Source organism: Rhipicephalus microplus, chromosome 6 (genome assembly GCF_043290135.1).
Source record: "Rhipicephalus microplus isolate Deutch F79 chromosome 6, USDA_Rmic, whole genome shotgun sequence".
NCBI lineage: Eukaryota > Metazoa > Arthropoda > Arachnida > Ixodida > Ixodidae > Rhipicephalus > Rhipicephalus microplus.
In genome coordinates this window covers 61163723-61235811 of record NC_134705.1, presented here as the reverse complement: position 1 = coordinate 61235811, position 72089 = coordinate 61163723, and the positions used below count along the sequence as shown (strand labels likewise).

General features: G+C 45.0%; 1 protein-coding gene across 1 annotated transcript; it reads right to left on the bottom strand.

Moving 5' to 3' along the window:
• Nucleotides 1–16394: 16394 nt before the first annotated feature.
• On the bottom strand, nt 16395–66185 carry LOC142765865 (isatin hydrolase-like). The gene is made up of 5 exons (XM_075867670.1): nt 66102–66185; nt 26221–26334; nt 20386–20438; nt 19546–19810; nt 16395–17794 (listed from the first exon to the last, which is right to left on the bottom strand). Exons 1-5 carry the CDS (start codon nt 66183–66185, stop codon nt 17480–17482), a joined length of 831 nt encoding a protein of 276 aa, XP_075723785.1. The 3' UTR covers nt 16395–17479.
• Between the last annotated feature and the right edge of the window lie 5904 nt (nt 66186–72089).

The window sequence follows — 72089 nt, the reverse complement described above, 5'->3', positions numbered from 1 at the left end:
TAAACTCCATGCTATTAAGCCGCAACTAGGTTATTGGACGCCACTATCGAAATCACGACACACAGAAGTAATATTTACAAGGCTTAGAACAGGACATACACATCCTACACATTCATTTCTTCTGTCTACCGGTGATCCACCATATTGTGAGAGATGTGGAGAGCTCCTTACGGTTCTCCACATTCTCGTCCAGTGCAATGAGCTAGCAGCTCGAAGAAAAAAGCACTTTTTACTGCCCTACCGACAGCAGCTCCCTCTACACCCTGGGATGCTCATCGGTAGGTATCCGCTTTTTAAACTGCAAACACTTTTTACGTTTCTAAAAGATGTGCAAAGCTTTCACCCGATATTTCGAGGTCATCCGTAGCACGACCTCTATAGAGTGGTCGTGGCTGCGGTGACTACATCTTCATCATGGTTTTATTATCATGACATTTTGCCATCCGCTACCACTACACATATGTCACGCCACTGTCATGATTTCATTACTTTCATGTTTTAACCCGCGTTTGAGCAAGCAATTTTAAGGCCCCTTTACAGACACGCACCATATCATTGTTCATATCTGTAGTCAATTGAAATGGCACTCTTTGGCCATCAATTGGCCCTTGCGCCACTAAAAACTACTCATCATCATCATCAAACATCAATTGAGAACAGCAGTTCAACACTGAAACAGAAATTACAGTTGATAGGCTGATGACACAACTCATAATAAACGTTATACAAACCTATAAATAGTACTCGCCAATATACGTACTGAAAAGCCCAAAAGTAAGCAAGGTAAAATTTCATTCGAGTGACAATACATACGTTGATGGACAGAATACAATAAATAGTGGAAACAGTCCCAGGATGGATCCCTGCCGGCAACACGTAGCTTTTTTGTCAACTATCATTCTTCTGGTTTAACGTCATAATTACTGCCATGCAGTTAAATCACTAGAGATAGTGTCCCCTATACATTACTATGCTTCATTGTTTCCTAAATAATGTGACTATATATGTCCATATTACTCATGCAGATTTATTTCAGCTACAAATAAAAATTTTAGACGTTCACTTAGAAAATGTTACTTCGGTTTCCAGACTGATGTTTCGTTACTATTTGCAAAATTTAAAAGCCTCGACTCATTCATCACTGTATGCAATGTCATACCGATGTTATAAGAGTGAGTCACAAAAATAGTTGTCATGCGCAAGATATGAACAATGTTAATACGGTTGCACGTTAATGAGGTTAGGGAAGTTTCATGTGAATCATCATTTTTAACCTATTTTATTGTCTCAAGAGTACAAAGTCATCTCTCAATGATCTCGGACTTGCACCAGTATGTGTGAGCCTATTTTATTTTACTCCTACAGCTTTTCCGATTCTGTCACATTAGCTAGCCCTATGGCCCTTACAGCTACATTTCCCGTTCTTCGGCATCCATTCCATCACTCTAAAAGGCCAACACTTTTATATTCATCACATTACATAGTGTGCTGCAGTTCACCTCTTTCTGCGCAGTGCCAGCTACCCATACTTGTTCTTTAATCTATGCTGCTACCTCTCTTTGGGTCAGTGTCAAGCACCAAAATAAGATCATGCTTTCTTTGTTCAATTTGGATATATTTTCAGTTATGCTATACCTTAAAAGGCCAATTTCAGTTTTCACAGTTACGTATGAACACAGTCTGACATTGGACTATTTTCGTGTGGTGGTGGGGAACAGCAACCCGGATGTACTATCAGGAGCTTTGTCGTCTCTGCTGTAAGTTGTACATGGTGTACGTAAACAATGATGAGTGAATCATCGTTGAGTTCTTTGACACAGGGAAATATGTTGACTCTCCATTATATTTCGTATTATGGAGGGGTTGTCTCATAGATGCCGCTTGGTGAAAGCTTTCAACTCAAACTAATATGCGTTCTATATGTTTGTTGACTTCGCTGTGTGGCAAGCATTCACACTGCACTCCAGGTAATTGAAAAATATCTCTCTTTGCCTCCATATTGTGCCAGTCAGTACTCTTTTGAAGTTATGTGGCAGTTTTTCTATTCACAGTTTTGCATGACCAAAAGTCCTTTTACATGTTCAAAACAATGAATGCGCAAGCTTATGACCTTCAATTTCATGAGGTGACATACAATGCCTCTATTTCGAACTTTGAATATGAAGTTAGAGTACTGTACTTGTCTGTGGCTCTAACACACACATAAAGGTGCTCATCAAAAATACAGTCTCAAGCTGTTTAGCGATAACTAGCAGCATTATGTTCGCATGAAATATTCGAGACACAAGCAAGAATTCTGGCAGTCCATATTCTGGAACACATTTGACTAGGTGGTCAAAAGTGTCCCGCACTGTATGTCCTGTCATATACAATCACAGATTTCGCAACCGCTGCGTTTCTGAAAAAAAAGGTTATTCGAAGTACTGAAATCTGTAAAACAGCAAGAAAGGTTCTCATACAATATGCACCACGCACCTGTATTACCAGGAGTTGATTTGTCATCCCTTGTGGTGAACAAGAAACACTGCGGAAACTGGTGCTACACTGCAGCACTGTGAGAAAGATTTTTGCAGTTGCGTATTTTGGAGCAATATCCTTAAAATACTGGTGCTTTGACTCGAATCGCATTGCCCATAGCAGGCTCAATGTTCGAAGTTTTACAGTTTGTGAAACGCAGTGTATGAGAAAATGCACTTTACGTGGAATTTTCGCTGTACGGTTACAAAGCTTTGAAGTCAAGACTGAAGAAATGAATATTTCTTTGCAAATAGGCAATATAGGCAACTGGAAGTTTGTGACTCATGGCAATACGAACAATATCTCTAAGAAGTAAGTAAAGCTGCCAAACTGCATTGTCTGAAGTAACTATCTCACCAACAAGTAAGGTCAGGTTGCGAAATAGGCAAAATGCTTGTGTTGCCGATCCTTTCAATACCGCATCTTCTTGAAGATATGACTTTGAAATAGGGCCTGGTTTCTTAAAACCACTATGAAATGCTTTTGTTCTAATCACCAAGCAAAAAGGAAGTTGTTCAATCAATTAAGATCATATATGCTGCAGTGCAAATGGTAAGACTTATGTATATCATGCATTATATCCGACGGAAGATGCACAGTGTCGAATCAAAACCAGAGAAAGAAACAGCACCTGGCTCTCTGACTCCATATAGCGACAAAGTGGGAGCCTTGCACTCAACATACTTAAGTGATGCTTGTGGCCTGGTGGCGATTGAAGCACGAAATTGCTTTCAAAGTGTTTGTACTTTGTTTCGGTCCGCACAGCCATGAAGTACTTGCAAATTCTTCCTTGGCCGAATGTACATTTGAAGCCTCCTTCCTGTTCTACTGCTAGATAAATTGTCACTAGTAAAAATGAGAACAGATCTCTTCACAAGGTTTTCATTCACAATTATGCCGTGGTTTGCAAGTGCGTTGACATCGGCAGTTAGTAGCTCAAAAATCTAGGAAGAACTGTAAGTGGCAACATGTTTATCTTTGACAAGGAGCAAGAAGTGAATACCTGACAAAAATGCTTTTCCCTTTTGCTGCCTAGCAGATTGTACACTTTGCACTAATCACTGTATATTTGCAAAGAAACTTTGCTGGTATCACTCTCAAAGTATTTGTGATCTCTAAATGGGCTTCCATCGAACACCAAGTAACTATTGCGCTCATTTGACTGTTGTGAACGTTCAGGAATTCGCTTGAGCACATCGCAGAGGGACGTAATCCATGTTGTCAGTTCCATACAACAATACCGTTCGGGATACAAGTGGAAAATGTACCCTCCAGTAAGTTGTACAGCCACATCATGTCCGCAGTTGGTCAAGTTGCACCTTGCAAATATCTTGCATGTTAACGACTGGCTCGTTGTCAGATGGCATCTGCAGATGGTCTGCGATGCCTTCCACAATATCATTAATCTCGTTGGCAAATTCGTGCACTGTGGATTCGGGCAGCCGCCTTCCTTCTTTTCATTTGAGCAAGAATGCTACCAGTTGATAACCATAGTCGCTTGAAGACCTGACGGCCTCGTGCAGTTGGACTGGTACATAGGTCTCTCTTCTTCATTTAGAGGTATGTCAGGTGATGCATTCGTACTTATTTGTGTCATCGTCAGCTGCACTCTGTCGCGAATGCTTATCCCTTCAATGTGGACAACATGTTTCCTTTATACATGCCTCTTCTACAAAAGAACTGACGAAGAGTTTGCATGCAGGCACCTAGGCCACACACCCAGTATAGTTCAAAGACATGGCATTCATTACACAGGTGCCTATATAATTCCATTAGGGAAAAGTCATGAAAGGCACATTGGAGGCAACAAAAGAACCGTACTGCTGGAATCTCAAAAGACAACGATTTATTTTGAGAAACACTCCTTTATAATTTTTCCAGCCTACAAATATGACTTGCGAATGTGAACTACATCCAGTCCATCTTGTGAAATTGATCAAGAAGCATCACGCTATAATTATTTTCAGGTACGAAGTAACGGGCCCCTAATAACAAATTTGGAGACTCGAGATGCATGTGTTGTTTTGTAGTATTGCAAGTAGGTACTCTTCTGACCTATTATTACTGAATGGACGGTTTTAAACTGAGGATGCGTGCTCCGATTTAGGTAGAATGGGCACTTTACGTGGTTTGACGTAGGCTGCCACCCCCCTTGTGATGTTGCAGATGTCAAGCAAGTATTTTCGGCGTGAAAGAACGTTTGCGAGGTGCGCTGAATGCCCCGACTGGCTCCCAGTCACAACTAATGCTCGTCACCGCTCTTGATCTGCTGCTGTGAAGGTGGTTTCGGCTGCTTACGCCAAGAATATTTTTAACGCGAAAGCGTTAAAGAGCTCGTGTCGCAGAAAACCCACCGCCAGCGTAGGCCCCGTTGGTTGTGGGCGAAAAATCGTCTGTGCGTCTGTGACTAAAAAATCAAGGTACCGAGAGCCAACGGAGGCTGCTACTTGTCAACGCGCGCGCACGCGATCACACTGGAAAAGCTGCGCATTCGAACAAAAAACTGTTTTCAAGGTCACGAGGCGCGGTAGTTTCTTCGCCCTGCCACCCCTCCCTGCTTAGCTTCCAGCGCATTCATCGGGATGAGAGAAGAGATAATGCAATTGCAGCACGTGACAAACATTTCTAACTGCACTCGCACTGGACGGATTCTTAAAATTTTTGCGGCTTTGAATTTGTAAGGCAATAAGCAAGTGAGCTTATTCCATGGTTACTTGAAAAAGTGTTTCAGGGCGCTTTAGCGCATTTTTTTCGCAGGTGTCACGACGAAAACGAGCCCATTTGGCGATAATAGCGCGCGCTGATCCAATATACTGTGTGCGAGCGTGTGTATGTAACAAAACATATGAATAAGTATGCAGATAGGGGTTGAAGGGTGCACTAGGGCCAAATGTCGATGACGCGTTGAAATTTTTAAGGCGAAGCTCAAGCTTCACCTTTAAGATTTGGTGGTGGGTCCCCCAATTGTGGCGGCGGGGTCCCCCAAGTTGGCGGTGGGGTCCACCAATTTTCTTCTGACGGACGCAGGTTCCAAAACCAAATCGTTTAATTCTTCACCGCCTATGGGTCGCCCTATTTGAAAACGGAGCGTTCAGCGGCAGGAAGCTTGAGCACACGTAGTCTCAGGTGCTGCCTCGCTGTGAAACGCTAGTTTCTTATGGTATTTAGACGGGCAGTTAAAACTGACGCAAAATCACAGGAAACGGCTCTAGCATTATTCATACGATGCGTTGGAGCTTCTACTATTCTCATTTCGACATTATCAAACGCAAAGGTACAAATTACTCTAAAATGTCGCAAGCAGAACTTCCGATAAACAGGGGCCCTTTAAGGTAGTGTACACAATGCATAATCCTTGTAGTGATCAAGTACAACTGCGCTCACACAAGGAAAATGTTGCACTTATGTGACACGTGTTACCCTTAATTTTGGTAAACGCTCTGTAGTGATATGCAGTACATGAAATCATACGATGGCCCCATGGTAACCTTTTGTTATGCTTTCCAGTTGATTATGTCTTGGTAGAAAGCAATGTTTCACTATTCAGCTCCTGTTACTTCAAAAACATATGTTTTCGTTTGTTGAAATGATGGCCCAATTCCTTCATAATGGTTGTAGCAATTCGCCCACGAAGTTAAGTGCCATCAAACAGATCATCGAGTAAGCATTGTATGCTAGCACGAGTACATAAAAGTTGAACTAGAATTGCAATTCTTTTCGCTGTTTCTGGGCTGCCTGCTAAAATGGTTTTACGCACTACCATATCTACTCGCGCACAGGCCAGAGGATATTTTTACGTTGCAATATTGACACTCGCGTGTTCTGCCTAATTACGAATGCGAAGTTCGAAGTTTAAAATGGTATAGCTGGAATTGTTGAAATGAGGCCAACCACAAACACCGTACCTGATGCACGAATTCCATGTGCTCGTAGAAACGAAACTGAAAACGAATGAGCTGCCTAGCGAGTTCCTTCCACATGCTCAAAGTGTCATTGATGTAAATACGAGTTTAGCAGTATGGCGCTTTATGGGCTACCGCTGTCACTTTTTAACTTTCACTTTTTTTATCTCTCACTTTTTGTCTGTCCTGTTATCTTCTCGTTTCCATTTACTTGCAAATTTCCTGGCGGCGAGGGTTAACTCTGTGTAGTTAGTTGCCCAACCTTGGCTAGTTATGTTCGGTTATAGCGGCAATGCATGGCTGGCGTCTCCAAGTGTTTTCTATTCAACCTTGCAGCGTCCTCTTGTTAAGCTCGGTCGTAGGTGGCCACCATCCACGTAGACGGCACCCCTGGGCTGACCCACCCAGGGGAAATCGGCAGTCGCCTTTTCCTATCCCTCTCTCCCTGCATCTTCGTCTTTATCTCTTACTATTTATCTGTCCTGTCTTCTACTCTCTTCCGTTTACTTCCAAACTTCCTGGCGGCTAGGGTTAACCCTGTGCAAATAGCCTACCTTGGTCTAGGCGCATTGGGTTATAGTGGCGTTGTACGGCTGGCGTCTGCAGTTTTCAGCATTTGTAAACTTGTAGCGTCCCCTCGTTGGGCTCCGTGGTGGGTGGCCGCCAACGCTGCTGAACAAAAATAAGAAAGGCATGCATGGAGCATTCCCTGATCCATGATCTGATAGTACCGGCTTAAAGCGGGTACGCACCGATGATATAAACTTTTTTAACCAGCCCAAAGAAACATATCCTCACTATCATGTTATCCACTGTGAAAAAACTGAAAAGCAAGCCAGAACCGTCTCTCCTTTCCTGGTTTCTAGATGTCTTACCGAAACTCTTGGCACAGGATACAAGGTAACCAAAATGGCTAGTGGAGACCTTCTCCTCGAAATCCGTGACAAAGAACAATTTGAAAAGCTAGACCGTCTTTCAGATTTCGGTGGCATACCAACAACCATAACACCACATAGATCAATGAACACAACTCGCGGAGTGGTATCTGACATGGACTTACTTGACTTGACTGAGACTGAACTTTTGGAGGGGTGGAAGAGCCAAAATGTCACTAATGTACAGAGAATCATCATTAGAAGAGATAATAAGGAAGCACCGACGAAACACTTAATACTCACATTTGCATCCAGTAAACTACCGGAATCTATTCAAACAGGGTACACAAAGACATCTATCAGGCCGTACATACCAAACCCTCGTCGTTGCTTCCAATGCCAGAGGTATGGCCATGGCTATAAAACCTGTCGTGGTCGCCAGACTTGTGCACAATGTGGAGTTCTAGGCCACGTGTCTGAGAACTGCAAACAACCGCCACACTGTGTAAACTGCGAAGGAAACCATGCCACATATTCACGCTCCTGCACATACTAGAAACAAGAAAAAGAAATAATTACGTTGAAGGTGAAGGAGAACATTACATTTAAGGAAGCACGGCGAAGAGTCGCTTCATTCTATGGACCTACATACGCTGATGCGGCGCGTCAGGGGGCACCGCCGCACCAGCCCTCGCCACTCCTTAGGCCCGCGCGTACCGAGCCGGTGGTTGTGGCACCTGCCCCCAAGGCGGCTGTAGCCCAAGCTGCACTGCCTACTCCCAAACAGAGACTGGAGACTCCAGAGTCCTCCGGTCTCAAGGCCTCACCTCACCAGGCGAGGCCCGAAATTCGAATTAACAGCCCGCACGTGCGGGCATCCAGTGCCTCCGAGGAGGCAATAAATACGTCGGCACCCTTGGTGCCGAAAGAGCGGCGTGGCTCCCTGGAGCGCGTCAAGAAAACAAAAAAGCAGATAACAGGGCCTGGTGATGGCCCTGTTAAGTGAACTCAAACTCCCTGTCTAAACAGCCACTCGCTTTTCGTACACACAGGACTATTTCACATTCACCATGAACACTCAAATTATACAATGGAACGTCAGGTGCCTTCTCAGAAACCTTGACGACATCCAAGAACTCTTACATGAACACTCGCCAAAAGTGCTGTGTGTACAAGAAACACACCTTAATTTAAAACACACAAATTTTCTTCGTAAATACGTTATTTTCCGAAAAGACCGTGTTGATGCTATGACATCATCCGGAGGTGTTGCCATCATAGTGAATCAAGGAATAGCATGCACACACTTACAACTCCAAACATCCCTTGAGGCAGTGGCTGTTCGAGCGGTTCTTTTTGATAAACTGATCACAATCTGCACTATTTACATTCCTCCTAGCTATCAGCTGCAAAAACGCGATTTACACTCTCTAATTGATGAACTTCCGGAGCCTTATGTTCTCCTTGGAGACTTTAATGCGCATAGCAGGCTATGGGGTGACTCTCGGTATGACGCGCGAGGTCGACTGATCAAGCAGTTCCTTATCTCGTCGAGCGCGTCTCCTAAATCGAAAAGAACCAACCTATTATAACCTCGCTAATAACACCTACTCCTCCATAGACCTGAGCATAGTATCTCCATCTCTTGTGCCTCTACTCCAGTGGAAAGTCGTCAGTAATCTGTACGGAAGTGACCACTTCCCCGTACTTTTGAGCACAACGACAGTAACTGAGTGTCCACCACGTGTTCCCAAGTGGCTCATAAACAGAGCCGACTGGGAACAGTTTTATACTATCGCTTGTCTAGGTTGGAATGACATCTGTACTTTGAACATTGATGTTGCTGTGAACTACTTCACAGCGTTTTTGATTGATGCTGCAACAAAATGCATCCCACAAACAAATGGACACCCTGGAAAACGATGTGTGCCATGGTGGAACTCTGAATGCCGAAACGCGCGCAAACAGCAAAACAGAGCTTGGAGGCTGCTTCGGAACTCACCGACAGCCGAAAATCTTGAAACCTTCAAGAAAATAAAGTCTCAAGGCAAGAGAACGCGTCGGCAGGCCAGAAGAGAAAGCTGGCAGAAGTTTTTATCAGGGGTTAATTCATACACACAGGAGGCTAAAGTCTGGAACATGGTCGGTAGGATAGCAGGAAAACAAGTACACACACTTCCACTCGTAAACACTCAGGGTAATACCTTGGAAGATCAGGCAAACTTCCTCGGTGCACACTTCGAACAGGTATCCAGCTCGTCCCACTATACTGACACTTTCCAAAAATACAGAACAACACTAGAAAAGCAGAAACTCGAACACAAATCCACTAGATACGAGGCATATAACCAAGCTTTCAGTCTAGCTGAGCTCCGAACATCTCTAAACTCTTGCAGTACTTCTGCCCCAGGTTCTGACCGTGTGATGTATGAAATGTTAAAAAACCTACCAAACGAAACCCGAAAAACCTTACTTTGTTTGTACAATGCTATTTGGTCTTCTGGCACTATTCGTACCTCCTGGAAAGAGGCTATTGTTATTCCCATTTTGAAAGAGGGCAAGGACCCTTCTTTACCCTCGAGTTATAGGCCTATAGCACTTACAAGCTGCTTGTGCAAAGTCTTCGAAAAAATAATAAACTGCCGACTTGTACATTTTCTTGAAACAAATAATTTGCTCGACCCATTTCAGTGCGGGTTTCGAGAAAGTAGATCCACCACAGACCACCTTGTTCGTATCGAGGCACAGATCAGAGACGCCTTCGTCCATAAACAATATTTTCTCTCTGTGTTCCTCGATATCGAAAAGGCTTATGATACAACATGGCGTTTCGGAATTCTAAGAGACCTGTCCCACCTTGGTGTGCGCGGAAGAATGTTTCATATAATAGAAAGTTACCTGTCAAACCGGACATTCCGTGTCCGTCTGGGCAGTGTGCTCTCCCAAACATTTGTCCAGGAAGCAGGCGTGCCACAAGGTGGTGTGCTTAGTTGCACACTTTTTATTATTAAAACGAATTCTTTGCACTTGTCTATTCCCCGCAATATGTTCTATTGTACATATGTCGACGACGTTCAGCTTGGCTTCAAGTCATGGAACTTGGCCATGTGTGAGCGGCAGGTTCAGCTGGGTTTAAATAAGGTCTCCAAATGGGCAGACGAAAACGGATTTCGACTTAACCCACAAAAAAGCACGTGTGTCTTGTTCTCTCGAAAGAGAGGCATGCACTCGGAACCTGACATTCGACTGAACGGGCAACGCCTGTCCGTCAAAGCCGAGCATAAATTCTTAGGCTTAATCTTGGACAACAAGTTGACCTTCGTACCCCACATAAAGTATTTAAAAACAAAATGTTTAAAAGCCATGAATGTTATAAAAGTGTTGTCACGTACTACGTGGGGTAGTGACTGGAAATGCCTCATGAACCTGTATAGAAGCCTTATTCGCACCCGCTTAGATTATGGGGCCATTGTTTATCAGTCTGCGACTCAAAGTGCTTTGAAGATGCTGGATCCCGTGCACCATTCGGGCATCCGCCTTTCTACGGGTGCTTTTCGCACCAGCCCCGTAAAAAGCCTTTACGTTGAGTCAAATGAGTGGTCGCTTCATCTGCAAAGAACCTACATGTCCTTTGTATATTTCCTTAAGGTAAAAGCAGACAAGAGGCACCCCTCATACTCTACTATTAATGACTTGTCGAGCTCCATTCTTTTTCAAAACAGGCCTTCAATGAGGCAGCCCTTCTCAGTTCGCCTGAAGGGTCTAGCTGAGGACACTGGAGTGTCACTCGAACACAGTTTAATGGCTCCTGTAGCATACCCGCCACCGTGGCAGTGGCAGACTATTGATTGCGATGTGTCTTTCCTAGAAGTTACTAAACATGCGCCTATTGCCCATATTCGAACATACTTCTTGGAACTTCAACACAAATACACACGTCCTGAGTTTTTTACAGATGCCTCTAAGTCTAACTCCTCTGTGTCCTACCCTGCTGTTGGCCCTTCCTTTTCGGATGCTGGCCCTCCACATCCAGGCACAAGTATCTTCACAGCGGAAGCTTACGCGATACTTGTGGCAGCTAAACACATCAAACAATCACAAATACAAAAAGCAGTAATTTATACAGACTCCCTCAGTGTGGTAACGGCTCTGCACAGTCTTAAAAAACAAAAAAACCCTGTCCTCGTTTCACTTTACTCCATTTTATGCACACTCTACACACTCAACCGACATGTTGTTGTGTGCTGGGTGCCAGGGCACCGTGAGATTCAAGGCAACATGATGGCGGATCAGCTTGCTGCATCCGCCCACGAAAGCACCGCCATTACACCCACATCAATCCCGGCCCTTGATCTTAAGCCGTCTCTCAAACGAAAACTCAGGGACTACTGGCAGAGCAAGTGGGATACACACACACAAAACAAACTACACGTTATCAAGCCACACCTTGGCCATTGGCCACCAGTATCAAAATCACGTCACACAGAGGTAACATTAACGAGGCTCAGGATAGGACACACATACACGACACACTCATATCTTTTCTCCGGTGGCGATCCACCATTGTGTGACAGATGTGGTGAAGCACTAACAGTTCTTCACATTTTAATTCAGTGCAAACAATTGGACACTCTAGGAAAACAACACTTTCCTTCACCCTACCGACAACATATACCTTTACACCCTGCAATGTTCGTCGGTAGGGAACCGCTTTTTAGTCACAAATCATTGTTAGCGTTTTTAAAAGAAATTCATAGTTATCATGTCATATACCCGGGCATACCGTAGCACGACCTCTCCAGAGAGGTTTTTGCTGCGGTGGCTACACAATAAAGTACTTGCCTCACGGCCCTTGGACGCAAGGGTATGAACGAGTGAGGCACTTGTGCTAATGCCATACATATCCACCATCGTTTTTATTATCATTACCTTTTGCCATCTATTTGCACCACACACACCTTTCACGGCATGGTCATGATTTTATTAATTGTATGTTTTTACCCGCTTTACTGCGAGGAATTTTATGGCCCTTATACAGCCGCTAATCACAATCATTGTCCACATTCCTGTCTCATGAACTGTCGCTCTTTGGCCGTCAAATGGCCCTTGCGGCAAAAACACCATATATCATCATCAGGTGGCCACCATCGCCGCCGAACTTTACGCAATCTGTATGGCCAACTTTCTCCCGCCTCTTCCTGATCGCCACCCGAAAAAGTGGCGCACCGAAAAACAGTTCCTTTCGTCAAAACCAAAGCAGTCCTTGGTTATGACGAAACAAGCAGTCAAATGAGGTGTACTTGTCATTCAGCTGTTCAAACTCTTTTTTTTCAGTGATAAGGAAGGATGACTGACACACGTGTCTACGTCTAGAGATATGCCAAGCTTCAAAACTTTCTCTTGTTGTCTGATTAGGGTTACCATAAAAACTTCAGTTTGAATAAACAAAGGCTTACATAAATTAATTGATTGATATGTGGGGTTTAACGTCCCAAAACCACTATATGATTATGAGAGACGCCGTAGTGGAGGGCTCCGGAAATTTAGACCACCTGGGGTTCTTTAACGTGCACCCAAATCTGAGCACACGGGCCTACAACATCTCCGCCTCCATCGGAAATGCAGCCGCCGCAGCCGGGATTCGAACCCGCGCCCTGCGGGTCAGCAGCCGAGTACCATAGCCACTAGACCACCGCGGCGGGGTGGCTTACATAAATTAATAAGACAACATGCACAATTCAATACTAGATGAGTTTCCGTCCTTCCCTTCAAATTACGTGCTCTTTCAATCTCACATTTAAGCATCGGCCAGTTTGACCGAAATAACAGCACCCACAACTGAAGGGAGTCTTACACTATATTTCTTTGGCACTCGACCACCTGATGATCTGCACGCTTGGAGAATGTAATATCTTTTGTCCTTTTTCCGTACAAAAATAATTACTTGCCGGACACACTCCTTCTACTTTGTTCTTTGCTGAGAATACTACCTTAACATTATACTTAGCTGCCACATTCTTAAGTTTATGAGAGAAACCACCCACGTAGGGGATTACCGATATCTTATATGTATCTTGGCTTTTTTTTGTTTTTCTCCCCAGGGTTCATTTTCGTTAATAGCTTTTCCCTTGCAGTTAGAAGAGTCGTGTTAGGGTATCCAGCCTCTTCGAGCTTTACCTTCTGCTCTAGGAAAGAATTCTTTAACGTTTGCTTGTTTTTGTCACAGCTGAATTGAAACACCCCATCACTATCCCGTTTTTTACTATCCTTGAATGGGCTGAAGTGTACTGGAGCATGGGCTTCTCTGTTGCAGGGGAAAAGTTCCAACACACATGATCTTTTTACAAAATAAGCTTCAAGTCTAGGAACTGCAAGCAGTTGTCAGTGGGTTGTTCATAGGTGAAAATTAGGCATGTGCCTCTTCTAATGCTTCTATCACTCTTGAGGTGAACGCACCCAAACGGTGTTCAATTATAAAATCAGATAATCATAAACATATCTGAATATTTTTAAAACATTGCCCTCCAAATAATAGTTCATCAGTTTGTCAACTTTACTCAGAAAAATTGTACTTAGCACAGGGGCTACCTTGGATCCAATACAAACTGAATTCTTTTGACAGAACAGCCTATTACATTACAACCGTGCTTTTTTAATTTTTTTTGTACGAGGCTATTTTATCTCCTGCACAGTGATCATGTGGTGCTGAAAAGAGTATAATTCCGTGTCCTTATTGAATAAAATCAGTTAGTCTGCGCTGGTTCCTGTGTCTCTATCGTATTTGTCCTCGTGTATGTGCACGTAAACTTGTATGTGTAACAAAACCAACTAGCCCCTCCTTCTGTGTTAAAGCTGAAGAGGGACGATGGCAGAGCTGGGAGAATGGCTGAAAATGAAGTCCAGGTGTGCAAGTTTAGTCAGTTTCGCTGCGCGTGCCTCCGATGTGACTACATTATTAGCCAGCGCATGACTCTGGGCACGAAAAAGCGCGGGTGGAGTACTCGAGAGACCATCGGCGGACTGTTTGTGTCTTTGACGTGTACAGAGACCGACGACAACACAAAGGACAATTCCAAATACAGCCCCCAGACCAAGATCGGTGTCGTGATTCCCTAGTGTGAACGCGTCTTAAGGAGCTCTTCCGCTTGCCCGCATACGCACTCTCGTGGAGCGATCGTGTGAGGCTTAGAGGTGTAAGGCATAAAGAACGAAATGTAGCAAACTATTTCATAACAAGAAAGAGTGCAGTATTCAGGCCATGATTTCGTTCTTTTTACTGTTAATGAGAGGTGCAAGCTTGGTCGTATAACGCACTGACTTAATACAGAACCACATTTGATTGAACCGCAGTTTGATTACCGACACCCTGACACCAACATTATGGGTTGCTCTAAAGAGAAGCGCAGTAATTGTGTCGCAGTATCTGAGTACATCGCCACACTATTCTAACTATAGCAATAGCTTACGACGGTTCACGAAACTTGTACAACTGCACGCAAAGCTAAATTTCGACAGTACTTTTGAATGAGTGATCACGTTGCCTTTTTCCATGCTATAAAGCTGCTTATATCGTATTAAGGCTCAATATATTGCTGTGCTATGTCGCTGAATTGCGAGTTCTGTTGTTTATAGCTTGTAGAGCATAGCAACGGCAGCCGCTTGTTTTCTCGACCAATTTAGTTCATTTCAGCGTAGGGTATTATGTTTACTCTACTGTTTAGAACAGTAAATAGTTTCACCTATGTTTTGCTTGGCTAGATTGTCTGTTGGTTTAATTTTTTTCAGAAAAGAAATGAGCCTCTCAAAATACTATTCACATTCTGTCGTACATAGAGCTTGAAATTATGTCAACTTTTTTTCTAAGAATGTTTACAGTGGTGCTTAAAAGGCTTCTTGGCTGATCTAGGATTTTTCTGATATTTATTACTTTCCTTCTATGTCAGGCTTTCTCACGGGAAATATTCTTGGTGCACTATTACAGGACGTCTGCAACGTCGTAAAAGAAAGTGGTTGGTCGAAACTCAGGACGAGGAAGGCAGCCGATCGCGCAGGCGTCATGGAGAGAGCATCCACTATTCATTACAAGTGTTCACGCGAAAAATATCTGTAAATAAAAAGTGTTAGGTCCATGTACCTGTGACGTGACTCATCATTGATTCTCTTATAGTTCATAGTATCTATGAACTGCAGTGGCTGCTACTGGCGTGAGCAGAAATTTCATTTGCGGGTGGCGATGGGGTGCACTCATACGTTATGTATGTTCGTACGTGGGTTTGTAGGTGTGCATGCATATCTGTAAATACATTACACGTGCAAATAAAAAAAATCAAAAAGAAGATAAAGCACCCCGGACTATGTACGCCCTAGTGGCCGCCAGCTGGCCACGTGCTAATTTTCACTGGGCTGAACAAATTTCACTGGGCCGAACGCTAATTTTCACTGGTCCGAACAGGGGCTGAGACATCGGCAAATTCGGCCAATAGGAATGGCCCTGCGTCAGTGGCCATAAATAACATCGGCTAACGTGAGGCCAATATCAATCTCCATAGGCGGGCAGACCTCGAGAGCCGACTTATGTCCTACGTCGGCCAGGTTGGCCAGTGACCTTGGGCCAGTGTTGCGCCTAGCACTTTTGTACCATTGGGAACCGCGGAGCTCGACTTTGAGAGTGAACAACGTGGAAGAATAAGGATGAAGTGAATCACATTTGGCAAGCATTCACATAATATGAATAGTGATCAACCATTAACCCTCAACACAGTAGGTCAGGAAACAAACCGAGATTAAAGAGATAATAGTTTAAATAACGAAGAAGAAAGGTACGTAGGCCGGGCAGGCCGGGCGCGTATCGCGTATGCAGGATAACCGTTGGTCATTAACAGTTACTGACTTGATGATTCCCAGAAAAGGCAAACAAAACACACGGGAGGGGGGAAAAAGACAATTTGCTGATGTGATTCAAAAGTTTGCAGATATAACGTGGCAGCAGAAAGCACAAGACTGGGTTGATTGGCCGATCATGGGAGAGGCCTTTGCTTTGCATTGGGAGTAGTCAAGCTTATGATGATGACCATGTAGAATAAAGTGCTATTTCTAATGCTTTCAAACGGTTGGAAAAAGTTTATTGATGTCTTGTAGTTCGTATTTTGCATATTTGAAAAGTCCCAGCATTTTATTCTTGTACACGATCGAGAATTGTCGTAATATAAAGTGTAATTGGCAAGGGGGAGTTCTAGAACTCATTGTTTATATCGAGATGTCTGATGTCATATCTACTTGACTGATGTTGCTGAAGCCTCTCACCAACTGCATTTACTTGATCTTTACGTGTCAATATTGCAACAAGATGGGTGAGTTTTCGTTGTGTCGAGGACGAAAAAAGATGGTGACTCGGTTTTAGATAGTAACGCAAGGGCCGAATTTAGGAAGAGAAAGTCTGAAGAAAAACGCGTTAAGTACGAGTAACTAAGGTACATAGGATCTTTTCCTACGTAGCAGTTTTTGTACTTCTCCAGTTTCAAGAGTACAAGAGAAAGATTCTGGGCGGTTCATCGCGACAATAATAAAAACTATTAATAAATTGCAAATTAGGGGAAGAACACGGGATATGTTATGAATATTTTATTATCATAATGCACCAAATACACTTCGAAGATATGAAAATATCCGTATTACTGCTGAGTATCAGCAATGCACACGAATGTTAATCAATTATATTTTCGCAAACTCGAAAAACGTCAACGTGGAAGGAAAAGAGTTTCTATACTGAAGCACAAAATTTGCTGATGACATCTATTTCTTTAACATCTCTTTTCGATCTTCGAAGTGGTTAAATGAATATCGAATGCTGACTTTCTGATCTTGGTCATTTTAGGGCAATCTTATCAAAACAAGACACAGGTTGAAACAAACTATAGGCAAAGTCTTCGTTTGCTTGGTTGCGGCTAGCGCAATAGATAGGCGTGTAATGACAAAAGAGTGCTCTCAATATTCACCGCTGGTTGATTGTTAAGTTACGAACCAACCATGGTGTTTCACAGAATTGGTATCAAACTGATCCGTGGCAGCACCACCACTGAATGAAAGTGTTAACCTGGCACTATGTGGCCATTTTTACCTTTTTTGGCCGTAGCAGATGTCGTGCAAGTGTGGTAAGGTGATGTAGAGGTAGCGCGACAGTAGACATCAGTGTAAAGTAGCGATGACGCGGGCGGGGGCGCCACTGGCGCCCGGTATCTTCATTGGAAGGACGACACCCGTTGACCCCGTGGCCGGCACCAGGGTGAGGCAGGGCAAGTTCTCCGTGATGTACAAGCTAGCAGCTGCGAGGATTTTGTGCACGGTTAGCTCCGGATAGTGGTCCAATGAAGGCCCGTCCAGACCAATACCGTAGGGACGCCGCTGGCTCGTCAAGAATGTCGCCGCCTCTGGAGACAGGGATGGAAAGTGTCTGTCTCCGTTTTTGTCCAGTCCCATGTAAGCCGTTCGATTAGGCCAGAACTATGAGTAAGAAGATAGAGAAAGTACGAATTGGGGCATAGAGATGCGGAGCGACACACGCTGCGCAGAATGTTACAGCAGTTGTACGCACACGAATATGTCCTTCAGGCAGACTAAGCGACTTTTTTCTCTAATACTAGCGTGCCAAGGATAGCGAATTTTTTTTTGAAAGGCATCAACCCCTTCAAATGTCGGTGTGCTTGTTTGGGGCTCATATTACTCTTAAAAAAACCCTGCTGCACGTCTGTGAAGGTATCCAGCACAAAAGGCGTTACGAAAGGCACCTGCAGAACCACCGAATTTTAGTAAAGTGAACACGCAAGCGTCGGCGGCCAAGTGTATAAGTGCCCTACAATGATGCACGGCGGAGAAATGGAGAAGACGCACATGTACTTGTTGAACAGCCATGTACAACCGCCTTTTGCCAGGCTGTTCTGGGAATCCCACTCCGGGTCGTCGCAGAGAATCGGCCCTTATATGCGGTGGTTAATGCTCGCGCGTTCAGGTTTTAAATATTGGCAATCGAAAAACACAACGAGTGCTAAACTGACAAGAATAGACCAAATCTGAGGATAAACAAAACCTAAAAAGTCTGCAACCATGGTACCGATTCGGCTACCTGAAGTTGAAGAGTTTTCACTGAAAGCTACTCAACTTGAAATTTATTGACAGCCACATGTGGGCTCGCGTGTACTGTCGCCTATTTGCACATACGTCAACACATCAGAATTCATACACCAGCTCAATATATACTAATCAGAGGGTTGAGTCACGGGCAGGCGAACGTCCTTGCCCTCCCCGGCAGGCTGTTTTACGAAAATTCTGGATAAAAAATAACGTGGTTCATATTTTTCAAAAAAAAAAACGTCCCTGCTGAACGAAGACCCCTGATAACCCGTATTTGAATGTACGAGATCAAACGGTGCCTACCGGACTGCCATTGATGCGATATTGCTGTTAGATAAATCCCATTGAATACTTGTTGCAAAAGGTAAATGCACACTGGAGAATTCATGAGTTGACATACTCAGATACGATTCAGATCAAGCAGTGAGTCCGAGTAAATCTGAGAGAGTGATAATTTGGTCACTTTCAGTCTGTGAGAGTTCGTTTGAAAAACTTTAAAACCGCTTTTAGGCTGCACTCGCCACTAATACTTGGTCAGAGGTGGCCCCACGTGCAGGGCTATCAAAACAATCATCTCGAGTTTCCAATTTTTGTGTCTGGGGTCCTCTAACTCACAAATTTAGGCAGTGATGACAACCAAAATTACTGCCATATATAACAAAAAAAACACCGCGATAAAGCAGCTTAGTAAACAGAAGCACATGGAAATTTACCGAATGCCGCTGTAAACACCAAATTGCGCGACACCAAGGTAGACTCTTGCGATGCAGTGTGATATATTCTAGCACGGACATTCTAGTTGATCCTACTAGCGTTTTTTCAAAAATTCAATAAAAAACACTGGAATCTTGTCTAGAAATTGTTTTGCATTCAATTTAGCATGCTTTATTGCAGCTATACTGTCGTCTAAATATTACTGTCCTTATGCATCTGAAAAGTCCGGATATATTTTATCCTAGGGTTCACCTAACCATGGCTTAAGCCAAAGTTCTTTGCCGTTACTAGTATTTTGCGGGTTCATTGTTTTGTAGTTTATAAACTAAAGGTCTCAATAAAAAGTGTTCCAATTAGAACTCATTGTTAACTTGCAGAAAACAAGCCAACGTCCCATCAATTGCGTTTACCCTGCACTGTCCAGTATCCACGAGAAAGAGGCAGCCGTCAGGAACTTTTCCGTGGCGGCTTTCCCAGTCCCGTATGTCAGAGAGTGTGACAATGTATGCGGGGTCAGCTTCAGCCTTTGACCGGACGTCCAGCTTCACAATGGGCACGTATATGAGACGGTCAATGGGAATGTCCGCTACAGACCATCCGCCCTTGGCGCAGTGCAATGGCGCATCTATGTGTGTACCGGCGTGCGTTGCTTCCGAGATATTGTCGATCTGTTTCCTAATAAAGCAAAAGAACAAATTAGAGGTCGACAAATAATAGGAACACATACGACAGCTCGAAGCAGTTACTGCAAATAAATATGTAGCGTGACACGTGGAATCGCAACAGTTTTAAGCCTACATCTTAAGATGGTGGTTTACCTCTGTGAGCTTTGGGACTCTCAGCTATTGCCATCACTCTAAGGACTGACCACTCTACACCATAGACAGCTGAGGAACTAGCTAGTCGCCGCGCCGCACCCTGTTTAGTCGATCGAAAGCTATTTCGACAATTGTCAAACAGCGACGATTAAAATGCAGCCGCGCAGTTTGTGTTACCAGCTCTGCGTCGCGCTCTATAGAAGCTGCTGGTATACGTGTTTAGATGTCTTTTCTATTTACCGCGTTGGAAAAGACGCTTCCTGACGCGTCAGTGGCTACCAAGTCACAGCAGCAACACAGAGAACGAACTTGCAGATTGTGCCGCCAAGCAGCTTTTCGAGGCACACAGATAGAGACCCGCTTTTAAGGCCCGACCACTTCAATGGACTTGAAGGCTGGCACAGGAGATGACGCCTTTTCTAGGATGCCTACCAAGGAACCAGGCCAACTCGGTCAATCATGAACACGACCTCTTTAATGCATCTCTGTATGCCAACAAGACTCATCTGAAGAGAGGCAACCTTGCTTTGTGTCTTATGGCTAGGAGTGGTATTTAAAAAAAATATCATTATTTTCGCTTTGAAATAGCCGAGTGCGTTTGTTTTATCTGCGGTGCCTGTCATTGGAAGAGCCAATCTCTGGGAATTTCCAGAATAGAATTTTGTTTAACGTCTCAATTCTTTGCTCTTTTTTTTTATTCACAAACCGTGTCTTGACTGCTCAAATTCCCAACTTGGCGCCAGCAATTTTCAGGGCTCAACGACGTTTCGTCTAACGTTTGCAACCTTACGTCCAGTGTTCCTCAAGGCTGTGGTGTGTGCTAGGTACACTGCTCGTTTTTATATACAATAACAATTTTTCCCGCTAACTGTTAATCTTCAGTTAGGTTGACGAAGGACGTTTGCGACATTTTCTGCTGTATCAAACTCTTGGGCTATCATTTCGCTGTGGATAAGGATATTCTCTTATACTTCAAGTAGTGCGAAACTTGGCAGATGTCCTTTGATACGTATAATTTGAAATTCATTTCGTTCACTCCAAAAGCTATCGTTTCGCTATACGATGAATGGTACTATTGTTTCAGCAATCCTGATCGTGCAGCCATCTCAACGTTTAACCCTTATCAGATTCCAGCAGGACTACGCATATAAACCCCTCTATATCTCAGCTATCTCGCAGATACCGTCACTGCGCTCCTTATAACGTACACTTTACCATTCATGTGTTATTATGTTCATCTACGGCTAGAGTATACATAATATATATTCGTCACCATATCAAAATTACCTTGTCCGTAAATTCGAAGCCGCAAAGATAGAGCATTCATCTCTAGCAACCACGATCATAGTTCAAGTATTACTGCTTCATGCTCCTCACTGCATATTTCGACGCCTTCACAGTGCAGGTAGTTTCATGCACAATCATGGTCACACCCAGATAGATAATTCAGCAAGATGACGTAAAGACATCGCACATTAGAACGGTCTTCCAGCTCAAATTTTACGTATCTCTAATCACAAAACTTTTCGTGATAACATCAATTCGGTGTGCTTTAGTGTTGTGTAGTGTTATTGCACCTTCCTGTTTACAATCTTTGTTTTGATTACATTTTTATTTTCTTATTATTATGCTGTTTTGCTTTCTGTCTTATTTTCGTTGTTTTCTGAATAAAAATGCCGGCCCTATTTTACTCAAAGCCCTTTTAAACGAATGAGGTTCACAGAGGTCCCTGGAGTCTGCTCTAGCGTACTTTGACAACACATCGATGTCTGTTGAAAGTACTGATAAATGTCATCGACAGAAGAGATCGCATAAGAATGCCACGATGGTAATCCTTATGTTGAAAAAACAGACTTGGAAAAGTGGCCGTGAGAGTGATGTCGCATACCACGCAAAACTGATTAATTGTGACTGACTCTGCGTGGGCTGCAATGTCCTGTTTCTCTCCTTAAAATGCACCCTGCCGCGGTGGTCTAGTGGCTAAGGTACTCGACTGCTGACTCACAGGTTGCGGGATCTAATCCCGGCGGCGGTAGCTGCATTTCCGATGGAGGCGGAAATGCTGTAGACCCGTGTGCTCAGATTTGGGCGCACGTTAAGAACCCCAGGTGGTCGAAATTTCCGGGCCCTCCCCTACGGCGTCTCTGATAATCATATGGTGGTTTTGGGACGTTAACATCCACATATCAATCAATTATCTCCTTCAAATGCGAAGAATTTCTTTGCGTACTGGAGGCACCTTGAACGCCTACCTATGGTCATATTACATCGGTAGTGAAACTTGGAGCTAAGTGTGTCGAAAACCCTTTGCCACATGCATCCACGCCCGCCGACTAAGTGAAGCGTGACTCTATTAGGGAGGGCCAAATATAAGCTCAATATAATTTTTAACCGTCTGAATTGTATATATTTGACGTAAGAAGGTAGCGATGGTGGGTAGAGGCCGATGAAGAAGAAGTGAAATTGGAATAAACATGGCGTATGAGCTGCAGGCCTCATCTCTCACATCATAGCCTCACATATAAGCCAAAGTTATCATAAATTTGAATTACCGTTTATCTCACACTTGGCTAAATCGGGGCCTATTCAGAGAATCTGTTGTTACGGGTTGTGTTTAGTCCTGCGCATTGCCAAGTCAACGAGGCCAATGGGGCATCCCCTACTTTAGCGTGGTGGTTTAGTGCGTACCTTCCATAGTGCGTTTATATGCTTATCCGCTGTTCACTGGCGTGACGTTTCAGAGCTGAATTAGCTAAAAAATATGGCAATTATTTCGCTCTCTAAAATATCTAATAACTCACACTCATCCTTTCCGGGCGATATATTGTTGGCAACAAATTCGACGGAAGAGATCATTCGGAAGAGATCAAATTCGACGGAAGAGCCTTGTTAACACTATCAGCAGAAGTGTCCACAAACTTGTTCATTTCAAAAGAGCATGCTTTGAAGCGACTAATAGGAGATGCACTTACGGAACAGCACTCAACCCTAGACGTAGGTTTCATCCTAGCTGAACTGCAGCCTTACGTAACGTCCGACAAAAAAAACTTCCCCAGGCACAGATGATGTCACTTAGAGCATGCTGTGTAACCACGGGCCTTCTGGAAGTACGGCACTCCTTGGCATATATAATAACAGCTGGAAAAGTGCGTCGGTGCCACTTTCCTGAAAGGTGGCAAAAGTCGTTTCGATTCTTAAACCCGGTAAACCCGCCAACCTGCTGTCATCGTTTAGAACAGTAAGCTTGATCTCTTGCATTAGCAAAGTTATGGAGAAAATGGTGCAACTTCGACTGCAGTGTTGGATAGAAGTCAGTGGGGAATTTCCTGACCAATTATTAGGTTCGCCCCCTCGTCCCAGTGCTTTAGACTCTGTTTTTGACCTTGTCACTCATGTGGAGCACGAGAACAGATTCGGAAGAATGACGATTGCAGCTTTTCTAGACGTTAGGCGTGCCTTCGACACAATCAGCCACGTACATGTTTTGTACGGGTTATATAGTCTAGGAATGAAGGGACGCCTGCTTCGTTGAAATTGTGATTTCCTGACTGGCCGAATTGTCTTCATGGCGACAAGCACTGGGAGAAGCACTCCACGAGGCCTGAAATCGGGTGTGCCCCAAAGAAGTGAATTAAGCCCTATACTATTTAACTTAGTAATGCGCCAACTGCCGATTGTCTTACCACCATCAGTACACACTTCAATGTAAGCAGGTGATATCTGCCAGCGGGCGGATATGTTGTAACGATTCTGTCGCGTATGTCTTGAAACACTTTCCGCCACACAGTGGCACATACCTGCGGTCGGGTATGTGACACTGGTAATCGAGAAATGGCGAGAAGACAACGGGTAATTTTAGCACGCGAGCTTCAAGAAAAAGTTGATATTGGCATCATTGACCCCACAAATGCAAATAATAAATGTCATGGTCCCAACATAAATCCAATACCAACATTCTTCGTGGCAATCAAGTGTTCTTCTACCACAGAGCTGTATATACGCCAGGTCTCGGAGCTACTTTTCAAAAATAGACCCGAACGTTTGTGAAACGTCTACTCTCGTTGCAGTGCTGGCTGTCTAATTTTATAATAATTCTATATGCGCACCTACAATGCAGCCGTCACGTAGGGTTAACGTCAATTGTATTTAGGTGCCATACGATGCACTTGATTTATGTAGCCTTGTCCAGACTTACCATTCTGACAAGTTCCAGTGCTCCTTGTCAGCTTAGCGTTTCTAGTATTGCTAGTATTGATTTCGTTGTTGACATGGTTAGGCAACTGTCAACTACTGGTTATATAGAGCATATGCAGTTTAAAGTATGTTTTTGAATGCAATTGTGCATATCTTTAGCGCCACTTCGTGACGTTTTACTCAAAACATTACAACACAGCCACGTTCCATGTGCAATATTCATTCCCAAGATACGTGAGATCTGCCAAAATTTTTCCCCTTTAAGTCTTTTCCTATCCGGTCTCTATGCATAGTAATAAACTGGCCAACCTTTTCACCTTTCGTTCCCTTTTAGTGCGATAGTGAATATATGCCCACTCTCGGCTGAATTTTGCCATCAGCGTTGATGTTGGCGTCGCCATCAATCACCGCGTATGCGTACGTATCTATATATATGAAAACGCAAGAAAACAAAAAAAAAGCTCAGAAAAAGACGACGGCGCGCGGAATCGAACATGGGACTTTTGCATCGTGACAGCGAGACGTTAACCAATGAGAAACCGAAGAGCACGCCCTTAGCCGTTCGAACGTCAAACTATTTATATCTACCACTTACCGCTGCTGACGGGCATCTCGGGGGGAATTTGTGTTTTCAGCATTACCAGCAAGATGCCACAATGAGCGCGCATCGCAATATCGCGCGGCGGTGCGTGCCTACATCTCCCACGCGTATGTTGCCCTGCTTAGAGGAGGGGAGCAACCTCCCTCACGCGCCCTTATCTCGCGGTGGGGAGGAGGGGATGATCGCACGTCTTGGCTGGCCTCGAGATTCACCTGGAACGATTCCGCTGTAGGTAACGGGCGCACAAAGGTCACTGCACTTATTGCAGTCTCCGTTTGCGAAAGGCGCGTGCTTTTCAGACACAGCGAAGTAACAACTGAGACGCTTATTCGCGTGTATCCGCGTCTGTGAGTTCATTTCGTGCGTTATTTGTGTGTGAGAAACGCGGGGCACGTTTCGACCTGCCATTCTTCGAGTGACCTTCCAATTTTTTGCTATCGCGTTCATTGCTTCGCCTTTGCGTCAAAGCTGTGACCTTTTATGTCTTCTCACCACCCAATGTAGCAGAGAGGAGAAGCTGACACCCGATATATATATATTGCAGATTGACGCAGCTGTGCAAATAATACGTTATCTGCAAAGTGGTTGCAACACAAGAATAATTCGGACCAATATAAATTACCAAAAACTAAATATTCCCACCCCCCTAGTTTCAGCTTCACAATACAACAAAATGCTTAGCTGCAATGGGGAAGCAGACCACTCCTTTTAGCCACATGGTGCGTGGCTCACAAGATAGATCGATAACTGGAGAGCTTATCTTGAGTGACGACTGCTTATAGAGCAAGACTAAAGCATTCCAAAGGAACATTTCTGTGCTGCAGTCTTTCAGGAACATTTTTATTGGCGTACTTGACCTCTTATAATTTCCTCAGTGGACACGACTGTTTTGCAGAGGTAGTCCCTAATTGGGGGCTGAATCGATAATTAATACTGGCCCTGTTAGGAAAGATCAGCGCTTCAATGGCAATATCTAAAATTTTAAAGGTTTCTATGATACCGAATGATATTCGCAGAAAAATCGCGTGTGGCAAACCTCGTGTTTTTTTATGAGAACGTGATTTTGCGTTCAGGAGACCGTACTAAGCGGATTACGGTGCTGCCGTTTTTATGTTCATGAACGGTTTTTTTTTTGCAGGCGCTCTTTTCGAAAGCTGAATTACCTTCAATCAAACATTTTCCTATAAAAGTGCCATTTTTCACTTTGATATGTGAATGCACTAAAACTGAAGTGCTAGTTAATACGTGACGGTTACTTTGAGGCATTTCAATTTGTGAAAACTAATCGCCCCCCCCCCCACGCGTGAATATGGATGCCGAGTTTATTGAAACGATAACATGATGGCGATCTTACCATTCGTCACCAGGGCCTGGATAAATTCTTTGTCCATACGAAAGGCAGCGCCAGCTTTCCAGTATAGAGTTTCATTGGTAAAGTTATGCGTCAAGTCAATAATGATGGCGTTCCTTGCCTGAGTAGGCGAGAAGTGCCACGATTCCCCTTGGAAGAACGTGACGCGGATTGTGCAGTATATGCACAACGCCACGCACACCATACACAGCAGGCAGCTTCCCCAGTGGCGCACCTGAAAGAAAGGTCGTTCACTTAACAGTCTAACAACTTGGCGTCACGAACCTAAAGGAGTTGAAGTGGAGGAAGCGCAACTTTGTCCCCTGTAGAGAACCAACCTGCTACCTAACGAAACGCGTAGGATTTTCTATCAATTGAGTCATGTGGTGGCGGTCGCTCTCCCGTATACATTTTTGGAACCGCTGCCGTAGCTTCTTCGTAAACTGCGAAACAGTGGTTAACGCGATTGGTAAAGCATCAGACGCCATCATCGAAGATTGCAGATTCGTGCTCTACCGGTGGCAAAGTCGATTTAGAGTCATCTCTTTTTCCTCTCCACTTAGGTCGTAATAACGACGATAGAATCAACGACTTCAAGTAATGTTTAAGAGTGATGATGGTAGTGCACATACGCTGACACTTAAACTATAGCGACACACTATAACTTCTTTGGCTTCAACGTGGTTATAGAAGGCGCATATAAACCGAACATTTTCTACTCGCGAAGGTCGTTCTCATGGTCGACGCCCGGTACCCTGCGTTCTATGCCTTCCAGTCTCCGTTACAAAACGTTTCCTAATTGTTTAGAACATGCAATGCAGCGCACGGATGCGTCACGTTATTCTGTTTTACGTCTTCATTGCCTGTCCGCACACTGCAATTATGGGCCTGGAAACGTGGGTATTAAAGGTTCACGTGCACAGTAACCGTCCCTATAATCCGTGACTCACACTAGTGCAAGTAATTTACTTACGCGAAGGCATCACTTGAAGCAGCTGAATAAGGTACTTTAGGACTCATCTTTCAAACGCCACCAAAAACGGTAAATGGTAAAGGGGTTCGCCACTTATCGGTGATAACAGCTAGCACAAATGATTCCTCCGAAGACGGAGTGTTAGGTCTGAAAACCTTATCGAGTTATCAAACGTTTCCTAGTTATGTTGGGTTTTGTGGCGCAAGAGCGACTAAGGCTACGCTGCGCCCGACTCATGGTGAGAATACCTACAGCGGACAGGGCTATGGCAATGACTCTGAAATGTCTTGTCGGCGATGACATATGGGATATGATGGGCGGTGAAGCGTCGCTGTATAAAGGCCTAAAAGAATTGGCTCCGTAAACGCGTGAAGTATATATCTCTTCTAAGATTATGTGTGTGATGCTCGGGGTGGTCAATGTGTATGGTCGGTGCATGAGGTTATGTCAAAACCGCAACGGCTTTTACATAGCACTAATGCCATACCCGTGTCCTTATACCTAAGGGCCGGGAGGCAAGTGCCTCGTTGTAAATTTCAGCTGCAGCAGATGCCTCTCCGAAGAGGCTGTGCTACGAGTCACATCGGTCAAGTTCTGCTATGTATAGTGGTAGAATAGTCTAGTGTAGTTAGACCTTGTTCAGACGTTGTGCTTCACTTAAAAAGCTGATCACATCAGCTACGGGTATTAGGGCGTCATCGCACAAGAGTAGCATTTGATGAAAGGGAATATTTAACCTGTAAAACATACAGAAATGTTTTTCTCTTAATGTTTTCATATGTGGGCAAGCTATTAAAATGTGCATTACAGTCAGTTGCTCGTGACACTTATCACATGGTAGGGCTTCTTCGTCAGCCGATAGATACTTATGTGTGATGTGCGTATGACCTATTTGTAGTCGACATATAACTACTTCGATAAAACGTGCTTGATGAAAACAGGTCTTCCATTCACCAAGGACAGGTTTGATTAGGTGAAGTTTGTTGTTCTGTCGTGATTTCCATTCCTGCTACCAGTGAAAGGTGGTGACCCGGCGAACAGCTTGAATCCCATGTCTGGCAGATATGTTGGTTTTTCACTCGCGCATCTCTTTTGCTGTTGCAGCTAGGTGGTCTGCCCTTTCATTGCCTGGTATCCCGACATGACTCGGGTTCCAACAGAGGCGTATGGTGTGGTCATCAGGTGTGTGGGATAGCATGTTTAAAATATCGCCCATGAATGGCTCATACTGAGAATTATCTAACTTTTCAGCGCGCTTAACGAGTCTGTAAATATTACAGCTTTTTTTATGTTTTGAGCTTATAATGTATCGTACTGCCATCCATAACGCATAGCACTCAGCGTTGTAGATGAATACGAACTGCGGTAGTCTAGTTATTTGCTCGTGTGTTGCTCCTACCACGCTGCTTCCGACATAAGCAGATGTCTTCGAACCATCAGTGTAAAATTCTTCGTAAGTGTTGTACGTTTCTTGTAATGTAAGGAACTCGTGTAGTATATGTTCACGTGAGGTGTTTTGTTTCTTTATATGTGTGAGTGAAAAATGCAAAAATTCGGAAAAGTCACTCCATGGGGCCAAACTGGGTGGCCTTCTGGCGATGGAGAGTGCTTCGTTAGGGACATTTAGGGCGTGAAATTTTTCTTCAAATCTTAGTATTAGTGGCTTAATTGCGTTTGGCTTGTTGACGTAGTGTTGTAGTAGGTCGCAGCGTGTGAAAATACCGTGGCATATATGATCTGGTAAAGAACGAACTCTAAGGACATACGTGACCATTAGTTGTGTTCTCCTATATTACTTACTTTCGGCGTATAAGCTCGAAATAGGTGAGGTTCGATATGCACCTGTTGCGAGGCGCAACCCTTTGTTCAGGGTCTAGCCGCTTAAGGTACGAGCCTCTTGCTGAACCATAGACTATACTACCGTAGTCTAGTGTGCTGATTTGATTTGATTGATTTGTGGGGTTTAACGTCCCAAAACCACCATGTGATTATGAGAGACGCGCTAGTGGAGGACTCCGGAAATTTTGACCACCTGGGGTTCTTTAACGTGCACCCAAATCTGAGCACACGGGCCTATGACATTTCCGCCTCCATCGGAAATGCAGCCGCCGCAGCCGGGATTTGAACCCGCGACCTGCGTGTCAGCAGCCGAGTACCTTAGCCACTAGACCACCACGGCGGGGCGTAGTCTAGTTTGCTGCGTACTAAAGAGCGGTAGATGAGCAGGAGGCACTTACGGTCGGAACCCCTGTGCTTTCGGGACAAGACTTTGAGCACATTGAGGGCGCTGTTGTATTTCACGTTGAGAATATTATGTGTGGAAGAAAATTGAGCTTTTTATCAAATACGACCCCTAGAAACTTCTGTTCTTGTTTTATTGGCAATACTGTTTCGTTTATTTTGAGTGCGGGGTCTGGTTGTAAGCCTCGTTTCTGGGAGATCGCTAGAGCAACCGTCTTTACCTCAGAAAACCGGAAGCCGTTTTTGTTAGCCCATTGTGTTAGCTTGTTCAGTGCTTTTTGAATCTGTCGCTCGCACGTCGCCATGTTAGATGACCGGCACGCTGTTTGGAGATCAACCACATATAGTGAGTGCATAAGAATAGATGGTATGACCTGGTTCACAGAGTTCATTTTGACGACAAAGATAGTTGTGATTAAGACACAGCCCTGAGGCACATCGTTGTCTTGAGTAAACGTTTCTGAAAGTGTGGTACCTAAATGAACCTGAAAAGTTCGGTTTGATAGGAAGTCGGAGAAGCAGTTGAGCATCCTTCCGCGAATTCCTAGATCTGCCAGATCGGTCGGCTCGTCGGTCTACGGGTATGATTCCGCTTAGGGTAAGAGATCTGCCAGGTCTCGTAAGATTCCGTACTTCCACGTTGTGTCATATGTCTTTTCAAGATCGAAAAATACTGCTAAGCAGTGCTGCTTGTATAAGAAAGCTTCTCGTACTCTATGTTCAAGGCGAACGAGGTGATCGGTGGTGGAACATCCTTTCTTGTAACCACACTGGTGGACATCTATCAAGTTATCGGTTTCTAGGATGTATGTTAGCCTAATATTAATAACGCTTTCGTAGGATTTCGCCATACAACTTGAGAGTGCTATGGGCCTGTAGCTTGTGTGTAGTGTAGGATTTTCTCCGGCTTTGAGAAGTGGGATTATAATTGCTTTTTTCTACTCTGTTGGCATTCTGCCAGTGACCCAAATAGCGTTAAAGATGTGCAGCAATGCTTCACGGCTGCCTGGAACAAATGGGCGAGCATTTGGTAACGTATTTTGTCTCGGCCAGGTGCTGTTTTTTACCTTGAGAAAGCACTCTGTTAATTTCCTGCAGAGTTAAGGGGCAGTTGTATGATCTGTCTGATAACCTGCAACAGGAAGCTTTTGTTTTTCTGTAGATTGTTTATGTTTTAGGAAAGCTGCCGAATAGTTTGCTGAGCTCGAAATAGCGCAAAATTGCTACGCTAGTAGGTCTGCCTGTTGGCCTAAGGTTGTCTGGATGCCAGGGGTGGAGAGAATGGGGATGGTATATGAGCTGTAGTTGCCGTTCAACTTGTGCATCTGATCCCACATCCTTTTAGATGTGATGGAACTGTTAATGGATGAAATGTACTTTTTCCACGAGAGTTTTTCAGCCTGCCTGTGAATAAATCTTGCCTTTGCTCTCGCCTTTTTAAATGCTAGGAGGTTCTTTCCTGTAGGATATTTACGAAAAATGCCCCACTTCTTGTGTTGCATTTTTTAAGCTTGTGTGCACTCTTTTGTCCACCAGGGTTTAAGTTTTTTCTTCATAACGCCGGAGGATTTTGGTATAGATCGTTCGGCTGCCGCGAGTATGCAGGCGGTGACTGTCTCCTTCATTTCCTCTATGCTTAGGCTATCAAGCATCTCTTTTTCTAGGGCAGATTTTTCAGTAAACAGTGGCCAGTCTGCCAGATGTTTGCAACGCGGTGGTCGAGATGAAGTGGTGGGGAGGGTTTGTGTTAATTTTATGAGAGCAGGCTTATGGTCACTGCCGTAAACATTATCTATCACGCTCCACTTTAGGTCGCAAAAGAGCGACGGTGAGCACAACGCTAGGTCTAAGCAGCTAGTGGCTCCTGTGCTTGGGGAGAAGTAGGTGACGCTACCAGTATTTAAAAGACATACGTTATTGTTCAGAATAAAATCTTCGAGGGTTTGTCCTCTGGTGTCAGTTGTACTGCTTTCCCAAAGCATTCCGTGCGCGTTAAAATCCCCTGAAATAACAAACGGTTCAGGCAGTTGGTCCAAAATATGCTCTATATCTTTTGTTGTAAAATGCGTGTGAGGGGATATAAATGGAACATATGGTGACAGTTTTGTGAGCTAAAGTGGTGACGGCCGTGGCCTTAATGTGACTGTTGATGGTGATCTCTCTCACTGCGATACCACTTTTGACGACAATAGCCACGCCGCCGGACAACCGGCTAGCGTGGACGCAATCGCGCCGTACTACGGTAAAACTTCTGAGGAAGTTGGTGTGTTTTTCTCCCAGATTGGTCTCCTGTAAGCACATAGCCATTGGAGAGAGATTACTAGCATATCATTTATGTCACCTATGTTGTGAATGAGTCCGCTACTATTCCAATGGAGAAGAAAAGCCATTTTGGGCAGTGAACTTGAGCGGAAAAGTGGAGTTAGATTTGATTTGTTGGCGATAAAACCTTGGTGACGTGTGTGTGATACTAAAGCACAAACATAATGGTGCCATAACCTTTTAGGTTACGGAAAACAAAACTTATTTTACAGGGCTTTTTGGAGGCCCTGTAATTTGTCTTTTGTCCTTTTTGGAGCGGTCGAGAGAAACTCGCTGCTTCTTCGGCGCTGAAGGCGTCGTTTGACTGGCGGTTGTGTCCATAGCTTCAAAAGAAGCGTTGGACCGTCGCTCTGCCGATCGATCCCTGGGCGTTGTAAGCTTCGGCTCAGGAGACGAAGCCTTCAAAATCTCTACACCGGACGTCAACGGGGCTCCCGCAGTCTTCCCGTTGCCCTGGCTTGTGCCAGTGCATGTCGACGCCTTTGGTGGGGTCTTGTTGGCTGAGGCCGGAGCAGCCTTGGCTGCTCCCGCAGTAGGGGGAAGCGGAGGTCGCTCTAGCACGCTGTGTGTAGCTTGGGTGGTTCAGCAAATGATTTTGTTGCATAGTAAGGAGAGACGCGATGCCTTGCTTCGCGGAAACTGATGTTGTGGGTGACTTTGATGGTAATTATTTCTTTTTTTCCATGCTGTGCAGGATCTAGAATATGCCGCGTGTTCCCCATCGCAGTTCGCGCAGTAGAGTTCGGCCTTGCAGTCATCATCTGTAGAGTGGCCTGTGGTACCACACCGTACACAGGTAAGCTGCCCACGACAACTCTGCGAAGCATGTCCGAATCTTTGGCAATTGAAGCAGCGCCGAGGATTCGGAATGTATGGTCTCTTAGACAGTTTTAGGTAGCCGGTAACTAATTCATATGGTAGTGTGGTGCACCCGAAGGTCACTATGATGTGCTTGGTTGGAGTTTATTTGTTTTCTCTTCTCACTACGATACGCTGTACGTGAATGACATTTTCGTCCTTCCAGCCAGCCAGAAGCTCATCGTTTGTTAGGTCTTTCAGGCCATCGTCTGACACAACGCCTTTGACAGTGTTCATCGTTCGGTGGGCAAAGACGGTTACGGGCTTGTTCCCAAATGCTACCAACTTTTCTAGTTTTTCAAACTTTGTCTTGTCTGTAACTTCTACCAGCAAGTCCCCGCTTGCCATCTTTGTAGCCTTATAGCCAGTTCCAATAGTCTCGGTTAGGCACCTGGACAAGAGGAATGGGGAGATGTTGCGAGCTTTTTTGTCCGAGTTTTCGCAATGAATAACGTGGTACTTAGGGAAATGGTCTTGTTTTTCCGAAAGCGGCATTACGTTTGCTTCGGTGCGCCACTTTTTGAAGGGGCGATCAATGGAGAAGAGGTTTCGTGATCCCATAGCAAAGTGCAGTTCGTTCAGTAATGGCGCCAACCACCCACTACGGAGCCCAACAAGGGGACGTGGCAGAACATGTAAACATGTCTGCACAACGCCAGTAATACGCCACTGCCATAACCTAGTATATCTACCCAAGGTTTGATATTTACACCAAGTTAACCCTTGCTGCCAGGAAAAATTGGAAGTAAAATGAAGTGAGAAGAAGACAGGAAAGATGTGAAGTCAGAACGAAAGACGAAGATGTAGGGAGAGAGAGATAGGAAAAGGCGACTGCCGATTTCCCCTGGGTGGGTCAGCCCAGGGGTGCCGTCTACGTGAAGCCGGCGCCAAAGGGGTGTGTCGCCTCAGCCGGGGGCCTTAAAGGTCCAATCACCCAGCGTCAGCTCAGCCCCCAGGATCCCCTTTTCCCCGGACACGGCAAAGCCACGCACGGTTAGGCGTGGGAGGGTGTCAAAACTCCCCCGTTAGCTCGGGTCCTTGGTGTCGCTACACACCAAATGCCTACTTGCGCAGGCGCCCCTGCGGGGGTTACCAAACTTTTCTATTTACCTTTCCACTCTGCTCATTCTAAACTGGTTAAAAGGGGTATCATTTTTGTTTCCCTAAGGTCATGCCCACACTTTATGCAAGGCAGTTTCAAAGCAGAAGTCGAGCGGCTCTTGAGCGCTGGTTACTCAAACTCTCTGATTTCTGATGTTGCGCAAAAGTTTAAAAACAAATAAAAAATCAAGGATGGCAATCTGAGCCTCAAAAGTTGTCAAATCCGTGGCACTCTCTTGTCTGCACAACATTTCGCATAGGCGGAAAAAGTCGGTAAACGCCCTAGTATCACTGTTGTATTTTCCGGCATGGAAAAGCCATCAAAGCTTTGTAAGTTGGTGAATCATTTAGCTGCAAATAGAGAAAAATGCTCTGTGCAACACAGAACGTGCTTTGTATCTTGTGCTATTGGTGTCGTATATCTTATTGCGCTATTCTGCGGTAAGATATACACAGGGAAAACCGGAAGGTGCTTCAATGACCGTTTATGAGAGCACAATAATAATGTGCACAATCCGGTTCAAGGAGACCTCGAATCCACAACCGAGACTGCGGCTACGTGCCCCTGTTTGAGTTGTTCAGTTGAACGAAATTCATTTGTCCAACGGTTTTTGCTGTGCCCCGTGTTAGGTTGCCAAGGATAGGTTGCTAGGGACACATCGTTCGAGCAACATCTTCTGAGGTCTTCGGCGACGGTCCTGGCCCACTGGACGTCCCACACGTGGTCTTTAAGTGCCTCGCTGAGGACACCTCGAACCCACTACCGAGACTGCGGCTGCGTGCCCCTGTTTGAGTTGTTCAGTTGAAAGAAATTCATTTGTCCAGCGGTTGTTGCTGTGCCTGGTGCTAGGCTGCCAGGGACACATCGTTCAATGAACATCTTCCGAGGTTCGTGGCGACGGCCTTAGCTCACTGTACGTCCCACACCTATTCTTAGAGTGCCTCGCTGAGAAGGGTGGCTTGTCTTCGCTCAGCAAGCGTTGTGAGGTAATAGGAAAGCACCACTCGGAAGCCACGCGTGAGATAATTGAAGGTTGTCACATAAATAGGTTTGAAGGTACAAGTGTAATTTCCCCATCAGTTCCGCTGTTGCAAAAACAGATTGCGTATTTCGATCATTTTAAGGCTGTGTATTTGTCTCCAGCTCAATCAACAACGGACAAGATTTTGCTGACATTGTATCGCAGTGGTTGCAAAGTGCATCATTTTACAAACGCCCATCCTCTTCTTTTTCCACCTATAAATGGTACACCACTGTTGAAAGTCCGCGCTCTTTTTTATTCTTGCTTTAAAGCGAAAGCTGTGATAAGATAAGAAAACGGTTCACGCGCGGCGCCGCCGTAGTTGTCCGCCGCCACTGTCACCGCCGCCGCCGCCGCCATCGGTGTCCGTAACCAGTATCAAACGAAAAAAAAACTCCCTAAATAAAAAAACACCAATGACACAATGGGATCCAAACCCGTGTGCGCAGTGTGCTAGCCCGATATTCTACCACTGAGCCACCCCGGCTTTTCTTTCTTTATTGCCGTTGTACATACAAAATTCACAAACAAATGTACATCAAACAAAGAAGAAACATGGAACAAACAAAAGAAGTAAAAAGCGTCATAGTTAACAGGCTTTTTAAAATTCCTTCATCTGTAGAAGGCTTTCTACTCGATGAAGTCATTCGGGCACCTCTTGTTGAACCTTTTGTGATTCCACGAACGAACAGACAGATTGAAAGAAGTCTTGCCTAACCGGACGTGCATTAACATCAGCATGGCGCACCGTCATTCTAGATTGCCATATACCATGCAGGCCCAGTAACATAACTAGGTCGAAAGGGATTCCGTCTTCATTTGATGCTGGTAGAAATCTGATGCCATAGGCATCGAGAGGCAGATCCTTTTTCAAAGTCCTTTGGAGAACATCCCAGAAAAAGACTGCATCCCAGCAGTCCAGGAAAACATGTTCGATTGTTTCCGGCTTTTTGCAGAGAAGGCAATCAACACCCCAAGGAACGAATAAGCCTTTTTCTTGCATCCAAGTTTTCACGGGCAAGGTCCCAGTTTGCAGTTTAAAGAAAAAGGATTTCGCCCCAGGTGATACCCCCATTTTTTACACGGCTTAACACATTGTGGCCTGGGCCTACACGGTATAATGTTCTATATAGGAAACAGGAAGAACTGTTTCTACTAAATTTTGTATAACTTTTTACGCGTCACCGCACTGAGGTATTCCAATGAAAAACGCATTTTTAGAAAAAGACATGAGTCAACAACTTCTTTTAGGAAACCTCTGATGCTTACTTTCATGTGGCCAGATGCTACCACAAATTTTGGCAACCGTCTTCCAAGCCTAAGCTGTATAACAGTACGTATGCATACGTCTCGATTATTTCGGAAAAACAAAAACCGATTAACTAACTGACGAAGGCACAAATGACACAGACCGAGTCTACCAGAGCGAACCCGTCTGAATAAGTTAGTTCTACTGGTTCGCTCCCAAGAAGAACCCCACAAGAAAAAAAATATTCGATGAAGCTTCTGTAGATTCACACGTGAACAATGCAATACCTGAAGGACATACCAGAGCTTACTGACTAAAAATACGCTACAAAAGGTCGCTCTGGTGAAAATTGATAGCTGGAAACTATTCAGTTGCTCAGCGTTTTTTCGTAGCTCCGTGGTCTGACGCAGCCAGTACGGTTCACTGTCACAATAATATTCTAATGACACACCTAGGTATCGTACCGCAGTAGTAGTCCATGAAATACCAGCCACAAGTTGTGGAGTCACAGGCCATTTGCCGTGCCAGTAACCCACACCCTTGCTCCAGTTCACCAAACTACCACTTGCATTACAATAAAGGTTCACAATTTTTATGGTCTCAGCGATACTATCATAATCTTTACAATGCACAGCTATATCATCTGCGTATGCCAGTACCCGTACTTCAGCTTTTTGTAGTTTGTATCCTACTATGTTACTGCTTTTCATGACTTTTTGGCAAAATGACTCTATATAAACTGAATATAGGAGGGAAGACAACTGGCAGCCTTGTCGTACAGAAAGTCTGACATTAACTCGTTTCCCAAGAACTGATGATTAGCCGAGTTTTACATCCAGTATAAGCCATTCTAACTGTATCTCGAATTACTTTGCCAACATTGACATAGTCTAACAAAAGAAAAAGAATTTCGTGTGGTACTCGGTCATATGCTTTTTCTAAATCTATCTGGATCACCGCGATGTGATTATTTGTGGCATCGCAGCACTCCAATACACTTTGTGCCTTGTGAATGTTTGTGAATATAGTGCACACTTTAATTCCACATGTCCGGTGGTCGCCTACAATGTTTTTAATAACTGTCTGCAGTCTCCTTGCTAGCACTTTCATCAAAATCCTTAGTCGATATTTGATAGATTGACCAGCCTGTACAATTTAACTTCACGTATTTTAACTGCGTCTTCAGTTTTTGGAATTAGTATAGTATGAGAATCTTTATGTTTAAAGCTTCGTTAAAAACCGCTGCTAAGATCGGTGCTAGTTTGTGTTTGAATTCCTTATAAAATGCGGCTGTTCACCCATCAGGTCCTGTTGACTTACCCAAATGGAGGGCAATAATTGCTTTTGTCACTTCCGGTTCAGAAATAGGACATTCTAAGCTGTCTTTTTTTGCAGTCTTCAACCTTTGGCAATAACTTAAAAAATAAATTCTTGAATTCACCTACAATTACTTTACATTTATCAAATAATGTGGTATAGGGCTCGTTGAAAGCATCCTCTATATATCTCTGTTCACTTGTAACGTTACACTTGTATTCATCTGATGTACAGCATTCCGTTGAGCGTTTTGTTTTTCGAGACCAAGCATTATTTTGGTTGGTTTCTCTCCTACGGTCATTTTCTCTGCCCTTGCCCTCATTTGCGCGCCACGATACTACTCCTCATCAATTCGCGCTAGTTTGGACTTTACTGTCCTTATATCATTTATGAATAAGGCTGGCGTTTTGCTTTCCTCTGGTAGCAGTTCTTTCAGATTTAAGCGTAGGGTTCTTTCCTCTTCGCTCGTTCCGTGTTTTATTACACATGTGCGTTCTATAGGTTTCAATTTTATATTCTGTTAAAATTCTTCCCACTTCACTTCATACTTTTGGTCTCCACTGTTTATGTTTACCAACGCCTCTCGAACACTGTCCATAAATATTTCATCTTCCAAGAGATTAGAATTTAGCTTCCACGTGTCCCAATTAAATACTGGTCTACGTCTATTTCTTTTACCTATTACAAATGATACTAAGCAGTGATCACTAAATGAAATTGGGAGAACATTGTACTCACTGATAATAGGAACTAACTCCAGTGACACGTAGGCCCTATCTAGGCGCGCATGACTGGAGCCTTGGAAATGCGTATACAGTGTTAGTCCTTTACCAATACACTCTGCAACGTCCTCAAGGTCTAAGTCAGAAATTAGATTCGTTAACGCGACTGTGCTTATGTCGTTGAAATTGAATGTACTTGTTTTACCATCGGCACTTATCACAAAATTAAAATCTCCCATTAGGAGGACTATGCGATCACATTCACAATAAGTACGAATTTCGCCGAATGTTGCACACCGTCCGTCAACTTTAAGAGGTGCATATAAACAAATCACTCGCCAATTAAGAGAAAAGAAGGCCTAATCACAAACAACAAACCTTCCGGATGAATCAGACGTGACATTTTGAACAGTGTCACATAAACTATCCCGCGCAAAGATCACACACCCTGCCGACCTACCAACTTCATGACTGACGCTGGCGGTGTGGCGTTCGGTGAAACGTTGCAGTAAGCTCTCCGTGGCGTCCACGCTCCCCACTTTGGCTTCCTGAACTGCAATAATGCCCAGGTCTTCGTCTATGGCTAGTCTGTAGAGATGAGTTTGTGTCTTTCTAAAAGTCAGTCCTCGTACGTTGAGAGTCGCTGCTTTTACGAACCCGCTCAGCGACGTGATCGGTGAGCGGGTCTGAGCTGAGAGCGCTACACGTTCACTTATTGGGCTCTCGTCGTCCAGGGTGGATCCATGTTGTTCACCTTTAGTTTGCGCGGCCATCGTCGCGTTTGAGCGACGACGGCCGTCGTCAGGCAGCGTTTCGTTTCTTGCCTCCACTGACAACCTTCCACTGCACTTCCGACTTCACTTGTGTTTTGTCTACTTGCGTGCCGTCGTCCGAAACGCGACGGCGTTTTGCAGACGCCAATTCTGATTCCATCCTCGGGGTATCCAGGTCACCAAGCAAATCCTCATTTTCGTGTGTTTCGTTCGCCAGACAGTACTGAGAAGCCGAGTTTAGAGGAGTTGAAGTGGTGTTGACCTGTGACGCTGGCGTTTCAGGGCGCGTTGCTTGCAGCTGTGACATGGCGTGGATCACAGGCGCCGGACGCGTCTGTTCGCTTGTCGTTGGGGCCGCTGGATTTCCCATCTTTCGCCCGGCGTTCGTGTCTAGGGCTGAAGAAACTTGCTTGCTTTTGTTCAGCACCGGCGCGTCGTCTGATGTCGTCTGCTTTTGTGGTGTCGCTGGCAAAGACGCAAGCTCACATTCCTCCTCATCCATGAGAAGTTCACTCTGTTGAGTCTCTAGTCGTCGCCCTGCAGCTCGTGCACATGAACAGTTGCACTCGTCCTGCGCATGACCGAAAGAGTGGCATTCGCTGCACCTTGGGACTTTGCAATCGCGTCTCATGTGCCCCGTGCCTCGGCACCGCCGGCACAAAGGCGGTCTTCCCGGAACCACGACCAGTGCCGTACTGCTGCCAATACGCACCTGATGGGGCTGTTGATCCACAGAAACGCCGTCTCGTAGTTGCATGCGTATTACGCGAGTTGTTGATTCAGCTCCTTCAAAGTCCTCCACTCTCCATTGGTCATCGGTCACCTCCTTGACGTCACCGTATTCATAAAAGGCACGTCGAATAGCGTCTTTTGTAACATCGAACGCTGGCCAGTGCAATATCATCTTGACCTCTTGCCGCTTCGGGTCGATGACGAGACATACCCGGTCTTTAACTTTGAGAACGCCTGCGTCTGTCAGCGCTTTCTTTGCTCGCTCGGTCTTCATGTCCCATAACTACACGTGCGACATTTGATATGCTCCGATGCCACTTACTTGCTAAATGACGCCTAAGTCTTTAAGAGGTTTCCTGAAGTCGTCGATGCGATACGGTCGGCCACTGACGTCGCAGTGTAGGACTACTGCTCGACACATCGCTTCACCTCATGGCAACGAAGGCAGAATGATCCTGTAGTCCTTTGGAACGAGGGGAGACGCTGTACCGCGGCCGGTGTCGGCCGCTGTCGCTGCTCGGGCCGAGCTTTCCATCCTGCGTCTGCACAGACTGGCGTCCACAAGCAGAATGACGGAGCCACGCCGGCGCTTGGGACTTGTTCGCAAACTTGCCTTGGGCAGGCTTGAGTTCGGGAAAGGACTCGCGGAATAAAGCGTTTTAGAACATCAAGGAGACAGCCACGCGTCACACAATGCGAATCGCGTAACGACTGGGTCGTATAATACTCCAACCCACTAGAAAACTTGTTCTTGATCACCTACAACTGTGGCGCATGTCTTGTCTTGTCTTGTCGCCTAGGATATCTTGGCTCATACCAAAATCAATAGTAGACCGTTTGCTGAAACAACATTTCTTTTCGTGAAAAGATCACCAAAGTTGATTTTGCGCTGCCTGGGGGAACTATACACATTAAGGATAAAAAGACTCTTGTCTTTGCTCTTGCGAGGCACGAGTTCGACTAAAACATGATGAATCTGCGAGTTCCCCGTCTCGTGCTGCAATGTCGTAATGTTTCTCCTTACAAAGGTCGTAATTAAGTATCATTACTCGACCTGGCAAAAGATTTGTAACCTGCTAGTTTTGCATTTTTCCCACACTCCTGGATCGCAATAACCTCCGGTCGATCGGCGTTGGCAAGAAAAGATTGTAAAACAGCACGTTTGCGCGAGAAACCCCTACAGTTCCCCTGCCAAATGGTATTACAATAAGGGTGCAGAGTCATCATGGTTTAGCTTGAGCGCTTGACATAGCCATTCTATCTGTCGGTCCCTGCTAGCCAATTCAGCCTTAATTTGCTCATTAGCGTTGCCTATTTGTTTCATCTGTTTTAGTACAGCTTGGAGCATACCTTGTAATGACTTTGTTTCCACCTCAAGCGCTTCAATTCTCGCTCCGTGATTTTCTTCAATTTCGGTTTCTTTAGCCCTCTTCTTCTTTAAAGGCGGCTGGTTTGCTACCTGGGGTGTTTCCAGCGCCTTCTCTGGTTTACTGGTGAGATGAGCTCTAATCTCATCAAGCTGTTTGCGTAATTCCGCATTTTGCTCCTGTAATATCCTGTTTTGCTCTTTAAAAGCATTAATCATCTCTGTATTAGCATCCTGGGAGACCTTTGTTACCCAACCCACCTGTGGTCCTGTGGATTTTGACTCAATAAGAGAAAAGTTAAAACTACAGATTGTGTGATCTTTAGAAATATCAGGTCGGAACAAGACCCCATAAATGATATGAACGATTGGAGTAAAATGGTGATTCAGTCGGTTCAGCACGCTACCGAAGATATTGACGCTGGCGATGCGGAAGTTGTTGATAGACATCTTCTAAGCATGTGGAAGAAAAAGAAAAACCTAGAGCGAAAAATCAGTCAGAAAAGAGGAGACAGGAATCTCTGAAAGGAAGTTGCTGCACTGAATAGAGAGATCGAAGATTATGCATTGGAACTTACTAAGCAAAAGTGGGGTAGTATCTGTGATCAGACGGATAGAGAGATTGGCAGTGCTAAAACATGGCAGCTACTACGGCATTTATTAGATCCAGAGGAAACCAAGTCGGAGGCCCGACAGCAACTTCAAAAGCTTGTGTATAAATATGAAGGTCAGACGACGGAATTATTAACGGAGGTTAGGGACCGATAGCTCTGCTGCGCAGAATCTCAAAAACTCCCTGCCTACGCTGGTTCAGAAAACCCGGACCTAGACAGCCCCATCACGGTTGGAAAGGTAAGGGCTGAAATTAACCGACTTAAAACAAAAACGGCTGCCGGTCCGGACAAACTCAACAACAGAATGCTCAGGAATCTTGACGACGGCTCCATTCGTCAACTTGCAGCTTATATGCAAGAATACTGGGACAAGGGAGAAATACCGCAAGCTTGGAAAACGGCCAATGTAGTCTTCTTTCGTAAGCCAGGGAAAAAGCTCAGTCTTGAACATCTCAGACCCATTTACATCACATCTTGCGTTGGAAAATTGATGGAGCACGTCATCCAAACAAGACTGACTAGGTTCATGGAAGATGAAACCTGTACCCTGATACTATGATAGGCTTCAGATCCCACCTATCGACGTGCAATATTATGCTACAGCTAAAGGAGGAGATAATAGACAAAAAGACTGTTGACCCCAAAGTAATTGTGGGTCTGGACGTCTCCAAGGCGTTTGACAATGTCAAACATGAAGCCTTACTTAAGAACCTTAGTGCGCTAAACGTAGGCGTCAAGACATACAACTACGCGAGGAGCTTTCTCTCAAATCGTACAGCCACTATGAGCATGGGAAGGCAGTCGCTCGAAAACATCAAATTGGGGCATAAAGGGACGCCACAGGGGTCCGTACTCTCTCCGACTCTTTTTAATATAGCGATGATTGTACTTCCTGAGAAGTTGGAAGGAATCAAAAATCTGCATTACACAACATACGCAGACGATGTGACGCCGTGGATAAATAGTAGTAGTGACGGACATATCGAAAGCGCACTTCAGGTGGCTATAGATACCATCGAACAATATCTCGAACCACTAGGGTTAAAATGCACGGCAGAAAAATCAGAGGCTCTTTTTCTACCATCGCAAAAAAGGAAAACAAACAATCCCCTCGGAAGGGGTTGTAACATCACTTTGCGAGTGAATGGTAATGCTATTCCAACCGTAGACAGTATTAGAATTCTAGGAATGCGCATACAAGCAAATGGAAAAAACACTGAAACTATCCGGAGACTCGAAGCTAGTGCGAACCAGACGTGCCGCCTGCTTAAGCGCATTGCTAACAATAATGTGGGGATGGAGGAAGCCAATCTTTTAAGATTAGTTCAAGCTTTCGTGATAAGTCGTGTACTATACGTTGCCCCTTATCTTAAATTAAGTAGAGCAGAAAAAGATAAAATTGAAGCCATTATAAGGAAAGGCATCAAGACTGCGGTAGGGCTTCCCCCGAACACCTCTACGGTTAAACTTCTTGGGCTGTGACTGTGACTGTGCTGCGCGGAGGCGCAGCACAGTCACAGCAACAGCCAGAAGAGCGGGATTTCATAGCCTTCTCTAAACACTCATCGGGTAACTGCTGCAAGCTTTCTCGATGTCTAATACGACATTAATAATAAAAAATTCAGGTTACGAGGCCAGCATACGCTATGCAACTTCTCGTCATGCTTCTGAGAAGCGCGGTATCCGCTTAACTATCGTGAGGAGTTTCGTGCCAATTGTTCATGCGATGGCTGACCATCATAAGGAATTATGCCTGAAGTGTGTGTCCGCCACAGTTAATAGCTGACCAAAAACAAGCTTTTGTGGTGAGTTGGAGCACTGGACGACCCACTCGTTACGCTATTCGCATTGTGTGACGACTGGTTGTTCTTTCGCTGTTGTAAAACGCTTTATAAGTCGTATTAACGTGATTGCTTTCCCGACATCAAGCCTGCCTAAGGCAAGTTTGCTAACACGTCTCAAGCACCGGCGTGGCTCAGTTGTAGAATACTGGGTCGGCACCAAGTGAACAAGGGTTGGAGCTGCACTGTGTCATTGGTACCAGTTTTTTTCTCTTTTTGCTAATATCGCGTGATGTGATTACGGGCAGCGGCGGCGGCGGACAACTACGGTGCTGCGCGAGACCCGAGTTGTGATCTCATAACACATTTTGTTGTAATAACAGAGTTACCCAGTGTAACGCTTCGGTCCTTTTTGGTGGACGTCTGTGCTGCTTTAATTCTGTAACGACGAAGTTTGGCCAAGAAAATTGTATAAGCTGCCGTTAGACGACATTGTATAGAGCACGCGCCCATGCCGATCGCCTTCAGATATTTCGTAAGCACATGGACAAGAGTTTTGCTGATTGAGGCAGCTCGGAGGGGCGTTCCTGGAGCGTTTTTTTTGTTGCAGTGAGCAGAACAGAGGGGTTGATTTCCTTTATGTGTGCTTGTGCATGTTTTTGTATGTGCGTGCTCATATGTTGAGTACAGATGGATTGAAACAGGCTATTGTTTGGCAAAGTAACACAGATGCTTTCGTTTCTAATGCCTTCAGTTCAGGTCGTATAAGAGCGATTTCAGCTCCTACGCGTAGATGAAATCCCACGATAACTTTAAAGACTAGATTCTTCATGACATGACGTGATTATCTTGAGAAAGTGAGCATTCCAGTCGTTTTTAAATAAAAATTATCGTCTGGTTTGAATTCGAAGTACTGTGAACGCACGAGATGTAATAACTTCGGGGATGAGCTCCGGGCTGACGAACTTCCCAACACGCTTTCCTGGCTACGACCCTTGAGTTTCTTCTCTCAACACCTCAGCTGTATAAGGTTTTTTTTGCGCCAGGTAGTGCAAGCACAAATTAGCATCTTCCTGACCGGCATGCGTTCGCTTTGTTTGCTCTTCGTCATCTGTCCGAGAGCACGCGCCGATTGGCCTGGCGCGGCATAAATGGATTTGTTTTGATGTCCCTAATTAATGACACAAATTATACTACAACTGTTCGCTAGATATCCGATGTACCAACATTGTTTGCACACCTATAAGCGTACGTCCTTGCCTTGCCTTTGACATGCCTCATGCAGAAAGCATGAACACTCCTAAATTTACCTGTTCGACAAAAGTGGTATGTGGTGACAATTCCAATGCTACTTCACGACAGTGGAAATCTCAGTACGCCATAACTCTGCTGCTTACGTGTCGGAGCTTGTAAAGACGTCATGGATATTGACCACAATCAAATAGACGCTAAGGAAGCAAGGACATTTCTCTTAGATAATTAGCTCCCCAACATGGCATGATCTCAGACGTGTTGACTTCGACCTCGTAATAAAAGAAATACTTTACTCACTCACACATATAAACACACGCCACACAAGCTACACTGAAAACGCCACACAAGCCAAACACTACAAGAGTCTCCCCGAACGTCGTCCTCCTCATTCACCAGCTACGAAGGGCTCGTGCATTTTCAACATTCTGCCATCCTGCATAGTTTAAAGTCCTCGTTAAGGCGCTTTTGGCAAAGTTACCCAAGTGTTTATTTTTACATGCCAATGCTCGGCCATCCTATTAAACTACTTTTTGATTCACACACGATAGAAACAAGATAAACAACAAACAAACTGTAACACAAGAAATTAGCTATGTCTATACACTGACGCGTCAAGTTCTTCATGGCACGCAGAAGTTAGCCCGTTCGTAGCGGGAAACTTTAAAAGGAATGTCGTAACTTCCGGCCATCCTGACTAGCTTGACTTTGAAGAAAGCCACACACGCACAATGACAGATTCAGTTTGTCTAAACTGCTGCTTTTATGCTTGATCAGGTTCGGGCTTCGACTTTTGTTTGTTGACCCATCTGCGGGGGGTTTTCAGATTTGCTCCGGAATTACCAATGCTCTTAGTGTATTTTCGTTTTGTTGTCTTCGGCTGTTTCGGCTCACCATCTTTGTTCGGGTTGGCCTAGGGCTGTTCGTTCTTCTTTTTTTGCGACTGCTCTCCGGCACTTTTTCGCGATTCTTTCAGTGGATTGTCTTTCATTTTGTCGTCTTGCCTCGGTTGGTCTTTTGGTGTTTTGTTTTTTGCGACCTCGGCCTCTTCCTTACGAGTCCCCTTCTGTTCCTGGGCTCTTTCTTCGTCTTCTTTGTTTTTCTTACTTTCTTCGCCGCATTTTTGTGCAGTTTCTTCCACCGTTGGGTTTACTTCCAATCTCTCCGCCTTGCTGTATATTCTCGCAGAACCTGATTGCGAGTTATTTGCTTTTCTTTCACCTGGGCTTTGCCTTCGTCTTTCTCTTTTGGCTTTCAATCGCTCTCAGCTTCGGCTTCGCCCTTGTCTTTTGGCTTTCCCATTGCTCCGGCAGACATCTTCCGCTTCAGATCTTCTCCCTCCTTTGTTGTCGTTGCTTTGCTGTCTCAGAAATTCTCGACATGTGGCGGCGCTTCTTTGAAAAACGGGATCACGAGTCTTTTGAGGATCGCATCAGGCATGACTTGCAGTTCTTGTAGACTCGAGGCGTCGTCTGCTTCCGCCGGGGTGCAGCCTGTTGAGAGCGACGACGGCCTGTCACGTATACTTCGGTCTCAGATGTGGCATGTTGGTCAACGAGGGGCAATGGTTGGCGTCGTTCCGCTCCTTAGTTCGCGTCGGTCGTAAATTTTCTTGCTTTGGTAGCGGGCAGGCGGCGTTCTAAACCTGAAGGTGGCTTTAGGCTTTGGTTGCGTGTGCTGACAACGCGTTGTCGTTAAAGTTCGATGCATTCGAGCTCCAAGATGTCGTGCAGTAGGTCATCGTCATCTTGATGCGTCCGACTCTAAAGCATGATGAGGAATTCGCACGACCTCAGCCCCGATAGACCTTGCTTTCTCGTATCGTTGAAGTCCAGGTTGAGTTCATAGCAAAGACGCACTTTAGAGTGGAAGTAGGCGGCCATGCTCTCGGTACGCTGCTGCAAGCACTCTAGCATCCTGCGCCACAGTTCTTCATGACGAGTGACAAAGGTCCCATGGGAGCGTGCCTCGAACTCTTCCCATTACGTGATCTCGGAACTCCTCAAACGATACCAGTCCATGGCAGCCCCTATCAATCGTACCTTGGCTGTTTCCAGGGTGTACGAAGCTGGCCATTCGGGAAGGTTAGATGTTCGACGAATATTCTTGATCCACTCGTGCGCCGAAGGAGCATCTTTGGAGCCGTAAAAAGGACTGACTGATGTTGTGGCGCAAGTTGGGAATTACCCAAAACGTTGGCACTCGTTGAGGTTGCGCCGACAAAGTCAGTCTTTCCAGTACGGTCAATAGTAGACGGTCCTTTTCTGGGATAGCTTGTAGTAGTTCATGAGCTGTGATCTTGTCTCCGTCGTTGGAGTCCGCATCTCCACCGCCAGTTGGGTTGACTCGTTCGTCGACGCGTTCCATTAGGCTTACGTTAACAAGCTTCGTAGACTGACCAAACTCATTTTCTCACCGCTGTGATTGGATGGCATTCCACTTCTGAAATTTTGACTTCGAGCTTGTAACAAAAGAAATAATTTGCTCACACATATAAAAAACGATGATGATGATGATCCTTATATTATTGGCGCACATCCACAAAGGGCAATCGGCCGAGAACCGGGCGGCAGAATAGACAGGAAGGTAAAGACTTATGATTTTACAAACAGAATGTAACTTTGAACTGATATATATATATATATATATATATATATATATATATATATATATATTATATATATATATATATATATATATATATATATATATATATATATATATATATATATATATATATATATATATATGTATGTGTGTGTGTGTGTGTGTGTGTGTGTGTGTGACACAGGAAACGTGATGGCTATACGATGAACCATTTATTTGTCTTCGTCTTCCTCCTTCTCTACTATTCCACCACACACCGTTATCGTGTGTTTTGTCACACGCTCCCCCCCCCTCTCCCAAGAGAGCCTTAAATGCAGGGGCAGATGATTTTGTTCATGTCTCCCGATATGAACGATGTCAGTCTGACGACTGAGTGGAGCCACGCTGTGGTCGATCTCGTAGTTAACTGCCGAAATCTTGCTTTTGATCGTATAGCGTCCTTCCATGATTGCGCTGAGTTTGCTGTGGTTCGGGTGCTTGGGTGTTTCATAGAGAACAAAGTCTCCCACTTCAAGCTCTAATAAAAGCAACTTCTTGTCATATATGATCTTGTTTTTCTCGCGATATGCCACTGATTATCGGACTGCGTTTGTTCGATCTTCCTGCAGATTGTCGGCAACGCCTGAAAGGAGATAGGGATACGATGGTGTGCCATACATAAGAAAGCAGGGTTGGTAGTCTGTGACTTCGTGAGGTGTTCTATTGTACTCGTCGACAACGTCAGAGAGGAGACGCGGCCACAGTTTTCAGGTTTCGTCGTTAATCTTGCATCGGAGGCGAGTAACGACCGTCTGATTAGTGCGCTCGTTTAGGCCATAACAGTGCCGGCGTTATGAGCGTCTCAAAAGCTGATGAATATTGTTGTGCTTGAGGAACTGCTTAAGTCTGCTGGCATAGAATCTTGTGCCGTGGTCGGAAAGGAGCTTCCGAGGCTTTCCAGCAGCGAAGATATTCTTCAGTCAAAAGATGTACGGGTCACAAGTCTCATTCTTGCGTGCGAAAGCCCAGGCATAACGAGTGGCATGATCAACGGCTAAGTGAATGAATCTTTTGGATGAACCGTAGTTGCTAAAAGCTCCGATAGTGTCCATGGCCTGAAGATGAAATGGTTGTTCCGCTATTGGCAAAAACTACAAGAAAAAAAAAGCCTTTGGTCTTCGGTTTATTGCAGCGCTGACAAGTATAGCACTGCCGTACGTACTCGCTCACGTCGGTGAAGATGTCGGGCCAATAGTACGGTGAAGAGAGAAGCCGAACGTCTTCTTTACTTCGACATGACCGGAAGCGTGATGAGCTTTTTGGAGAAGAGAACACTGGAGGGCAAAAGGCACATAGACTTTTCGTATTCCTCTGCGTGTCACTATACTCAGTCTGTTCTTAATATTATGCTTTCTGGGTAGTTTTTTGTTGTGATGCCCTCGCAGTTGCTCAGCAGATAGGAGTTGAACTATCGGGCTTTGAGATAGTGCATCAGCTTCAATGTTGTCAATGCCCTTTTTCTGTTTGATATTCACGTCGTACATGGAGAGTTTCAAGGACCACCGGAAAAGTCGGCTTCGGGGATTCTTGATGTTTTTAAGTCATTGCAACGCTGCGTGATCCGTGATCACAGTAAAAGATTTCCCGTGTAGACAGCAGCGCCATTTATCTATGGCCTCAATAATCGCTAAACATTGGAATTTTGTGATGGCGTAATTAATTTCGTGTTTTAGTAACGTCCGTGAATGGTATGCAATTGGGTGTTCTTTACCTTCATCGTCAGCCTGCTTCAAGATGCCTCATCAGCCTGCATCCTAGATGTTGAGCATTGGCCCTTTCACGCATTTCTTTAGCCGAGTGAAAGAAAGTTCACACTCCGAATCCCGGTTCTAGGTGGCGTCTTTGCTGAGCAGGCGTGTCAGGGGTGAGCGATTTGACTGAATCGGTCGATGTATCGACGGTAAACATTGACAGTGCCGAGAAAATGCTGCAGCTTTTTAGGGCATGATGGTGTCAGAAACCGTAAGATTGCGTCCACGTTGCTTTGTTTTGAAGTGACGGTGCCATGCGAAACCTTGTGCCGCAGGTACTCAATGGAGGGTTGAGCGAACTGACATTTCTTTAATTTCAGCCTGACGCCTTCGCTTTTGAAAGCTTTTAAAACGCCCTCTAGATGCCTCAGATGGTCTGGAAACGTGCCAGACTAGACAACAATGTCATCGAAGTAATTCGTAGCGTTCTGCAAACAGTGTTTTGCCAATATAAATTCGACAGCCTGTTTGAAGGTGGCCGCAGCATTCCGAAGACCAAAATGCATGACGAGCCACTCGTAGTGACCGGTACGTGTGACAAACGCCGTTTTCGCAATGTCATCAGGGTGAATCTTCACGTGCCAGTAACCTGACGTTATGTCTAACGTCGAGAAGTACGTAGATTTTCCCAGAGAATCGAGAACGTTGTCGATGCGAGGGATGGGCTGATAATTAGGCACCGTCAATTCATTTAGATTGCGGTAGTCGGTGCAGAAGCGCGTGCGTCCTTCTCCTTTTTTTCTATGCCAGAAGTGCCGGCGCAGCGTTACGAGAGGTAGATAGTCATATGACACCTTGCTCGCGAAGGTCGTTGATCTGTCTGTCCATTTCAACGCTGTCAGTTTCTGAGCATTGATAGGGAGCTCTACAAAAAGGAACATTGTTGGTGACATGAATGCGATGCATTTTGCCATTTATGCACCCAATGACTGTCTGTGACTTAGAAAAAATGCCGTCGTACTTGTGAACAAGCTGCTTCAATGCCAACTTTTGAGCTTTATTTAGATGTAGTACATCACAAACTTCAACACATTGAAAAGACGCGCCCATGTTAGCCGTGGTATGGTTTTTTGTACGAGAATGAAGGATGTTAGTATCTAGGCATAGACTCATGGTGTCAAAGTCCAGCGACAAGTTAAAGAGGCAGGCACTATCCAAGCCAAGAAGTAAGTTTCTTTTCATGCCTTGTAGAACATTAGCCTGAATTTCTCTTGTCACTTTTCCTATCTGTACGTTTAGATTAACGCGACCTGAGGTTTTGTTAGATGATGTGACTTTTTGAACTGCTATGCATGAAATTCTCATTATTTGCAGGTGAAGTGCCTTCAGCACTGCTTCACTGATACAGGTAATCGTATCTCCGGTACCAAGAGTAGCGCTGACAGGGCACCCGTTAATGGGGGCATCAAACTGAACTACATGAACTCTGGGTCGCCCTCCTCGTTTTCTGGTTGGTGGAGAGGGCGGAAATGCTTGTGTGTCGTGGGAATTCATTACGCCAGTGCATTTGTCGGGGTAAGCCATCCGTCGCGCAGTGTTTGCACTCGCGCATGGGGGTTCGTAACGGTGTATTACGTGGACGCTGACTAGTGCAGTCACTTGTTATGTTCATCTGTGTATTCCGAGCTGGTAGAAGGTGATGTACCTTCACTCTCAGCATAGTGAACTCTTCGCAAAGTGCAGCTGTAAGCCATGCCGCTTGTGTAGACGAGGTAAGCCCAGCAAACGTCATTTCCATACGCACAGGAAGGCCGTCGAGGTGTCCGAGAGACATTTTTTTTGTTATAGTAATCCTTCCAGCTCTGGCCTGTCCTCAACCGGCAATGAATGAATTGACGAAAAGGATCCGTGACGCTCTCGTAAAGCGTTCCTTCATGCGTTCAGGTAAGCTCTCTCAAGATGCGTCAGTGTCGAGAACTTCGGGGAGAAACCATCGGAAAGCCTCACCTTCAAGGTAATAGGAGAAGTAGCACAGCTTGTCTCGCTCCGTCCATGCTGCGGCCGCAGTCGTCACCTCAAAGAGACGGAGCCACTTGTCCCGAGTACTTCGGGATGTTGATGACTTTTTTGAATGTCGCCATGATGAAGGGCACGGTAGATCTTGTCGTCTAGTGTGACGCAGGAGACGTGATGGCTGTGATGAACCATTTATGCGTCTTCGTATTCCTTCTTCTCTACTAGTCCACCACACCGTTCTCGTGTGGTTCGTCATATATATTCATATAGATAGTTTGTCATATAGATTCGTCATATAGATTCTTTGAACGTCATTCACGCTGGACCCGACGTATTGTATGGAAGAAAAACAGACGATGAAACTTTCACGGAAGCGTCTTTACTTAACGTTTTGTGCTGCTGGACCAGCCTTTGTCAGAGGGCTGGCCCACCAGCAGAAAACGTTAAGTAAAGGAAACCGATATATATATATATATATATATATATATATATATATATATATATATATATATATATATATATATATATATATATATATATATATATATATATATATATATATATATACACACATATATATATATATATATATATATATATATATATATATATATATATATATATATATATATATATGAAGGTATGGGATATGGAACAACGGGAGCGTTGTCAACAAGTGTAAATATATTTATTTCCCAACAGTTTCGGGAGGGGTCCTCCCTTCATCAGGGGATGAGAAGGGAGGACCCCTCCCGAAACTGTTGGGAAATAAATATTTTTATCCTTGTTGACAACGCTCCCGTTGTGCCATATCCCATATCTTCACAAAGACTAACTGGCCCAATAAATTATTACTCCCACTATATATATATATATATATATATATATATATATATATATATATATATATATATATATATATATATATATATATATATATATTGTTAAGGCGTTCATTAGCCGGCAACGAGCGAGAATACACAATGGCGACAGTCACAGCCAAGCACGGGCTCTCAGCGCGAGCGGCGTCCTTGTTGGGTAGCCCCACTAGAAGGTACTAAGAGTTCGACCCATTTCAGGGTTCGGAGGCTTCGCTACAATTACCCCGGGGTCGAAGAGGGAGCCGCCTGGCGACCTAACAGCTTGTTACTATGAGCGGGTCATAATAAGCCTTCAGGCGCTCCACGTTGACGATGTCTCGCCCACGGTGGCGCATGTCCGAAGATTGTTCAACGGGTTCGATCAGATAGTTGACGGGTGAGCTGCGCTCGATGACACGGTAGGGGCCTTCGTATTTGGGACGTAGTTTGGAAGAGAGGCCAGCTGCAGAGGTCGGGATCGAGAGCCATACAAGCGCACCAGGAAGGAACGTGGGCTCAGAAATGGTGGAGCCATCACGAATACTCTTCTGCCGCTCTTGCTCTTGCGTCGTAAAAGTCTTGGCAAGCTCGCGACACTCTTCAGCAAGCCTGGCTGTCTCGGAAATAGGTGTACACTCAGATGGATCCGGCGTGTATGGGAGCATTGTGTCCATGGTGTGCGACGGGTGCCTTCCGTACAGCAAGTAGAAAGGTGAAAAACCAGTCGTGCTCTGAGGGGCGGTGTTGTAGGCGTAGGTGACGAAGGGCAGTATATTATCCCAATTAGTGTGGTTGGCAGCGACGTACATAGAAAGCATGTCACCGAGGGTGCGGTTAAAGCGTTCGGTGAGGCCATTCGTCTGTGGGTGGTAAGCAGTAGTTTTGCGGTGGACAGAATGGCACTCCATCAGAATGGCTTCGACGACTTCCGACAAGAAGACACGGCCTCGATCGCTGAGAAGCTCTTGGGGTGGTCCGTGGCGCAGTATAAACCGATGCAGCAGGAAGGACGCAACATCGCGCGCAGTAGCCGCAGGGAGAGCGGCGGTTTCGGCGTACCGCGTTAAATGGTCAACAGCAACGATGGCCCAGCGGTTACCAGCCGACGTCAGAGGAAGTGGTCCATACAAATCGATACCTACGCGCCCAAATGGACGGTCAGGGCAAGGTAACGGTTGCAGACCAGCGTGCGACATGTGGGCTGACGGTTTACGGCGTTGGCAAGTGAGGCAAGAGCGAACGAACTGCTGCACATAGCGGTACATCCCGCGCCAGAAGTAGCGTTGTCGAATGCGATGGTAGGTTTTGAATACCCCAGAGTGCGCGCATTGCGGATCAGAATGGAAGGATTCACATATCTCTGACCGCAGACTGCGGGGTATCACGAGTAACCACTGCCGGCCGTCGGCGTCGTAATTGCGTCGGTGTAGGAGGCCGTCACGAATGGCGAAATGGCGAGCTTGACGACGCAAGGCATGCGTGGATGGCGTTGCGGATGGATCAGAGAGCATATCTTCGCTTCGCTACAATATATATATATATATATATATATATATATATATATATATATATATATATATATATATGTATGTATATATATATATATATATATATATATCTGATCAAGGATGCATGCTATCAGATGTGGTCTGAAACAGAGGTAGTAAAAAAGTTCACTAACATGGCAATTGCTTTGTTTCAACTATGTAGTCAAATACCGCAGAGCAGGCGTGCCTGTGGCTATAACCTAATTTAATTCTGCCAAACGATAAAATTAGTGCCACATATAATTCTAATGGTAATTTTTGAAGTGCAGCTACCAGAATATTTTCTGCTGAAAATGACGGCGACAAAATAAAATGAAATTATCTATTGTTTCCATTTCTTCGAAAACCTGACATTACAGTGACGCCTATAGACAAGCCTTATGTAAATAATAATTTAGTTGTGGAAATATACAATGCAACCTCGTATAATTAACTTCCAAGTACCGTGTTGTCCACCACTGTCTATTCCAGAATTGTCGTGGATGTGCAAAATCTCGAAGTTTATCTAATGAGAAGGAGTTTTTTTTTCGTTATGTAAACAAATGTTTCTGTACTTTATTGCTGTCGCGTAAGCCGTATCAGACAAAATTGGGATAATGGGACTGCTAAAAGACACTGTGGCTCATGCATCCGCCATCTCATTGAGAAATATGAAACGATGACCCGGGACCCATAAAACTGAAGTTTTTGCGATTTTGTCCGTATGAGTTGTCTAAAGATATTCATAAGTGTTTACTTAATTCTCGGTGACAGAGCAGCACATACTGAAAAGAATTCTATAATTATGGCTGCTTCTGATTCGCCCGAAGGAATCTTTCGCAGTGCCAGTGCAACAGAAATTAATTTTGCTATGAATATTGGTGTGTAATCAGCAAGCCTAACTGAAAAGGACCAGTCAAGGGATGGCGAGAAGATGCCTACCCCAGCGTTTTCATTTGATACGGATGCATTAGTCACAATTATGTTGTTCATGCTCACGTGTGCCATGTAATGCTGTAGCTGATAATTTAAATAGTGGTACGGCATTTGCCTCGAGTTAGAGGGGTAAATATTCTCAGTTTCTGTGTAAATGTCTAAATTAAATTTAATTCTCGAGTAAATATCTTTGACTCAGACGTCCAGTGGTTCCAGCAGCGCTTGAACGAATGTGATCTGCAAGGAGTGGGATCGCGACCACTGAGATTCAAAAATAGGCTTGGCTCTTTAATAAAAGCATGAAACGATTCTCTCTAGGGCAAATCGTATAGTTTTTGAAATGTTTGAATAGTAAGTATTTGAAATATATTTAACAATGAACGGAGACGCGCTTCCATGTAGAGCACATCGTTAGCAACAAACTCAGGCAGTCCAAGGCACAATCGTAAAGCTTCCCTTTGTAACGGTATGAGCGGTCTCATTTTATAAGTCGCACAGCCAGAAAATGACGCACAGCCGAATTTAATGATAGGACACATTTACGCATCTTATAGATTATTACCAATGTATTTCTCTGAACCCCCGTTTTTATATTGCTGAGCTTGCGTAACCACCCCATGGTTTGTGTTGCCTTGGACCCAATTTGGTCGATGTGATTTTTCCAATTTAACAAGCTGTTATAAATGATGTCTAAGTATTTGAGTGAATCCACCTCGGGAATCAACTCTGTGCCATACATCAGGGGGATGTTGACAGGATTCTTCAACGAGAGCGCCAAAAGCACTGTTTCGTTTAGGCTAAAACATTTTGAATTTTTTTCAAGCCATTCTCCCATGTTGTTTAGGTAATTCTGCAATGTCTGATAAGGTAATTGCAAACCACTATTTGTCGCAAAGAAGGCAATGTCATCTGCATACACATATAAATGAACATCGCTATGTGTTCGAATCGAGCTGAGGAAGATGTTAAACAATAAGGGTGAGAGCACTGCCGCCTGTCGTACACCATGGTATTGCTGATATCTGTTGGAAAAATAACCCCTTTGAGAGCAATAAAACGCTCTCTTCCTTAGAAACTCTGCTACACAAGCCAAACATTGCTCGAGAGTCTCTCCAAGCGTCGTCCTCCTCCTTCGCTAGCTACGAAGGCCACGTGCATTGCCAACAGACTTCAGGCGGTATTGAGTCCAAAGTCCAATAAGCGGATCGCTGCTTCCTACCACAAGAGACAGGCGACGCACAGCACAGCTGTCTTAACCCATTTGTTCGCTCCTGCTGCATTGAGTAGTTTCAGTTTCTACTGACAGCTCACTGAAGTCAGAGCTTTTTACAGCCTCCTGTTGAAATAATATCAATTTCCAGAAATACTACTGAGAATGTAGTGCACACCTAAACTGTGTATTTTGACAACGGTAATGCGCTATATTTAGAGCGCGAGAACAGAGCGACGACAAAGAAGCAAGAAGGACACGAGCGCTAGCACTCGTGTCCTTCTTGTTTCTTTGTCGTCGTTCTGTTCTCGTGCTATAACTATGGTCGTGTCATACAAACTAGCCGAAACTGCCACACTTCTAAGGTAATACGCCAGTGCCGTTTCTAATCCACACTGATAAAAGATGTCACTTGATGGCTCACCCAAGACACTACAGCCATCTTTGAAACCGCAGGATGCCCGTTTGGTTCTGTTATATGTGGCTTCCACTTTTACCAGAGCGTAGATTAAACCTGGAAAAGAAGATGCGGCGCGATCACGTATCGAGTCAAGAGTGTATGCCAACACCACCGCACAGATGACACTTTCGATGCACCACAGGATCCAGCGTATGTCATCCTTATATAACTGAAAGTTGAAAGGGGGGGAGGCGCATCAACCTAAAACAACAACTCTTCCAGCTAACAAAGTATGAATGGCTGGCTTTCTTTGTTTCTGTCTATTTCTTCCCAATTGGCCGCTCTCACAGATAAACGCTGATGCACCGGTGATAGCTGCGCCTACGCAGCTGTGCTGAGCCCATTGAAAAGTAGAAGGTAGTCTAACGAAATGCGCACACAGCTGGGAAATAGGCCGCATGTGTTCTTCTGCAGGCTAAGCATCGGATCACAAGGTTACGCTGCAGCGGAAATTGGTCGCGTGCTTTCGCGCCTCGTCATGAACGCTAGGGTTGCAGCTTGGGCAAGTTGATTCATGTCTAAAAACACGGAAATGCATCCGTGTTTGACTTCCGTGAAAAGGACAAGCGACTGTTTCATCAAGGTGTCGAGCATAGGATTCATAGGCGCAGGGTTCGCTGATCCGGTTCTGCAAAAACCTCACAGGACGTTATCCGAGCAGAAAGTCACAGCTTGATTGAAGGGTCGTGCAGCCCGCGGGCATTACCTGTCATTTTGGTTTGGAATAAAGGCGGTTTCAGGATGATTGCTTGTTGATTAAGGATGGTTGAACGCTCTGACTAAAGAGGGTGTATGTGCGCTGCCTCAGATAGACAACGTATTTGACTGTGTCTACATTCGCCTTTCTACTTCTTTTTCACTCGATCTACGATCAAGATTTCGGCAGATCTTTGTCCAATCTGTTCACAAGGAAAAGACTGCATTTGTGACACACGATGGGCCAAATAAGTTTAAAGTTATGTCGTCTGCACCTAACTTACTTTATATATATATATATATATATATATATATATATATATATATATATATATATATATATATATATATATATATATATATATATATATATATTTATATATGTGTGTGTGTGTGTGTGTGTGCGTGAAAAAGTGGTGTCCTTGGATCGAGAGGAAAAATAGGAAGAAGTAGAGGACGGGAAAAACAAAAACGTTTTATTTTTCCTACGTTTCAGCCGGGGACCGGCCTTCATTACGGAAAACACGACCGAAAAACGCGCTTTCTTAAGTAGGCATGGTATATAAGGGGCACCTGACACTTGAACCATCACCATCATACACAAGCTACCGCGATGTGGCGAGTAATGAACGGTGAGTCAAATGAACGGTGAATGTCAAAGCAATGCCAAAGTAAAATTATGAGAATGCATGAATGGTGTTTACATCGAGTAGATCACATGACTAGCAGTTTGAAAACTGAGGTAATATATACAAACAGAAAACAAAGCAATCAAACCCATACAGCAAATCACACGCACAAATCACAAAAAAGTATAGCAGAAAACGTTCGAATGAAACAAGATGCGTTGGTAAAAATTTCATGGGGCACAAGCAGAACCGATAACACAAAATTAAGAAATTCACTGTACGAAAAACGTGTAGTAAACATCTGCGTGTACAGTGATTATGAGCATACTGTGATGAAAGTAGAGCTTAGTTCTACGCCAAAAGAAGCGTCATTTTGCCTGGATTTTCATTTATAGCGGATAAGATTGCGTTGAACTTGTGTATCAAAAACGATTCGTGCAGATTTTTATAGTAGTGTGAAGGGAAACCTGATTCGAGTATAGTAGCTGTTAGTTTATTGAATGAGTGACCAGGAATTGTGACGTGCCTAGACAAAGGTAGATTGGGTAGGCTTGTGGCATGTGACTTATGGTTATTAAAGCGCAGTCTAAAAGGCGTTTCAGTATGTCCGATGTATTGGAGTTTGCACAATGTACACAATGTTTCTTGTGTCGCAGTCGAAATGCCCTTTAATTTTTAGATGAAATTTTGATGCTGCACTCATAACCAAAGTTGTCTATGTCATATGGTTGGAAACTTTGCAGCGGGGTTTGTTGCATGGAGGGAAACCAGAAAAAGTGGTGGGGCTAACCGTTGATGATGTTAGTATGTCGCGTAAGTTCTTCGATCTGCGATATACCACACGTGGGGGACCAGAAAAGATGTTTTTAAGGTGATCACTCTGCAGCAGTATGTTGTCATGCTTCTAAAGAATGCTGTTGATGTTTGGTGCTGATGCGGAGTGTGTTATAACCAGGCTCGTGCTTGAGGGTGCGGCGTTCTGCTTCCGAATAAAAAGTTCCTTACGGTCAATGTCCTCAGCCTCTTTAATAGCATCGTTATTGATTTGTGGTGGATATTTTTGTCTTTGTAGGGCCTCCAGAAGTTCGGTACAGTTGTCTGTAAAATCTGAATTTTTTGAGCATATTTTTTTAAAACACAGTGCTTGACCATATGGGATCGCCGTTTTGCACTGCTTTGGATGTGAACCTTTGAAATGTAGGTATGACTGCTTATCCGTGGGTTTCCTAAAGGCTTTAGTCGTCACTTGTTTAGCACGTATAGTAACCGTGACGTCAAGAAAATTTATTGCTGTGCTTGAGTATGATTTTGAAAAAGAAATGGTGGGATGAGCCTTGTTGAATGAAGTCTGCAATGAACGACATAAGTTCTGTTTCTCCGTGCTGCCGGATCAGAAAGACATTGTCAATATAACGCTTATAATCAAACGGTTTGAGGTCGCATGCGTCTAAGAATTTATCTTCGAGTTGACCCAGTAAGATATTTGCATAGATTGGTCCAATTTTTGTACTCATAGAAGTGCCACTAACCTGTACAAAATGCGCACCATCGAATTCGAAATCGCTCAATGTCAGGATAAGTTCTAGCCAACGCGCTAGTGTGTTGCTGTCCACCGTTTTGTTAGAGACTGCTTGTTCATATTGCTTCCAATATTGCTTGAATGGTATCAATATGCGGGACGTTCGTATAGCGTGATGCTACGTCTAATATCACAAGCAATGAACCAGGTGGCATGTCGAGCAAGAAATGGTTTGTATCTTTCAGGTATGAATCAAAAATTCTCATAATTTTACTTTGACATTGCTTTGAAATTCTCTGCTCACCGTTCATTGCTCGCCACATCGCAGTAGCTGGTGTATGATAGTGATGGTTCACGTGTCAGGTGCCCCTTATATACAATGCCTTTTTAAGAAAAAGCGCATTTTAGTATCGTGTTGTCCCGGATGAAGGCCGGTCATCGGCTGATACATAGAAAAAATAAAGTTTTCGTTTCACCCGTCCTCTACTTCTTCTTGATGTATATATATATATATATATATATATATATATATATATATATATATATATATATATATATATATATATATATATATATATATATATATATATATATATATATCTTGGCTATGCCGGCGAGTCAAGGTGGTGACAGAAGGAAAGGCTCATGAGATGGCTTAAGGCGACTGACGTGATCTATCTCGCGACCGATGCGGCGCCAGTCTGTGGATGAGTTGGCTGGCTCGATCACACATGTTATATGAGAGCGACGTTCTACGACGTGGTAGGGATCGTGGTACTCTCGTGCAACTTTGGGGGACAGGCCAGGAGAGTGCAACGGCAATCGAAGCCAGACGAGCGAGCCTACGGCGAAACTCTAGACTTGCTGGTCGCGGTCATGGCGTTCTTTTTCAAGGGCTTCTCTGTACGCTGTGAATCAGCAGACGAAGAGAAAACACTCTTTAGCATGCCGCATAATTGCAGAAAGAAAAATCTATTCGGAAGCGCCTGGGCGATACAGCAAAATTGTGTCGATTGTGCCACATGACTCACAGCCGTATAGAAAAAAGACGAAAAGCCTGTGGTTGACTACGTCGCGGTATTGTAGGCATAGGTTACGAACTGTAGCATCTTGTAACAGTTTGACTGGTCAGAATTGACATACATCGTGAGCATATGTCCCAGGGTTCTATTGAAGCGCTCTGTTAGACCGTTGGTCTGCGGGTAGAAGGCAGTAGAGGTGCGGTGAACCATACGGCAAGCGCGAAGGAGTTCTTGAAGTACCCCAGATAATAATACCCGCCCTCTTTCGCCGAGTATGTCACGTGGTGCACTGTGACGCAGGACGAATTGTTGTAAGATGAAGTTGGCTACTTCCCGAGCAGCAGCCGAAGGTAGAGGATTTGTTCCTGCATATCTCGTCAGATGGTACACGGCGATGATCACCCATCGATTGCAAGATGCGGTGTAAGGAAGCGGTTCATATATATCAATGCCTACACAGTCGAAATGGCGTGCCAGACATGGTAGAAGCTGCAGTAGTCTGGTTGATTGGGCAAATGTTTTTTATTGGCACAATGAACAGGATTGGATGTATTTTTAGACTAAGGTATGACGCGCCAGTGGGAGCGCTGGCGGATGCGTTCATGCGTCTTCAGAGCTCCAGCATGAGCATGCAATGGATCAGCATAAAATGCGCGCATACGTCAGATCGCATATGGCTTGGTATAACCAAAAGGCATTTACGAATTTTTGTGGTTTTCTCGGTAGAGGAGCGCGTCTCGTATCGCAAACTGTGCGGCTTGACGGCGAACAGCACGTAGTTATACTGACGTGGAAGTGTCGGAACGAACGTTAAGGAGAGATGCGATCCATGGATTTTTACGCTGCTCAAATGGCATGCGCGTGATTTATATGACAGTGATGGGAATGTCCAATTTTGAGTGCAGGTCTTCGCTTGATCGCACTGGTGATTGATAGAGTGCGTCTGCCCAGATCGGTAGGTGAAGCGAATGTCAAATTCTTGGAGGCGCGGCGCCCAACGTTCAAGATGGCCAGAAGTGTCCTTCAGAGAAAATAACTGACAGAGTGCGTGATGGTCGGTGACGACGTCAAAACTCCTTTTGTAGAAGTAAGGACGAAACTTGCTTAACGCCCACACAATTGTGAGGCACCCTTTCTCGGTGATAGATTAGTTGGTTTCCACTTTTGTGAGTGCGCAGCTAGCACATGCGACTACGAATTCTGGATTATCTGGCTTAGGTTGCGCGAGTACTGTACTGAGGCCGACGCCACTAGTGTCAGTGTGCACTTCGGTCGGGGCTGTTGGGTCATAATGGCGTAAACTAGGTGGTGATGTAAGCAGGCGGCGCAATATGTCGAAGGCGTCAACGTATGCTTGGGTTCACTTAGAAAGGTCGACAGGTGGAGCAAGTTGTTTCTTGAGGGGTGCTATGACTGGTGCAAAGATACGGACAAAACGACAAAAATAGAAGAAAACGCGAAGCTCCGCAGTTCTTTGAGTGTTTTCAGTTTCAGAAAGTCGGCGACTGCACGAATTTTTGTGGGTCTGGAAGTATTCCATGCTTCGAGACCACACGGCCAAATATAACGAGTTGACGCGCTCCGAAGCAGCACTTGTTCAGATTAGGCCGAAGGTTTGCCTTGGTGAGGCACTGAAAAATCGTGCACAAATGGGCAACGTGCGTGGGAAAATCTGGGGAGAATAAGACAACGCCATCCAGATAGCATAAACATATTTGCCAATTCAGGTCGTGTAGAATGCTGTCCATCATTCGCTCATATGTAGTAGGGGCATTGCACAGACCAAATGGAGTACACCATCTGGCGTGACAAACGCTGTTTTTGGACGGTCACATTCTGCCATGGGCACCTGCCAATATCCTGAACGCAAATCCAATGACAAAAAATATATTGCACCTTGCAGGCAATCGATGGCGTCATTGATGCGGCGAAGAGGCTAGACATCTTTTCGTGTAATCTTGCTTCGGCACCTGTAATCTACGGAGAATCTAACTGAACCACCTTTTTTTTCTGACGAGCACTACAGGCGAAAACCAGACACTTGAGAAGGGAGTGATACCACCGTAGCAAAGCATGTTATTCACTTGCTCCGCATTGATATTGCGTTGTGTTGCTGATAAACGGTAGGGGAGTTGTCGCAAAGGAGTATGCGTTCTCGTATCCATACTGTGGGTGACGGCGTTGGTTTAACCCAGTGGGTTTTGCGGAAAGTCGAATGAATGTCTGAACTCCTAAAGAAGCGCTATAAGTTTTGCCCGTTGATTTTGAGGGAGCTTGCTGTCGATGGAGCGGTTGAATTCATCCGGAAAGACGTCATCCGGATGGAAACTAGGCTTAACAGAATCCAACTGAAGTTTTGGGCCAGCGTCAAGGAATTCAAATAGGCACATAAGAGCGCTCATATACTGGGTGAAGGTTGATTTGATTGATTTGTGGGGTTTAACGTCCCAAAACCCCTATTTGATTATGAGAGACACCGTAGTGAAGGGCTCCGAAAATTTCGACCACCTGGGGTTCTTTAACGTGCCCCCAAATCTGAGCACACGGGACTACAACATTTCCGCCTCAATCGGAAATGCAGCCGCCGCAGCCGGGATTTGAACCCGCGACCTGCGGGTCAGCAGCCGAGCACCTTAACCACTAGACCACCACGGCGGGGCTACTGGGTGAACGTGGATATGTGTCTCATGATGGTGTAAAGTGAGAAGACATAGTCTGAGATTGTAAACAACTATTCCAGTCACGTCTTCATTGGCCGGCAGAATGGCTTATGTTAGAGACATGCCGTGGCGTCGACTGAAAATTGCAGACGGTGTGAACGCAACAGTAGGGCCAGAAAAGTCAGTGCGGTCGACAGGGACAATGATGGCACTAAGAGGAGGAACGTCAGTGTCAATGGACACACGAAGCTTGCCAACGTTAAGTAGGTCGGTGTCGGCATACGGGGCATCGGCAAACACGGAAAGCTCCACCTGAGCGCTACTGCAGTCCATGACGGCGTGGTGGCGTGACAAGAAGTCCCATCCGGGTATTACTTCATGCAAACGTGTGGCCAACACTATAGAGACTCGATGTGATACAAAATGTTCTGAATGATGAACCTAGCCGTACATGCTCCGACTCGTCGAATTTGTTGCGTATTCGCTGTACCAAGCGAAAAACTGGATGGTAGCAGCGTGACCTACACCGTAAACCAAATTACACCCATATAGTGTAATATAGTCTATAACTCACACCCCTACACCCCGCAAATGGGTGTAACAAGCAGGACTACACCTATACAATGGGCGTATTTCCATATTTTCACCCTAGGGCACGAACATAATTTTGGGTTGTAAAAGCTAATGTACACCCAAGTGGCCTTAGAGGTATGAGGGTGTAAAAGCAAATGCACACCCAAGTGGTCTTAAGGGTGTAAGAGGCCTTAAGGGCGTGAGGCTGTAATAGCAAGATTACACCCAAACAACAAAAGTAGTATAGGAGTGTAGTACACCCAAAGAGCAAAAGGTGTGTGGAGGTGTTCATACAGAATATGCCCCAAGACCCATGCGAAAAATACCATAATTCGAGTGTTACCCCCTTCCACTAGGCTCCGTGGAAGCGCAGGAAAGGTCATCCTTGAGCTAGACCTTTCAGGCGCAGATGACTTATTGTAGTGGCTCCTGCAACAGTGGAGAAATCCTGGCCATAGCACTGCTTTTATGGTGCATATTTGCAGCAAAGCATAGAGCTATCACAGCTAAAACTACATATATAACGTGTAATCCTAGCTGAATACGAACGCGTCACTCAAAATGAGCTGTCACATATACCACGACGTTTACAAAGGTATTTCATAGTGCAAAATGAAATCAAGCTTTATTTTATTAGACACAGAGCACATACAAGCTTCAGAGACAAATTGAAGCTTAATCGAAAACCTTTTGCAAGTGTGCAGAGCGGATGCCATTTGCTGCAAAAGAAGAGCGGATATAAGATGTGAATGGTACGGTGTGGAGTTCTCACGACCAAGGCATGAATATCAAAGTACAACAGAAGAGACTTTATTTGCACCTAAAAATGAAGAATTGATTTTAACATGCTTCAATGCAACACACAAGTACAGTGCAGCGAAGCATTAATTTTTCAATATACTGAAATTTTATATCAAAGCACACACTGCAATCGCCACATTGATACGCCACAGTTTGGATGTGTTGTGGCGTGCACTATGCTTAATATGCAAGGCTAGTGGTATTGTAATGAATATAATGATTAAAACGTTTTGAAATAGCATTTCTATTTCACAATAACCCTTGTTTGTTCAGGCGTTCAGAATAATGGAGAAACAATCATACAAAAGTGAATACAATAGGCAAAATCACACTGGCTTGACAGTGTAACTACTTACTAACCATGCAGAATATTTGATGCAAAGCTGTAAAATATTAGGAGCATCACGTAATTAAATGTCGCCGTGAAACAATGCAACATCAAAGAACATAAAATGAGCACACAAAAGGAGAGTGAAAGAGTAACTAATGCTAGCATAGGTGGAACAGCCAAGCTAGAATCTGGAGCAATATTTTAGAGCAACATATCTTGACGAGAAATCAAATTTGGAGCAAGTTTCAGAAAAAATAAACACAACATTTCTTAGCTCTGAAATTCAAAATTTAGAGTATCTTCCAAATATACAGTAATTTACGTATTCATGAAAGAGAAATGTTGCACCAGGCGACGCAGCTCTCGCGTGTTCCAATCAGAGCGACCCCATCACCTTGCACGTCAGCTCTCGTGTCTAATACACAATTGAAATCACCAGTGAGTATGACATGACGACCGTCTAAAATATACACGTCCAGGTCATGAAAAAAATCGTTAGACATCGCTGTTTGAGCTGGTTCATAAATACAGAAAACACGCAGCTTGAAGGATGATAGGATGCAGTCAAAAGCCAATACCCGTCCAATCCCGTCATAGAAAGCATAATGACTGCGTAGAAGAGCGCGGTAGAAATAATAAGCCCAACTCCACAGAAGCGAGATGTCGCGAAAGAAAAATAAGTCTAAATTAAATGCGCGTTTGAATGCACGAACGTGGTCAATGGTGAAAAAATTTGTTTCTTGTAAACACAGTATATGACAATGTTCTGCGCGGGCTATGCTGATAACGTCGGCTTGCTTTACTGGGTTACGGAACCATTGAACATATAATGAAATGATTTTCAGGGCGTCAGCCATATTTAAAAGAAGGTTGGTGACTGACCTGGTCGTGGTTTTCAATTCGGTACCCCGGGGATCTGTCTGGGGGAACTGGAGTACATACACTACACAGCACAATTCGATCCTCTAGAAGAGAGTCGAGGTTTCTTCGGTTTCTGGGACTCGGAGCGCCTATCTTGGGTGCCATTCGAGCTGGTGCTAGACTTGTGAACACGCTTGACCTCTCGCGGGGCTTGCATTTCCACATTCGTCTTGGCTAGAAGAGAGCTCGATGCTACGGTCGACATCGAGGCTGAAGCTGCTGTATGATGAATCAGATGGTGGTAGGGCTGCAGGGTTAACATTGTCGCCACCTCCAACGACCTTAATCACAGATTGCTTGTCGAGAGGCGTCAGTAAAGTACACCCATGTCGTCTTGCTACTTGTTCAAGGAAGTCGTGAGCCTGGCTTTCGGAATGAGTCAATTGGCTTTGCTCATTCAGTTTCAATTCTGTTCCTTGCGAGACACCAGCGCCCGTAGGTCTCGCAACGCCGGCGTCTACTGAGCACTCAGCTGTGAGGTTTAACAATGAGTCCGGTGCCTCGGTGCCTACCAGCATTTCTGTCTCGTTTTTCGCCGACGTCGAACATGGCACGGCATGTTTGCCTGGACAGATGCAAGGTCAACCGCGGTGGCTGTTCCTATCGCTGAGATTGGCAAACGTGGCGTGCTCGGGTTGGAGAAGCTGCAGACTTCTTCCTCGTTTATTGTAGCTCTCAGAATCGGATTCTGGCGTTCTTCTAGTGCAGCTCTGGGTTCTCGTTCAGTTGCCGTTGGTGACACGGACGGTAGGGCAGGAAAGGTCCCCACAGTAGCATCAGAACAAGAATGACGCACAGGGCAGATGGTGGTAGGGTGGTTATCTCCACAACGTCGGCAGGGGCGGTCACAACATTCGCTTTCATGTTCGTGCACACCGCAGCGACCACAGAATGGTGCTGTGCACTGAGCTCGATAATGACCACTAGAGTCACACCGACGACAAACACGTTGGGGACCGTGGTAGTCGAAGGTGACTCGATGACCAAAAGCGCAAAGATAGTTGGGGACGCGATTTGTGGGACTCATTTCCATCCGGGCAAAGCGTGTGCCTGAGAGAACTTCGCGTCTTGCGCTCATGAAGCCAGTCGTCACAGTCAATACCTTGCCTTATGGGGACAAAGCCCGGACAAGTACCTCGTTGGAGACGAACGCTGCTAAAAACAAGCAGGCGGAGTTAGTTACCTGCGGGCTGACGGGAACGACAGGAATACGCTCGCCACTGATGATCAGGTAGCCAGTGTCGACGATGAGAGTCATGGAAGCCATGCTCTTGACAGTTACTTGGAAGTTCATGCCTCCCATGTGCTGAACGCAGTGTACCTCTGAGAGGCCAACTATTGAGGCAGTCGCGTTGATGACGGTTTCCCGACTAGTCACCGCAGGGACGACAACGTTGAAGGCCTTCGCCTTCGAAGGCGTCCTCGACGCCGATGGCGCCATGGCTAGAGGTGGAGGACGTCCCTGACGTGAAACATGGAGGGACGTCAACAGGATCGCTTTCTCTTTGTCTCCTTATCAAGGGCCCGAAGAAGCAGTCAGGAATCGACGAATGATTTTTAGGGGCGAATCTCCTTAAAGCGGCACCCGTTCGCGCCTCGTAGTCGTAGTGTGTAACCAGTGTTACATTTTGACCTGCAAGGTGGTGCCGGTGAGAAATTTCTCCTGTGCTTTGTTCTACAATAAAGAGTTCGCGGCGTATGCGTTAAATAAAAGCCGAATGCTCCTGTCTCTCATTCCCCATTAGCAGCCATTGGCTATACATTGAGCACTACCTGACAAGAAAGGAATGAGAAGATGCGAGATGGTGGTACTTGGAGTGTTGAATAGATGGACGAACGGACACACAGACAGATGCATAGATGGACGCATGAACGGACGAAGGGGTGGATGCATGGACGAACGCGGGGACGGACGCACAAACAAACGCACACACGGAAGGGCAGATGGACGCACGGACGGTCACACAGACGGACGCATGGATGGACAGAAGCAAGAACCAATGCACGGACGAATGCTTCGCCCCACTCTCCATCATTCACTCCGTGGATGTGCTGCCATTTTTTCATAGTAAAGAGACATTGCAGCCGATAAGCACATAGCGAGCGGAGGTCACAACTGCCGTCGCCGACACACAGTCACTTCCTGTAGATACGAAACTTTACTCATGTCATCAGAGATACGTTAATCCGTTTATCGAAGGTTTATTTTGAATGCTCGGATGGTAGATTGGTGAAATGTCAACGGCGTCATCGCAGTCCTCGTGCGAAGTCGCCACGACGTTCGCAAAGTGGGCCGTAGTGCACGATTCCGGGCACCCTTCGAGATAACAGCAAATACCACTGTTGCCGTTTAACGATTACGTGGAAAAGAAAGCTGCGAAATGCTTTCATGGAGTGCGCGGTGGCACGGAACTGCTCTCATTCGTTATAGTTATTTCTCTTATGTAGCAAGGGCGATATTTCGGGTTATTCATCGCCGTGCCCGTACTGACAGAGTTAGGCAGTATTTGGGAGCATCGCGGGCAAATCGGGAGCTGGTAGGCACGCACTTATGTAGTTCGTTGTTCGTAAGCACGAAACTTGTTGCCAGACATTGGAGTGGTTGTTGCCAGACTGCCGCCAAATTCAGCGAATAAAATTTTCCTGTAGTAGTGGCTTCACCATGAGGGTTTAGTGTCGTCCATGGTGCAATTCGCGAGTACGTTAGCTACGTTGGCCGTTTTAATAAACAAAATGAACGTTAAACGAGCGTTCCAGAAGTCGTGGCACGTTCTCTTGCTGTGTGCGCTGCTGTGAAATTAAGAGATCGTGTCTGAAAGTTAGGGAATCAACGACGCGTCGTCCGCCGTGCATTTCGTGAGTGCGATGAACTTGTTCGCGAGTGTGAGTGCGACGTAATTAACGCAATGAACCGCGTGTTACAGAAGTCGGAGCGCGTTCTCTTGCTGTGTGCGCAGCTGTGCAGTTAAGAGATCGTGTCTCAGTATCAGGGACGACGGGAAAAACTGAATAGAGTCGCAGTAGGCGGTGCGCTGCCCCCCGCCCTTCTTTTTTTTGCACAGCTGATCGTGCCGAGTAAACCGCGCGTCACGACGGGGACGCTACGCTTCCCCTAGCGGTGTCAGCACAAGACATATCGTTCGGACTCGTGCACATGTGACGAAGAAACGTCCCAAGGCTGGCTAATCGGGGTACGTCAGATATGCTACAGCTATGTTCGCCTGGAAGGCTGCTTTATCAACGCAGCTGAAGCGAATTAGGCGCGACTCGTGCGTGCCTGTAAATGGGACCGCGCATAAGCATTCATTATGCGGAATCATAGTCCTTAGTACTTATGGTGTGTGGGGCCCTGCAAGCGGCGGCGGCTCGTCGGCGGGATCCTATTTAAAACAAATGAACAAAAACACAATAACATTTTACAAAAACACGTCCCGTATTAGTGAAATGAAAGTGTACCTCCTGGACAATATCACACAACAATGCGCTTGAAATTGGTATGTTGAAACTTAGTACATACAATAGCTAGCGCGACAATGTTAAAAAAGGAAATTACAAAGATCAGTAAGAAAGAACATTAAACGATTAACAAATTGTCGCATAGACAATGTCAGTTACTTGTGCAGGGTTTGGAAACACTTTTAACACTATAAATAGTAAAGCAGTGTACAAGTTCATAATACACTAGCTAAATACAAAAAGCATAACGACTTTTATCACCTGTCAACAGGCTGCGAAATGAAAAGTTGAAGGTATATGCAATTCAAAAAATAAGAGTTCTTAACAAATTAACACATTTTCGCTTTTCAATACTTTCGCAGGTTGGATTGCCAGATTTTTTTTCTTTAAAAAAGCCACATTTGCGGTTGCACCCGAAGAGGGCTAAAAAGTCATAGCTTTGCCGCAAAGAGGAAGCAATGAACTCGATAGCGACAATTTGAAAGGTCACGCGCAGAATGGAAAGTAGATCGAAACGTACCCAGCGTTTCTCGCGCGCAAACTACGCACGGAACGTACTCACAGGCACGCTTCGCACGCGAATACGCATCCCATTTGTTACTTCGCTGAGTCTGAAAAGCGTGCGCTTTTCGCGAACGGAGACTGCAATGCTTGCAGTTACCTTTGTGCGCCCGGTAATTACAGTCGAATCATTTGACGTAAAGCCCGAGGCCAGCCAAGGCGTACGATCCTCCCCTCCTCACCACTGGGAGATAAGAGCATGCGAGGGAGCGTCGCTCCCCTTCTCAAAGCCGGGTGAAGTACGCGTAGGAAATTAGAGCGGGCGCTGCTGCGCGATGTGGCAATGTGCCCTAATAGCGCCATCTTTCTGTTAATGCTGAAAACCCAGCGGTAAGAGGTAGATATAAATAGCTTGCTGCTCGAACGATGAAGAACTTCTTCTGGGTGGCTCAGTGGTTCACGCCTGGCTTTCACTACTCAGAGGTTCCACGTTAGATTCCAGGCGCCCGAGTACTTTGTTCTGAATTTTTTTCTTTCTTGCGTTTTCATATATATATATATACGTAAACATATATGGGGCATGATGTCGATGCCGACGTCGGTGGCAAAATCCAGCGGAGAGTGTCCATACTGTTGCTATCGCAATAATTAGCTATAAAGGGCTCAAGAAGGCTCTGGAAAGCTCCTCAGATTATTCCGCTGGAAATTGTTACTCGACTTCTCACCGTTTCATTTTCCACAAGGACTTCACAAAAGCCACATGCTCAAATTAAACATGATTTCCAAGCTACAATATTGAAATAGATCTCAGACAGTGCGTCATTGTCGCAAATATGAGTCGTCACTTTTCCATTTCAAATGAGATTTTTGTGACACACAATATCGGGCACTTTCTTCAGTTTGGAGTTTTTTTTAAGTTCTCATAATGACATTAGGGTAAAATTTCTTTCACATTTTGTTTTACCGTGTGACTACAAAAATAGCGTCTTTAAAATGCCGTTTCTTTTAAGTGCTTAGCGAAGGAAACAGTTAGTATCTCCTAAGCTTTCAACAGTTTTAAAAAAACATTTCATTTTTCATTTGAATCCACATTGCGCACCTTCTCGAAAGTTATTTGCATTCTACAGGTATTGTGGACCACTATGACACATAACTGGTGCGTAGTCACAACAGTTTACAGCTGAAAGGAGTGCATTTAAAAAGTGATACTTTGCACAACAATAACTTTCGCAGCTTTTTGACAAGTGCCATACGCGCGTTGGCTAAGAGCTGGGTTTGCTGCAGGAGCGCAGCCCTCTCCTGATGCCACTCCTCTTGTGCTGCCTCAAAATCATGCCTTCTCTGCTGCAGCTCCATCTCTTGCATGGCCAGGCATCATTCTTCAACGCTTCGGAGTCTTTCCTCGAAGGCTGCAACTTTTTCACGCGTTTCGGTCTCGAAGGCGAGCCGCCTTAAAAAATTCAAGGTGGCGTTGAGCAGTTTGCCTCCTTCCTGAAATCGCAGCATGCACGGCATGTTTTTAGACATTGCAAAACACAAAAAGAAAGAAAACGAATTCCTAGAGCATTGCAGTCAAATAAACAGTTCATGCATTCTGCACCATGTGACCTTACGTATTTTTCTTCCACCACAAGTAGGCAGCAATGTACTCTTGACATGTAACTGACATAGCGAGTACAATAGTTTAAAGAGTAAGCCATTGTGGCTGCCCAGTAAAGGAAACTGCATGATTGTACATGACAGACAAGCCAAGACAACTCCTAGTACCTGATGCCTTGCCAGAGATTGATTTATTTGATTGACTTGCGGGGTTTAACGTCCCAAAACCACCATTTGATTATGAGAGACGCCGTAGTGGAGGGCTCCGGAAGTTATGACCACCTGAGGTTCTTTAACGTGCACCCAAATTTGACTACACGGGCCTACAACATTTCCGCCTCCATCGGAAATGCAGCCGCCGCAGCCGGGAATCGAACCCGCGACCTGCGGGTCAGCAGCCGAGTACCTTAGCCACTAGACCACCGCGGCGGGGCTGCCTTGCCAGAAATGCGAGCTGAAAGGAAGAGAGTATTTGTATCGCCATGACTGGTAGCCTTAATGCATTTGTTTAACCTCGTAACGCCTTCATTTTTTGTCATCGTGGTTAACCTTTCTTTTAACTCTTAAGAAATATGTCCAACTGGGCACATATGTCGTGACATATTTTTTGCCTGGCTTCAAAGAGAAATGCTGCAGTAGGTTATTGACTGTGTGATGCTCACGCTGCGCCTTTGCGATCCTAGGATGCTCTGTACACGTTGTACGTTTGACTTGATGTCGCAATGTCACAGAACGTTTCAGCACAGCGTGCGTCACCCTGGTAAGTTTCGTACGTCCATAGGCAGAACTACTGTACCTCAATGAGCAGAAAAACTTCCCTCTCAGTGCTTGCTTGGACTTGCACTCTCTGCAAGTTTCTAAACACTGACCTGGGCTCTGACTGATTAACCCTTACCTAGACTCCATCTCACTAGAATAGGCTCGTTTTATGCTCCAGGTCACATCAGCTGACTAACTCAAGCTCGGACTCTGCTTTTTTTCTTCGACTGCACCTGCATGGTCTCTAGGCGCAGAGTTAGTCTGTCGGCTCATCAGCAAGTTTACTGCCAACCTATGCATATGTCACATGCTCTCACTGGGAGTCTTGCTTGTACAGACGTGCTTACACAGAAGTTCGCGTTTCCTGTACAAGTTGTATATACCGTTTCCATCGTGCTGTCATGCGCTCTTCTGGTAATTTGAAACGATGTTTAGTCATGTTACATTTTGATGTTGTTTCGATGGTTCATGCGCTTGTTGCCTCAGGCTACTAAAAATTTTCATGTTCCGCAACAACTGCTCCTCTTTGTGTATGGCATACTGTACAAGAAACCACTTAGTTGGATGTCGCCACTCAGTTGGACGTCGCCACTCAGTTGTACGTCACCTCGGGACTGGACCTGAGTGAGATCACGGGGAACGGCGGGACGAGAATCACGGAGGCAAGGACGACAGATAGATTCCTAACCACCGACCCGCAAGAAATAGAAACCGTTTTCCGTGACTACTTTGAGGCCCAGTTCCAAGAAACGGATCCAGGGTTGCCCGCGTCAGCGCCGGGCAGCGTCAGGGAAGTGTGCCAAAACCTTCGTCGTCTAGAGACAGGAGATGCGGAAGGGCTAGCAAACGTCGTCTC

What these genes read in the sequence shown, in the direction of transcription:
- LOC142765865 (XM_075867670.1), bottom strand. Translation starts at nt 66,185, where the DNA reads ATGGCTTCCATGACTCTCATCGTCGACACTGGCTACCTGATCATCAGT. An exon ending in TCGTTCCCGTCAGCCCGCAG is followed by an intron (nt 26,335 to 66,101) that starts GTAACTAACTCC and finishes CCTTTCTTTCAG; the next exon opens with GTGCGCCACTGGGGAAGCTG. An exon ending in GGCACTTCTCGCCTACTCAG is followed by an intron (nt 20,439 to 26,220) that starts GCAAGGAACGCC and finishes GTTGGCATACAG; the next exon opens with AGATGCATTAAAGAGGTCGT.